This window comes from Alligator mississippiensis, chromosome 1 (genome assembly GCF_030867095.1).
Source record: "Alligator mississippiensis isolate rAllMis1 chromosome 1, rAllMis1, whole genome shotgun sequence".
In the NCBI taxonomy this organism is placed as follows: Eukaryota; Metazoa; Chordata; order Crocodylia; family Alligatoridae; genus Alligator; species Alligator mississippiensis.
In genome coordinates, this window is record NC_081824.1 from 284,642,893 (window position 1) to 284,714,981 (window position 72,089).

At 42.4% G+C, this 72,089-nt stretch overlaps 1 long non-coding RNA gene across 1 annotated transcript; it reads left to right on the forward strand.

Annotated features, from left to right (window-relative positions):
* Positions 1-33,222: 33,222 nt before the first annotated feature.
* LOC132250139 (uncharacterized) lies at positions 33,223-51,639 on the forward strand. Its single transcript, XR_009461728.1, has 4 exons — positions 33,223-33,316; positions 37,984-38,143; positions 48,080-48,154; positions 50,578-51,639. It is a non-coding gene; the product is annotated as an uncharacterized LOC132250139 (long non-coding RNA).
* The last annotated feature ends 20,450 nt before the right edge of the window (positions 51,640-72,089 follow it).

A 72,089-nucleotide genomic window follows, 5' to 3' on the forward strand; every position in this document is an offset into this window, starting at 1 on the left:
GTATTTATTTCTGTATGCATATATCAATAAATATATATACTTCTACCAACCTATCTTCTGACTGATTTGGTTCATTCAATAGTCTAAAACACACCTTTATGCAATTCTCATTCCCATTACAATAACTGCACTGCACATGTGCTTTTCCTTAGAAGGGATATCCCAGCCCCTATGGTTAATGAGAGATATCATATCAGATGTACAAGAGAGGAAAAGAAACATGTTGATAATGATTTAGACCTGGAAAAAGCTTTTGATGAGGTTGAACATGATTTCATGTTTGAACTATTGTGGAGGATGAGGTTTCCACCAAGATGATTGAATGGTTTCAGTGGGAAGTATTTATGAATGGTTACTTGAGTAAAGCATTCCCCCTATGAACAGGGATAAGACAGGGATGCCCATTGTTTGCCTGTCTTTTAGTGTGCCCAATGGAGTCATTGGCTCAGAGAATTCTTGATGATAACCTGATAAGCAGTGTCAAGGTACCAGGAGGAGGAGAAGTTAAACGTACATTGCATGTGGATGAAGTGAGCATAGTGGCTCAGGACAATGTATCAGTCAAGAAGGTATTGCAGCATACTGAGGACGATCATGAAGTATTGGACAAAATTAAATAAAATGAAAAGTACATTGGTGAGAGTGGGGAATTGGGACAATTTGCAGAAGTTCTGAATGTGAGTGATAGAGGAGGTAATCAAAATATTGGGATCCCAATGGGTGTCAAAGGGAAAGGATCAAAGCTATGGGAGAAGTTAGAGGTAAAAATGAGACAGATCTTTGGATTGTGGAGTGATAGAACATTATTTTTCAAAGGTAAATTGTTTGTGGTGAAAAATGGTAATCTTATCACTCATCCTTTACATGGGAGTGGTGTATCCACCATCCTGGCAGCAGATAAGGAGGGCACAAAGTCAGATGTCTGTTTGTTGGAGAGGGAAGTAAAAAAGAAAGGGTAGCCAGAACAGATCTATACAAAGCCAGGACATTAGCCAGCTCTTTGGCTGCCCTAGCCCCAGGCCCTAAAAAGCCTGCAGACACGCAAGAGTTGTGGTTCACCTGCAGTCAGCCTCTGGCCACTGCATGGCCCAATAGAAGCTCCTGACCAGCCTCAACAGTATGCCTGCACCCTGATCCTGGTCCCTGGCACCATGTCACCATGTGGCTGCCAGGCTCGTGCTGTCTTACTGTGCTGGGTGATGCTATGCTGGGTGATGCTGGCATCTGCCAGGCCTGGCAGCACCTCAGCCACCTTCAGCTAGCCTCTGGCCACTGAGTCCTGCTCCCGCTGGCCCCAGGCCAGTTGCAGCAGCCTGCCTAGAACCTGCCTAGAACCTGCCACTGGTGCCTGGCACAGCATCACCACACACCTGCCTGTCCTATGACATGCTCTTACGCTGGGTGCTTCACACACCCATTTTTTCCCATGTCTTTGGTGCCCAAAGTATTCAAATATAAAGGGAAAAATAGAAACTAATAATGACAATGAAAAGCTAAATGAAAACCTTTAGCTGAAGAAGCAGACTATTACAAAACATTGATTTGTAAAACTCAGGATAGCAAACTGATGCCCAAATAGTACAAGTTTTCCTTGTGTGTCTCCCATTATGGATACTTTTTTAGGCAGTGAGCAGATACTATGTGCTGTAAGAGATTGTTCCCATGTGCTCAATGATTGATAAAAAGAATTCTATTGGCCTAATATTCAAGAGCCTCGTAATGTGTCCCACTGAAGTTAGGAAGGATGAACTGCTCGAGTCAGTCCTTCCTGAGATATTTCAAACTTCTCTTTGCAATTATCTAGAATTCAATTTTTTTCTGGTCTGGTTTCTTAGGTTTGTTTTTTTTTTTATTTATTGTAGGTATTTTTTAACAATAACTCACAGTATATCTTCTTTTTACCTTTGCATATTTAGCTAAAGTTCTTTAGTAACTTTTTAAAAATGATCTGAAATTTCTTCTAAATGAATGAAAGCCTTGTTTGAGTGATGGAGTTCCCAGAGCATTAAAACTATAAAACCCTTTTTCTTTTATGTAATTTAAAATTGCCCAAACTAATTTAAAGTGCCACATATTATAGATGAAGTATTATCCTCCAAGTGAAATTTTACACTTGTATTTCATAAATCCCTGAAAATAGAGGTATGTAATGGAAAGAACAGAGATTGGCATTATCAGTTATGTTTCTCCTGTACCAAACGACAGACAGTCATTTTAACATATAATGAAAACATATTTTTCATTTAATCTTAGACCTACTTGCTTCATTTTCCTAACATTGATTTTATTGTGTAATCATATATCCATTCCTGAAAAAAAGCAGCTTTATAAAATCCCAAGGTAATATCTCTCTGGAATTTATTCATTTATTTAAAAAGTCTCCTTAGGATTTACTGAAGTGTGGACTAGGCAGACATACAAAATGCAATTAAATGTGTAGTGGCATTTGCAAAGATATCATATGACATGTTCAGCCACCACATTCCATTTAAGTATACGAAAGCTGGGGGTCACTCAGTAGCTTTTTAAACCAGCCAATAACCCAGTTTTGCTCTGACTATATTCAATGGGAGGAATCACTTAGATTTTTTTCTGAGAAACTCAATCTTTCATTATCATGGGGTTTTTTTTTAATGTTTCAGTCCTGTGAACTGCCTGCAAACTGCTACTGCTGTTTGCAATCCCTGTTCGCTGGCTCCCTGGTCATAAGTAGACAGTCCAAGTGACCAGGGGACCAGTGAACAGGGAGAAGCAAACAGGATGGTTTGCAAGCAGTTCACTAGTCAGTTCACAGGTCAGTTTGTCACCCCTCTCTTTGAAGGGGAGCCTGAAAGGTAAGATATTTTTTAACATGTCATTAGGAGTCACTAACCTACATAGATTCATAGATGTTAGGGTCAGAAGGAACCTCAGTAGGTCATCGAGTCTGACCCCTGCCCTGGCCAGGAAAGAGCACTGGGGCCAAATGACCCCAGCTAGGTTCTTGTCCAGTTTCCTCTCGAAGACCCCCAAGGTAAGGGAGAGCACCATCTCCCTTGGAAGCCCGTTCCAGATTCTGGTAACCCTTACTGTGAAGAAGTTCTTTCTAATGTCCAACCTAAATCTGCTCTCTGTCAATTTGTGGCCATAGTTCCTACTTACTCCAGGGGGAGCCCTAGTAAATATAGCATCTCCTATTCCGTGCTGCCCTCCCCTGGTGAATGTATAGGAAGCCACAAGATCACCTTTCAGGCTTCTCTTGCAAAGACTGAAGAGATCTAGGTCCCTCAGTCTCTCCTCATAGGGCCTTGCCTGCATGCCTCTGATGATATGAGTAGCCTCCTCTGAACCCTCTCAAGATTTTCCACATCCCTCTGGAAGTGTGGCACCCAAACCTGGATGCAGGACTCCACCTGTGGCCTGACCAGTGCTGCATAGAGGGGAAGCATTACCTCCCTGGACCTGTTCATCATGCATCTGCTAATGCATGATAAAGTGTGGTTAGCCTTGTTGATCACTTCGTCACATTGTTGATTCGTGTTCATCTTGGAATCAACTATGACTCTAAGATCCCTTTTCCCTGCTGAGAAGGTCATCCCCGAAGCTGTAAGTGTGTTGGTGGTTCTTTTTGTCCAGGTGCAGCGCTTTGTACCTGTCTTAGATTCATAGATTCATAGATGTTAGGGTCGGAAGGGACCGCAATAGATAATCGAGTCCGACCCCCTGCATAGGCAGGAAAGAGTGCTGGGTCTAGATGACCCCAGCTAGATACTCATCTAACCTCCTCTTGAAGACCCCCAGGGTAGGGGAGAGCACCACCTCCCTTGGGAGCCCGTTCCAGACCTTGGCCACTCTAATTGTAAAGAAGTTCTTCCTAATGTCCAATCTAAATCTGCTCTCTGCTAGCTTGTGGCCATTATTTCTTGTAACCCCTGGGGGCGCCTTGGTGAATAAATACTCACCAATTCCCTTCTGTGCCCCCGTGATGAACTTATAGGCAGCCACAAGGTCGCCTCTAAACCTTCTCTTGCAGAGGCTGAAAAGGTCCAGTTTCTCTAGTCTCTCGTCGTAGGGCTTGGTCTGCAGGCCCTTAACCATACGAGTGGCCCTTCTCTGGACCCTCTCCAGGTTATCCGCATCCCTCTTGAATTGTGGCACCCAGAATTGCACGCAGTACTCCAACTGCGGTCTGACCAGCTCCCGATAGAGGGGAAGTATCACCTCCTTGGACCTATTCGTCATGCATCTGCTGATGCACGATAAAATGCCATTGGCTTTTCTGATGGCTTCATCACACTGCTAAGTGTGAACTAACACATGCTAACTCATGTTCATCTTAGACTCCACTAGGACTCCAAGATCCCTTTCCACTTCCGTGCCACCCAGCAGGTCATTCCCTAGGCTGTAGGTGTGCTGGACATTTTTCCTCCCTGGGTGCAGCACTTTGCATTTCTCCTTGTTGAACTGCATTCTGTTGTTTTCTGCTCACTTACCTAACCTGTCCAGGTCTGCTTGCAGCTGTTCCCTGCCCTCCAGCATGTCCACTTCTCCCCATAGCTTTGTATCATCTGCAAACTTGGACAGAGTACACTTCACTCCCTCGTCCAAGTTGCTGATGAAGACATTAAAGAGTATCGGTCCAAGGATACTACGACTCTCTGGGTGCGACCCTCCAGCCAATTCACCACCCACCGGACCGTGCAGTCATCCACATCACAGCCTCTTAACTTCTTCACCAGTATGGGGTGGGATACTGTATCGAAGGCCTTCCTGAAGTCTAAGTATACGACATCCACCCCTCCTCCTGTGTCCAGGTGTTTCATAACCTGGTCATAAAAAGAGACTAGATTGGTTAGGCACAATCTGCCTGCCACGAACCCGTGCTGGTTTCCCCTCAGCATAATTTGTCTTGCCGGGCTCTCGCATATGTGAGCCTTGATAATTTTTTCAAAGACTTTGCCAAGGATGGAGGTGAGACTGACCGGCCTATAGTTGCCCGGGTCCTTCTTCCTCCCCTTCTTGAAAATGGGGACCACGTCGGCCCTTTTCCAGTCCTCCAGGATTTGGCCCATCCGCCACGAGCATTTGAATATTCCCGCCAGTGGCCCTGCAATGACGTTGGCCAGTGCCTTCAGCACCCTCGGATGGAGCTCATCCGGGCCTGCCGACTTAAAGGCATCCAAGTGACTCTGCACCAACTCAGGGTCTACGCATGGAAGTCTGGCGCCTTGCTGCTGCCTCTCTACAATCACAGTGAGAGACTTGTCGTGTCTCTCACTTAGGAACACTGAGGCAAAGTATTCATTGAAGAGTTCAGCCTTGTCCCCCCTGTCCGTCACCAATTGTTTCTGCCCATTTAGCAGGGGTCCTATTCCTCCCTGGGCCTTCGTTTTACTCCCTATATAGCTAAAAAACAATTTATTGTTGTCCTTTACTTTGGATGCCATCCTCAGCTCCATGGTAGCTTTGGCCCATCTAACTGCCTCCCTAGAAGCACGAGCAGAGGAGGTATATTCGTCTTTGGTGATCTCTCCTTGTTTCCATTTCTTATGTGCTCCCCTTTTGGCCCTTAGGCTGCCCTGGATTTCTGCGGTCAGCCAGGGAAGCCCCCTGGCCCCTTTCCCTCTTTTACCCCGCATGGGGATCGTCTCGCTTTGTGCCTGAAAGATCATTTCTTTAAGGCACAGCCACCCTTCTTGGGCTCCCATCATTTCAAAACTCCTACTCTGCAGTGTGTCCTTGACTAATCGGCTGAGTTCATTTAAATCAGGTTTCCTAAAGTCTAGCACTTTCACCCTACTAGTTACCTTACCCACTCAACGTCTTATGGTGAATTCTATTATTAGGTGATCACTGTCCCCCAGATGGCTGCCAATCTGTAGGTCCCCTACCATGTCATCCCCCATCGCCAATACCAGATCCAGTATGGAACTTTGTTGAACTGCATCCTATTTCATTCTGCCCATTTTTCCAACCTGTCCAGATCTGCTTGGATCTGTTCCCTACCCTCTAGTGTGTTAACTTTGCCCCATAATTTGGTATCACCTGTGAACTGGGACAGGGTGCTCTCCACGCCCTCATCCAAGTCACTGATGAAGACATTGAATAGCACCGGTCCAAGGACGAAGCCTTGTGGGAGTTCACTTGCCCACATCTTTCCAGGTTGATATCGAGCCATCCACCACCACTCTCTGGGTGTGACCCTTAAGCCAATTTACCACCTACCTGACCATGTAATCATCTATGTCACAGCTCTTCAGTTTATCTGTGCGAATAGGATGAGATACTGTACCAAAGGCCTTCTTAAAATCCAAATAGATGACATCTACCTCAGTTCCTGCATCTAAACATTTTGTGACCTGGTCCTAAAAAGAAACAAGGTTAGTCAGGCAAGATCTACCTGCAATGAATCCATGCTGATTTCCTTTCAGCATTATTTCCCCTGCTGGGCTCCCACAAATGTGATCTTTAATGATTTTTTCTAGAGTTTTCCCAAGGATAGAGGTGAGACTAACTGGCTTATAGTTTTCTGGTTCCTCCCTCTTCCCCTTCTTGAAAATAGGGACCACATTGGCCCTTTTCCAGTCCTCTGGGACCTGAGCCCCATGAGTGTGCAAACAACCATGCCAGTGGGTCTGCTGTGACACTGGCCAATTCTTTCAGCACCATTGAATGAAGTTCATCTGGGCCCACTGATTTGAATACATCCAGCCCCTCCAAGTGCCCCTTCACTAAATCTGTGCTAACAGTTGGTGGGCTGGTGTCTCTCCTGTGTCTACGTGTGATCCAGTTGGGAGATTTGTCTTGGTCTGTGTCAAGGGATACAGATGCAAACAACTCATTGAAGAGCTCAGCTTTGTCCCCCCTCTCTGTCACCAGTTGCCCTAGTTGTCCTGTAGGGGTCCTATGCTACCCTGCACCTTCCTTTTGTTCCCTATATACCTGAAGATGGACTTTTTGTTGTCCTTAATTTTTGTCACCAGATTAAGTTCTAATCCTGCTTTAGTCTTCCTAACTGATACCAGGCAAGGGCGAGCCGGGGAGGTATATTCCTCCTTGGTAGTTACCACCTGTTTCTACAGCCTTTATTTACCCTTTTCTGGACTTCCCTGTTCAGACAAGAGGGCTTCTTGACCCCTTTGCCCCCTTTTATGTGCAATGGGATTGTCTCCTGCACCCACAGGATCACTCCCTTGAGGAACAACCACCCTTCCTGGACCCCCATTTCACCAATGCTCTTGAGCTTTAATGCCTCACTAAGTAATCTCCTGAGCACATTGATGTTAGCATTTTTGAAGTCTAGCACTTCAGCCCTGCTTGTTAGTTTACCCACCCTTCACTGGATAATGAATTCAATCACTCGATGGTCACTATCCCCCAGGTTACCTTGTACCTGCAGGTTCCCCACCAGGTCATCCCCTGTAGCTAACACCAAGTCCAGCAAGGCATTTCCCCTAGTGGGATCATAAACATCCTGGATTAGGTGGAGGTCCTGTATGCAGGTTAAGAACCTACATGAGTGGTTAGATTTGGCTGACTGTTCTTCCCAGCAGATACCAGGGTAGTTTAGATCACCTATGAAAACTATATCTCTCAACTGTATGGCCTCTGAGATCTGTCTGGAGAATTCCAGGTCTAGCTCATCCTCCTGGTGTGGCAGTCTATAGTAGACCCCAATTACTAAGTCCCTTTCCCACCCCAATCCTCTTGTATCCTGACCCAAAGTACCTTTGTTTGGCCCTCCTCTGATCCCATCTTGATTATACAGGATGCATATTATTCCTTAACATAGAGAACAACACCCCCCACCCCTTTTTCCCCACTCTATCCCATCTATACAACCTGTAACCCTCAATGTCTAGTGCCCAATCATGAGTAGGGTCCCAACAGATTTCAGTTAGTGCAACCAGGTCAAAGTTGTTGCTTGCAAGTTCCTCCTCCTTGTTCCCTATGCTCCTAGCATTAGTGTAGAGACATTTAAACCCTGCGATGGGTACCCTTGGTACCCCCCCTGTCCTGAATTATATTGGGCCCCTTAGTGCTTACCTTAGTACATAGTTTTATTTTAGCAGCTAAAATTCAGCAGCTAGACCCAGATTTAATCCCCATTTTTAACTAGAGTCCAGAGCAAGGGGGAGTTTGCTAGGAAGTTTGCTTGGAAACTCTCTCTCTCATTCTTTCACTAGGGCAATTGGTTAGTCACCTCAGGTGTCTGTACATGAATTCCTGGAGCCTGGGAAATAAGTAGGAAGAATTAGAAGTCCTTTCACAGTCATGGTGGAACTATGACATGATTGGAATAACAGAGACTTGGTGGGATAGCTCACATGACTGGAGTGCTGTTGCGGATGGGTATAAACTGTTCAGGAAGGACAGGCAGAGGAGAAGATGAAGAATTGCACTGTATGTAAAAGAGTTTTGTGATTGCTCAGAGCTCTAGTATTAAACTGGAGATAGGTCTGTTGAAAGTCTCTGGGATAAGGTTAGAGGGGAGAGGAGCAAGGGTGGTGTTGTGGTGGGTGTCTGATCGAGACCACAAGACCAAGAGGATGAGGTTTTCTTCAGACCACTAGCAGAAGTTTCCCAATTACAAGCCCCGGGTCTCATGGGGGAGTTCAATCATGGTAACAGAGTGGGTCTCTGTTAACTATATAATCTCTTTTCACATAGATTATACCTTTATAAAGAGCTTTCAAAGCCTATGCATTGGTAGACTTGTGAAAATAAAGGTCTCTTGCATAAAATGGTTTTGTACATGTCTAAAAGAGAGGAGTTCAAGACAAGGCCATAAATGGATGTATCAGTTTGTCTGAGTCGCTGGAGCCCATGGAGCAGGCATACAAATTTATGGAGGTTACAGACTTTGGGGATGAACCTGTGGAGCTCGCTGAAGAGGGGTACGAACTTATGGAGGTTATGGAGCAGGGGTATGAACCTATGGAGGTCATGGAGCACCTCTCTTTTAGACTCACAGAAAATCCTTCTCTGAACAGAGGTGCTCTGTGACCTCCATAGGTTCATAACCCTGCTCTGTAACACAAAAAGGAAGCTTACAGGAAGTGGAAACTTGGATAAACAACTTGAGAGGAGTATAAAAATATTGCTCAGTAGGGCTGTGAGAAGCTTCAGTAGCCGATTCGATTGGGAGAAGATTCATCTCAATTTGGCAGCCAAATCTCTGAATCGGAATCAAATCAGGAGACCCATTAAAAGGTCCAAAATAAATCAGAAGCCTCTAAATCAATTTGGAGAGACTTGGAGAGATTCAGAGATTTGGAAGGCTTGCAGCAAACAGAAACTGAGAAGAGGGAGGGGAATAGAGTGATTTTCCATATATGGAAAAGGCTGAGGGGGTGGCGGTGGTGGAGGTGCGGGCGGGGGGGGGGGGGGAGGTGGAGACTGCTCTGATATTGACATCTGTAGCTGGCCAGTGACTGTGATCTTTCTCTGAGTTCCCTTCCAATCACAGTGCTTTGGTGGAGGGATGTAGAGACAACATATAAGGCTGTGTGTGAAGTGATCTGTGCCTTTTGTAAGGTGTGTCTGTCTTGGAGCATCAGTATCTGAAAAGCTCTGGCTTGCTAGCTAGTCTCTTGCTAGCTAGTTTCTCTTTTTGTAAGTAGTATCTAATCCTTTCCTACTTACCCTTGCCTACAATCCCTATTGTTATCCCTATCCATTCCTTTCAACTTATTCTTTCCCCAAAATCCTCTTATTTGTTCTTGTTAGTCTGTCTTGATTCTTTCCCCCCGCAAAAACAACTCTGTGTTTTCCCTGACATTGTGTCATCACTATGTAGGAAAGCACAACACATATTACACATACACACATTTTGCAGAATACCAAACATTATGAAGCATGCTGGAAAGGCAGGTGCCAAGTCTTCTGGCAGGGGAGGGAGAGGGGGCAGAGGGAAAGCTGCAAGTTTCCCCCACCCCAAACATAGATGCACCCTCTTTCCTGGCAGCAGTAACTTTTCTGCTGCTATTGAGAGCAAGGAGGTGGTAGCAATGCCTGCACCAGCACCACTAACCAGCAGAAGCATGACATTCTCCATCCCAATTTCAGTTTCCAGCATGAGTCTTCCAGTGCCAGAGGAGATGGATCTGAAAACAGAGGAGATGAGGGCCATAGCTAAGGAAATTCTGGGGAAGGAGGGATAATCTGTGTTTGTTCTTTACACCCCTCAAAGCTCCCCTAGAGGCAGGTCTTTTCTGGGAGGAGATTGTGGGGGCAGATGGCTCAGCTCCTCTTGTTGTTGTGCCTCTGCCTGCTGAGGAGGGGGATAAGGCAGGATCCCCACCCTCAATCCAGAAGTGGGTGTGTAGTGTAGTATGGGATAATTTTGAGATGGCAGATGATCCCAGGTATGCTACCTGCCAGCAATGCCAAAGGCAGATCAGCCCGAGCAAGTACGTAAAACACTTTGTCACCACAGCAAGGCTGCTGCATCTCAAGAGGCAGCACCCCCTTGCCGTTGTTCCTTCTCAGCCTGGCACCAGTGAGAGGGCACCCAAAAAGAAGTTCCCCTCTCCCTCCAAAGCCCCCATCCCCAAGAAGCAGAGGCAGACCACCCTGGACCACTCGAAGAAAGTTGGAGACAAAGGTGGGAATGTTCTGAAGGTGAGTGAGGTCACCCAGAGCATTGGGGAGATGTTTGCTGTCAATGGCCACCCCTTCTCCATTGTTGACCATTCATATTTCAGGCAGCTCATGGAGCTTATGGCCCCATTGTACCAAGTGCCCACATGCACTACCTTGAGCAGGACTGTGGTTCCATCCCTCTATGAGGCATGCAGGGAGTACTTGAGGGAGGAACTATGCAAGGCAGGTCCACAGGTAGCCTTGCACTTCACCTCAGATATTTGGAGCAGCCGGGGTGGAAATCATGCCTACCTCTGCCTCACAGAGAACTGGTGTGATCAGTCAAGGCATCAGTGGGCTCTCCTTCAAACAGAGGTGATGGATGAGTCCCACACAGCAAGGGAGATCGTGGTGGCCATGAACTGCATGGTGCAGGGGTGGTTCATTGGGCAGGGCGAGCTCACCTGTGGGTTCATGGTCCCTGAAACAGGGCTTCCAGTGATGGTGCCATCACAACCAGCCAGCTCATTATGAAATGCAGGAAGATGATGGGCTACTTCCACCAGAGCATCAAGGAGGAAATTAAGGGGGGACAAGATGCTGTGGGACAAACAGGCAGAGCTGAGTATCCCACAGCACAAAATCATGAATGATGTGGAGATTTGGTGGAACTCCACATACTTGATGCTGGAAAGGCTTGTCAAGCAACAGAAGGCCATCTATAAGATCTTCTTGGTCGGGGAGATTGGGATCAGTGGCCACCTGAACAAAATGGAGTCAGCTACTATCTTCCAGATCTTGGCAGTCCTCAAGCCATTCCTCAAGGCCACTGAGATCCTCAGTGCTGGCGATGCCCTCCTTAGCCAGGTGATCCCCATAGTGAAGGAGCTTGAGAATGAAATGGAGAAGTTCCAAAGGATCTTAACAGTTAACAATTAACAATAATCAGCCACCCTAAGTCACTTGCACCTGAGCAGCTTATCCCAGACCAACTGCTTTCTGTTCAGCTGAATTGTTCAGTAGTGCTTTACACTGATTAAACTTCTTTGTTATTGCTTATCCATTTGAGGCTATTTTTACTTAAATAAGATTAGTATGTTTCTCTTTTTCCCAATGAATATATTTTAAATGTCATTTTAAATAATTGTAGCTAATACTTTTTGGTATACTTCCTGCATCAAGGCTACTATTCTTCCATGTTATAAGTTCAATCATTTAAAATGTAGAAGTGCTTCCAGGAAAGGTTCTTTGGGTAAATCTGATATCTTTTATTAGACCAAGTAAAATAGTTGGAAAAATTATTCTTTGCAAATTTTTGGAAGTTCATAGGCTCATCTGCAAAAGGTATTTTGTAAATTTCCTTTGAGGTTTAGAACTGAAAGACTGGAGAGAGAGTGGTTGTCTTGTGAGAAATGTGCTCCCACAAGTAATTGGGTATTATTGTCTTGGATAGATTTTTGGTGTGCATTTATTCTGGTATGTAGTTGTTGTTTGGTTTTTGGAGGTGTTGCCAGGTACTTTCATGTTGGTGTTTTTTACACTAGCACTGCAATCTTTGGCCTTGTTCCACATTAATTTTAGGCAGCTCCTGGAGCTCTTAACCCCTGAATTGTCCACATACTAGTAGCTGAAACTAGTTTTAATCATATGTTAGGCAGCTTAATGTTACTCCAGTCCAGGGCAGGTTTACCTCTGATCCGTGTTACATAGCTCATGTTCAATCATGTGGCCATTCTCCACAGATGAGCCCCCCAAGTTGTAGTCCTCCAGCATCCCAAGATTCAGTGACCCCTCCCACACCCTCTTGTTCTGTGTGAATTAATTTTCCACCTGAACTCTACTGATCAGGGGCCAGTTCTAGCACCAATCCAAGCCCTCATGTCAGCTAGCTAGGTTGCAGATCATGGATGGGTCCAAGAGTGGGGTTTAGGGGAAGCAAGGGGGGTGGACCAATTTAGGGGGAAATATTGGGTCCCCATGAGCTGAAGCAGTGTCTCCTCCAAAAGTGCCTTCCCTCATCCCTCCCACTTCTTAGCCCCCCCCTAGGAAGCATGACCAGCACTCCCATACCACAATATCAAATCCCAATTTATTAAAACATGAGACCTTCTTTAATTTACTTCCTCCTTATTTCTTTTAAAATTATTTTATTGTATTTTGCTTTTCATTTTATCCTTCAGTGGCTGATTTGTTCATTTCACCACTCCCTCCCCACCCACATTTCTTTTCCACCTTCTGTTTCATTAGTCAGCTCTACCCACTTTTATCTTATTAACTCTCCACCACCCAGCTTCATGTTTCATGTTTATGCACTCCTCCCAATCCATTTATCCACCTCCCCCCCACCCCCCAAAGGGATAGAAGCCTATCCTGGCTAACCAGCTCTATACTGGGGACAGTCAGAGAAGGTTTTTAGCCTTAAGGCATGACTACTTCAAACTTTGGCTAACATTAACAAGATCAACATTAGAGCAGCTCAAAGTGCAACATGTAACAAGGCCCTTTTACAACTAACCAACCTCATCTCCATCTATGACCAGGTGATTCATTGCCTGGACAAGGGAGATGAGGTTGTTGTCATATATCTGGATTTCAAGAAGGCCTTTGGATTGGTCTCCCATGATGTCCTCATGGCTAAGCTGGAGAATTGTGGCCTCAACCGTCTCATGGTCCAATGGCTAGGGAACTGGCTCTGGGGTCAGACCCAAAGAGTATTAGTTGATGGGAGCAAATCAACTTGGTGCAAGGTAATCAGTGGTATCCCTCAGGGCTCAGGACATTACTCTTCAACATCTTCATAAATGATCTGGATTTGGGCATCAGATGTGAACTGGCAAAGTTCACAGAAAGCGCTCAACTATGGGAGAAGGAAGTCACACTGGAGGATAGGCTAGGGATACACACTGACCTGGATAGGCTCGCAAGGTGGGCAGACCAGAACCTGATGGCATTTAACGCAGAGAAGTGCAGGGTGCTCCACCTTGGGAGGAAGAACCAGCAACACATTTATAGGCTCAGCAGTGCTACACTTGCTAGCATCATGACCAAAAGTGACTTGGGGGTCTTGATTGACCACAAGATGAACATGAGCCACCAATGCAATGCCGTAGCTGGCAAAGCAACCCAAACTCTGACATGCATCCATCGATGCGTCTCAGACAAAACCAGGGGCATCATCCTCCCACTCTACTAGGCCTTAGTGAGGCCACAACTGGAGTACTGCATCCAGTTTTGGTCCCCCCACTTCAGGATGTATGTGAATAAGCTTGAGAGAGTCCAAAGGAGAGCCAACTGCATGATCCAAGCCCAAGAGAGCAAGTCTTATGAGGAGAGGCTGAGGGACATGGGACTGTTCAGCCTGGAGAAAAGAAGGCTCAGGGGCACTTATTGGCAGCCTATAAGTATATAAGGGGGGTGAACCAAGATCTGGGAGAACAGTTGTTCACCAGGGCCCCCCAGCAGATAACTAGGTCTAATGGCAACAAACTTCTGGGAAGCTGATTTAGACTGGGCATAAGGAAAAACTCCTGTATAGTGAGAGTGTCCAGGGTCTGGAACAGAGTTCCCCAGAGATGGTGCAAGCACTTACTCTGAACTCATTCAAAGGCATTTGGATATATATCTTGCTGGGATGATTTGACCCCAGCAGACTTCCTGCCTATTGCAGGGGGGCTGGACTTGATGATCTCGCGAGGTCCCTTCCAGCCCCTAATGTCTATGAAATCTCTGAAAACATACTAGAGTTATGCATAATCTTTTCTGTTTTCATTTGGCTGCAAGTCTACCACGGGACTTGCAGAGATCTCCTCTGTATACTTTTTGTATTAATTTTTCATTTAAATATTGGGAAAATGTAATTTATTAAGTCTCATCCTTGAAATTAAACGGATGCATTCATTTTAAATTAAGTTTACTGAAATTTGATTGTAAACACGACAAATTTATTCTAGATAAGTAGTTTGATTTAAACTAGTATAATTTATTAAAAATGAAATTATTTATTAATACTCAATATGTACACAATGGGCATATCCAGATGTATGTGGACATTTGGTTCCCCAGGGACAAGTAGCAGTGCACCTTGCACCACAACTACTGGAGTCTTGGGTCCTGGAGGCCTCCTGGGGCTGCAGCTATGGCGATCCTGCTGGGCAGAGCCTGGCTGGCAGCCACAGCATAGCTCCAGGTGGTCCAGCTATGCTTTTTAGTACTGCATGCTACCTAAGCATGTGCTGTTCCATTTTTTTTTTCTGTGGGGTTGTTTTTTTTTTGACTCCTGCATATCCATGTTTGTGGTGCCACATACCGCACAACTGTGCTCATCTGGACACACCCAATGAATGCATACATATGCACTTTACTGCGGAGTAGAGTAATTAGCTCTGCAGTAAAGCATCACAGTCTACATGTGCACTGGTATTAGAGTGCAGTAAACTACTTAACTCCATTAACTCTTAAACGTATTAACAGTACTAATGAGATAGTACTGTCAGGGCCAGTACTATCTTACAGGGAAATACTTTACTGCACCAAAACACACATGTAGATGCTGACTGCAGGCATACATTATGCCTGGTCTGTCTGTCCAGTTGGGGGTCTGCTCTGTCCCAGTTCAAAATGCTGCTGTCGCAGGGGCACATGTAGATGCTGCACCTAGATGCAGTGTATTCTGGCATGAACTGCACTGCAGTTTATCACATTGCAATAATTGTACGTGTAGATTCAGCCAATAAGTGTATATATGCTTTTTTAATGAAAGTGTAGACAATGAAGGTACAGAGATGAGTAAGGAAATAGTCCACATAATTAAATACAATAAAATAAACAAAAAATATCCTCTGACATTTTTTAGTTCCAGTGGGGGACTGTGCAGTATGGGTGTGTGTCTACATGTGCATGCCCATACTGCACAGTAAATATGGTGTCTTATGCCAACTTGGGTGTAAATTGGATACCTGCATGATGTGGGATGTTAGGTATCTTGCATGATGTGGGATGCATGATACAGGTATAAAATTAACATTCAAGTTGTCATACATTGGCATCATGCAGGTATCAGATGTATGCCTGATTAGTTACTGCACAGTAATTCACATGTAGACGCCTTACAGCACAGTAACACTGTATGAGCGGACTACTTTAGGACTAACTATAGTCACAAATCAGTGCACACACAACACGGCTACAACCTACACCCCTGCACACAGCATTAATGAGCTTTCCACTTGCATGTGTAGATGCCAGCCTATTCCCTCTTACTACTCAGTAATTTACTGTGCAGTAAATTTCAGCCAGTGGAAATATACACATGTAGACACACCCAGTGAGTTGCGTGGAAGAAAAATATTTAATAAGTGAAGAGGAGCACCTGATATCAATTGTATGTAAAAGGGGACAGGGCTTCTAAAAATGTTAATTGTCCATATTCTAATTGTGGTTAACAAATGTTTACATTTCAATATTACATGATGATATATAATGTTTGTTGGTGAAAATGTAATCTAAAAAGCCATTTCTACATATCTAACTTTATAACTGAAGATGCTGGTATTACTTAATTTCTTGAATGTGTGATTTTTACTATAGTTTATTCTGCAGTTCCTTAATAAAGAACTAAGAATTAAAAATATTACTGAATCATTACTTTTACTTTCCTCTAAACAAGGATGTCTGGGTTTTGTTATTCATATAGTACCATTAAAAAGCAAAGGAGTGAATACATTGTTTAGGATGTTTCATTTATATCCACAGCTACTGTTAGTTACCAGTCACAAATGACTTTTTGACAACAAAGCTTTCAGTCTTTGAAAAAGAAATATATTTATTTTCAACTTTTTTCCTTCTTCCTTTCAATTATTTCTCAGCAGAAAAAGATGTCAGGTGAAAAAATAAGTATTGGAGGTGGACAAAAGAGGAGCCACTGCTTTCTCAGGGTAGAAAATATTTAGAATAAAATAAACAGAAAGTTAATTTATAGCTTGCTTTCATGGATGGTTTCTCACATGGTACAAAATAAATAAAAATAACTATTTGAATCTACTTCTTCTGTGACAAAGGCATAAACAACTGATTTTTTTTCCCCAAGTTCAATAAAATTCAATGTACAGTGTATTTTACTCACCTTATTAAAATGTCTGGCACTCACTGCTGTAAACCAAAATGTATTTTTTCCTGAATTCAGTTTGCTTTGAAGAAGTCCACAGGTCTCACAGAAAGTATGACTTTTAATCAGGATAACTATTTTAAAGTAAATCATTACAGGTTAGAAGAGGGCCACTGAAATGAAGGACTCTACACTCATTTGCATAAGGTTTTATCCTTTACTTTCTATCTGATTGTAATGATACTGATGGGGTTTTCACCATTTTACTCCACTTTAACTTTGTGATTATTTTGACTTTGATTGAAGAAATGTGTCTGTAACCCATCATTACATTTTGAAAATAGCCTACTTTATAGCAATCTACATTTTTCACCTTTCTCTAACTACAGTTGCATTTCTCAGTTCCCTACTGCATATGCCATATTGCTCAAACAATAAGATATCTTTAAGATGTACCCCATTTTTCTGACTTTCAACAAGAAACCCCCCCCCCCATAAAATAAAGTCACTTTACTCATATATAAGAGATATGGGCCATTTTTAGAAGAAATGGTTGATTTTAAGAAGTGTATCACTGCTTTGAAGAATGTAGCTTATTGTGGTTGTATGACTTATTACCCCCACCATTATTTCATATTAATAGATTCCATGGCTCTCTTTGGCAATTGTGGAATAATACTATATTCATTAAAAAAAAAAAAAAAAAAAAAAAAAAAAAAAAAAAGGTTTTCTTGCTTTGAAAAAAAAATGTTTTCTCTTCTTTTAAATAAGTTTTCCATTGAATAGTTATAGATTATAAAATATTAATTGCAGTCTAGCATATATGGTCAAATTCATTACAGTGTTAGTCTATGTGAAATAAGTTGGGAATTTTAGCCTACTTCAGTGGTCTGAGATCACCTTTGATAAGTGAAGTTCTGTAGAGTTCATAACTACAGTAGACCCCTGATTTACATGAGTATTGTGTTCTGGGGGAATTTTGTGTAAGTCGAATTTGCGTAAATTGGGATGACTTTCCCCATAGGAAATAATAGAATAGAGAGCGGTTGCGTACCCGACATACTGTAGTCATGGGTTTTTTTCCCCCCTTTTCTCAGTGGAATCTCGTTTAGGAGGCGCATCTAGCATCTCACCTATGCATCTTGAGATGCCACTACCACAATGGTGGCACAATGGCAGCACAGTTCCACTTGATTCCACCAGCAAATCTTGTGAGCCATCCACATATATACACAAATCTCATGAGCATTCATGTATATGCATGAATGACGTGCGTCTCAAGGGGCATTTTCCAGTCTGGACCCTAATAAAAAAATTGCGTAAACGTGAGGCACACGTAAATTGGAATTGCGTAAATTGGGGGTCTACTGTACATCCATTAGGACCGTGGCTTCATATGGGGTTGCAATGACAACTTTGGGAACCACTGCTTTATTTCTAAGTAGAAAGGCATCCATATCACAAATGGAACTAGAATGTCAGCCCATCTCAGCTGAGGTTCCAAGGGCTGAATGAAAATGGAATTTGAAGTAGTTCTTCATTCCTACATTGTCCTTTAGGTAGATGACCAATGTTAAATGTCCCCATTTTTGTTTAGTTGTTTAGAGCTTCCCCTTAAGATTCAGGTGATTTCAAACATCATTTCTATTGTATTCAAAACCAGTGAAACAAATCAAAATACTAAATAAACCTTTGGGCCCCTCTACACATGCAGGTAAAGGCACAATGAGATCTAATGTGTGATTTACACAATCATGCCTCCTGCCATGTCATGTGCATTCTCCTTGCTGCCACTATTGTGAGCTCCACAGATGGGGAGGCTTGCATTTGGACAGAGTTCTTCCCACTGCAAGCCCTGCAGCTTGCAATGCTGCCACCGCTGCCAGTTCTGTCAGCTATGGGGCTGGCAGTGGGTGGTGTACCCCTGTGGCTGGGAGTCCTTGTGCAACATGGTGGAGATTTCCACTGCACATGCCATTTTTACTCTGGTTGAAGTGCTGTGAACACTTGTATGTCTATCATTTCAACTGGTGGAACTGAGATTCTACTTATGGAAATGTTAATAGCAGTCAAAGAGAGAAATAGGAAAGATGACAATGACATGAGGGTGGAGATAAAAACAGGAGCCCAAGGGCCATATTCCAGTAGTATTATCATTGACTTCAATGGAGCCAGCCTTTCATCCACAATGTTTGAATCCAGCCCTTCAATCCACAATCATTGTTTCTAATACTATATTTTAAATCTTATATTATTACATATTAGTGTTTTAAATAACATTCAAATAATAACATTAATGGTTTAAACTAGAAAATTCCATTTATATAATAATGCTCCCAAGCAGGATCAATATATATATCCCCAAGGTAGTAAAATGTTTGTCTTTATAATTCTTTTTCTCTCTTTTCATAGACCAGTAGTTGAATTTAAAAATGTTTTTACATGGCTTGAACATGTTTAACAATGCAAAGTAGTTTTCCTCGTTAAGTCATGGAGAATAAAAGAAGAATAGGTAATTTCCTTCAAACTGGTAAAGATTTTTCAAATGCTGCTATTAAATAGGTCTCGTTTCCATGCCTGCAACAGAAAGAACATATCAGAATCCTGGCCAGGCTATCTAGCTGGGGAGCATAAGCACTGCTTCTCATGTAGCCATTAGGGGAGGATGCTTTCTTCACATCTGTATAGCTTTAGTTAAAGGCTAGAAATTGTACCAACAGCTTCCAAGCTATTTAAGAGAAAGAAGTAAACTGGGTAGTTTGCATTTCTCTAGTCAAGAAAAAATTGCAAAAGTGGTTGTAGAACCTACATTTATAACTTTTGATCAAGAAAAATCATGCCTATTACACTGGTAAATAATGGAACATTTTACAGTATTTGGCCTATGACAAGTATGACAAGTGTTTTTGTTATTTGGCTAGTGTGTTGCCTGGTTACATGGGCCATGCCACATTCCCGCTATAGTGAAATTGTTTCAACTCAAGAAGGATGTCCTGTTATCCCCTCCATCCAAACTACCTCCCAGGTGATCAGAAAAAACTTCCTTTATCTTTAGTAAAGGAAAATTACATTCATCTTGTTCAGCTCAGCCCTCCTGTCAAAAGTAAGAAATATTTCTCAGCATGAATATTCTATAGAATAGATTTTTAAAGAAAAGTTCCAAATTACACTTCCACTTCAGAACCCATTACTTTTTGGCACCAACCTTGATCTGAATAAATGACAACTATCCTGATCCTCCTAGCATTGGTGATAAATACTAATTTACTTCAGTTAGATAAAGGCTTTGTCCCCTTGTTTTCAGCACTTGCAGTAGGAGACTAATCAGTGTAAAGCAATTTCAACTTGCTTTATTAGTTAAGCTACCAAAACAAACACTTTTATGTTTAAGATGAAAGTGAAATGTGCTTCCATTTAAGCATGCTGAGAAAAGCTTTTACTTTTAATTTTTTAACTTTCAACTTCTCAACTTTGTTTCTGAACAAACCATTCAAAGTCCTCTTTTTCTTTTCTTTTTTTTTAATCTATTTTAGTCAAAAGTTTGAAAAGTTGCTTTTTTCAGCTTTTAAATTTCAGACTAGAGGTACTACTTGATCATAGTCTGAGAAGCCAGTGTAGCTGTAAGGGTGCAGCAGCAGCAGCAGCTAGAAGGATTTTGGTCATGGAGAGATCCATTGGGACTGAGTAGCAATGGGTCTATGGTTAGGAAGGTTCAGTGTACACTTCTAGTAGGCTGGCTGGTACAGAAGTAGATGGAATTCAAAGCCCAGACTTCTTCAGTTCCCAATGTTGTTTATAAGAACATCTCAGCTGTTTGTTATGTTAAGGGACTATCTCATGCAAGATTTTTGCTGTTCTTTCTGGTGATGATGTTAATGGCCTCATCCCATCCTAGGTAAGAGCAGGCAAATATGACCCTGCTTCAGGAGATACCACCTCCTCTGAATTAAAGAGGAAATGATGATAGACATATATTTCTTAAACAGCACTGGACACCAACCTTAGCCTTTGTTGGTCAGCAAACAGTGAGTTCAAAGAGTCTATGAATATGCTGATTTTAAAAAGCACATACTGGCAGAATTCCAAAATATTTATGTTTAGTGACTGACTGATGTTTTCTTCAGTATCATTCACTAGTAAGATCCAATAGTATTTTGTGTTTCGGAAGAAAATAGCTAAGAGAAAAACTCATGACAAAATTTTGACTCGTCATAGAAATATTGTTTTCTGAATTACTTTTAATCAAGAACTGTCACCTGATTTTTCTTACCTTAGAAATCAATCATCTGATTTTGTTTTGCTTTGCATTGAATTTCATTATTTTTGGTGGAAATTATGAAAACCTCATATGCCTAAATGGTCTCTGGCAAATTACTTCCTGGCTTTAATTTTTCCAGTGGAACTGATACAATCTTCCAAACAAGGAGCTTTAATGGAAATTCTCACTGATTATCTTTTAATTATTGAAGTGGAAATAGTTAAACTACAATGACATAGAAGTCACCAAGTCAATTTAGGCAATACCAATATTGAAAGAGATACTGGATTTGGTTTCCATCTAAACTTGTATTATTCCATATTTTACCATATTTCATCAGACACTTCATTCTTCTGTTGCAATGAGTATAATTTAATACTCAATTTACTTCCTCTAGAAGTTCAGTGCTGCATAATGTCTCTTCCTCATTACAAAAATGCTATAGGAATTTTACTAAAACTCTTTATAGAATATAGAGTGGTCACTATGCTATTGTCTTCATGAGTCAGAACAAAAAGTGCCTCAATCAAAATTCTGATTAAGCAATGCATCATAGCACATGCTTTGAGAAATGAATGATAGACAAACAATAATATTAGTTGAAGTAACTTTAATGTAATTTCTTAGCTTGTTTCCTATCCCAGTGCAGTTAATCAGTTAAAATTGTGCTAAACTTTAAATATGTGACTAGTTTAATGATGTGCATGTGAGAGGTTAAAATGTAACTATATACTTTGGTTTCCACTGTCCTGTAGTTCTAAAAGAAATACTTTACAAACAAATTCCATGACTAGTATGCTGAAAGTTAATAATTTGGTGCTTAAAACAAATGACCTTTGAGATGTTTGCCTCTCCCTTCTTTAGATTCCATTGATATTGAAGAACATATCTTTTTCTGTACTATATAGAACAGACTAATGATACACAGGATACTAGAAAAATTTGGGATGCTGTCAATTCACTGCTGTTTTAGCTGTAACTTAACAGGCAGCTGCTTGAACACTTTTAAGACTGCAGTGCCAAAATTACTTTTTAACGCACATTATGCAGAAGGGAATGTGATATGAGTTTTGTTGATTAAAGAAAAAAAAAAAGTATAATTTCTGCTGGATGAAACAAAGGGCTCCTATAGATATGTGGGGAGCCTGCTAAAATGTGCTGGAAATTCAGGGTGTCAGAGCAGAGTTGATTAATTGAGTCTTTAGGAGCACGGAAATTGATGCACTCTGTCAGCCTTCCGCGTTAGTTTTATCAGCATCCCTTGGTGTCCCATGCTGAAAAAATGGTGATGGGGTGCTTTGAAATAAAACATATTCAATGAGCTTAGTTGAAAGTGCCCTGATGCCATTTCTCCAGTGCTGAGAGCTGTGTGGATGCTGATACACGTGACACACTGGTGCTTTTAGGTAGCACAGCTCATTAATTAAAGCACCCAGTGCCACATCCCAGAGAACAAGTAAAAATGTCTAAAGGTACCACCTGATTGACCAGCTTTAAGGCATTAATCTGTGAGTTACTGCCAGTATTATATTGAACTAACTCTTAATAATGGTTCTTCAACAAATTTTCCTGAGATGATAAAAAATATCTTCAAGAATTATGGACTTGAGCCTACACTGTCCAAGAAAAGTGAAGTTTTCCTGACTTTCCTTTGTAGAATGGTAGTGACTTCATGCATGTGTATGTGTGTAAATCAAGAAAATATACATATGAAATTGATGATCCACTTCCTGCAACATTTGATGGGAGGGATAAAAATGGTCTATTTATCTAGAGCAACTTTTGAAATTTCTGCTGAAAAAGTTTCTTTCATACCCCATCAGAGGTTCTCTGGTTTTGTGAAAGACTTAGTCTTCTCTTTAATATTATGTATCATTTCTCTAAAGTAGCTTGCACTGCTTTCTTTTCTAAGGCTCTTTGTCCATGGATGCTGGGAACAGAATGTTTTTACTGTATTCTTCCATACTTATCCCAGCACATTTTTGAGCACTATGTATATTACAGTCCACATGTGTCAAACTCACCCAGCCACCTCCGGCTGCATCTGGACAGCAGCAGTGGTAGGCAAGCAACAGAATTCACCTCAGCAATCATTTGCCCCCTGCCACCAACATACACTGGTCCGTGCCCCAGATTTAGGCAGCAGACCCCTACTCCCCACTTTGCTGAATTACTAGACTTCCTAACCAGCCCCATAGGGGCCACACAATATGGTTTTGCAGGCTCAATCTGGTCAGTGGGGTATAAATTGAACACCCCAACTCATCTATGTTAGTTCTATCAAAAGTCAGGTCTGCTGATATCTTTTGTCCCTCTTTTAGTTAACATTAATGTATAATGCACATTTTTGACACTAGAAATGTAGTGTACCATAATAAGTTCTAGTAGCTGGTTCTTCTGGATGTTGTAGAAATATATGAACATGATAGTTTTGGTGCAGCAGGAGGTCTGTAGTTTACAACCCCACATAAAAACATCTAAAAAAAGTTTGTTATTATTAATGTTTCCTTAACTAGGCCATTAGAGAATAAGATACAACTTCAATGGTAATTAATTGGCACTTAAGCAAACATGGAACAACTCCCTTGCTAAGTGATTAAAAGCGAGAGTTTTGTCCGTGATTATCAGGACAAAACCTATTTCTTTTAAAATAGTATGTGGTTATAAATCATAATAATAAATAAATCTCCAAAAGGGCAGAAAGTTAACTTTGCTCTTATTGGGAAGAGAATGAAAGAGACAAAAATCATTAGTACTTGATTTATGTTTTGTTTTAATAATTTGTTTTTCTTTAAACATGATTTAAATATAAATCACGCTTTTTATAGTCAGGCTCAGCTACATAAGTTTATGTACCCCAAAATTTAGGTATCCAATATCCGTTCCATTTTTCATATTGTCACTGTAAAGACCTAAATAGTTACAGGCTGTATTGTTAAATGGACTATGCACAGGAATGAAACTTGCCAGAAATTCTAATTCTGTCACATACAGTTTTCTTAGATGGTTTGGGGATTGTCGCTTAAAAACTACACTCCCCCCTCCCCCCTCCCAATAATAATATCTCTTATCTTATAGGAAGATGCTATGATTGCTTATTTACTAATAGCTATGTCTTTACTGTGTTTTGAATAATTAAAGAGCTATCTGAGTATAAAGTATCATACTAAACTTCTTTAACAAAAATATCATTAAATGTAGTGAATGTACATATATGGATATTCTAAAATACCTCGTATGGAAGTATTTTGGGTTTTCTGGAGAAGGGGTAATGTTTCCTTTTAGTGAAGCAGTTTACAGTTTTTCTGTACATATTTCATCATAACTTCTTATATCAGTATCAAAATGTTATATGGAAATACAATAGAAATTTTCTGGAGTTTTTTTTTTTACATATAATTTAATTCATAACTGTCATTCTTTTTCTTATTATATCCCATCAGAATATACTAAGATGTCACAGATATTTCTAAATCAGTTCTGCTTTCATTGGATGACTCCTTAAGTGCATAATGACTGACATAGTGTCCAACACTGCAGCTCCAGAAACTGACACAAGAAACAAGAGAGGGGGGAGTTCCACTTTTATACGGAAAATCATAGGAGTCAGGGTCACAAGCCAATGGGCTAAAGAGAGGGAACTTAATTCTTCCCTCCCCCACATCTCCAGACATGTCCCCAAAACCCTGCTTTAGTCCTAGAGTGTTCAAACAGTTGCTATATCAGATATCTAATAGGCCTGTGTGAAGTGGCAAGTATTCACTTTGGATTTGGCCAGTTCAGAGGACAGTGATTCGAGCTGGAGATTTGAATCACTGTCCTGATTCAATTCGGCCGAATCAGATGCGAAAAGTTTGGCACTGTTTTGGAGATTTAGCCATAGACTAAGGCAGCTAACATAGCTGCCTCCACCTGGTAAGTCTGTTGGGCTTGAGGGAGAGGAAAGGGGTGTGAGGGCAGAAGGGACTGGGGCAGGGACTGGGAAAAGCTGCCCACCTGGAGTGGTGGGACATGGTACTCAGGGAAAGGGGTGAGGGCGGGGGGCATGTGATGCGGCCATGGAAGCGCTTGGAGTGGGGGCTCTGCCCTGCTCCCACTTTCCCAGTCAGGGCAGTGGGGGTTGGGATACAGGTTTGCTCCAGGCATAAGGGGGCAAATGGCAGCAGGGCATAGCCCCTGCTCCCAACTCTTCTGTGCCCTCATCCCCCCCCCCCATTCCACACTGGCTGGAATGTGGGTGCAGCAGCGCTGGGAATGGGGACTATGCCCTGCTGCTGCTTGGCCCCTTCTGCTCAGAGTGAGCTGTGCCCATATTCCTCCCCCCCTCCCTAGCTGGGCAAGTGGCAGCAGGGAAAAGCCCCAATGCTGCCGTGCCCGCATCCCATGCACCTCACCCTGGCTGGGCAGCCCCAATCCCTCCCTCCATGATGCCCCTTCCCTCCCCCCTCCCTGAACTGGAGGTAGCTGTCAGCTGCGTGTTTAGTCTATGGTTGAATCTCCTAATTGGCTGAAACTTTTCTGAAGGTTTTTCTGAATTGATTTGGAGGCTTTGAATTGATTTGGAACTTTTAATTGGTCTCCCGATTTGATTTGGATTTGAAGATTCAGTCCCCAAATCAGGCCAAATTTCCTCCAAATTGAATTGGCTACTGAAGCTTTGCACAGCCCTAATATATAATACACTATGGGTTATTCCCCACTTAGTCAGACTCACTTCTGCTCTTGTGAGGGATGGATCTGGCTAAGTGAGAAATCCCAACTTCCCCACTCATGGAAGAGCACCCCTAAGATTGCCTGTGGTGCCACTTTATAAGTGAGGAAAGAAGCCAGATACTCTGAGGACTTGAGGGGTCATCAAGCCCCCAGAACATCTGTCCAGGGTAGCTAGAAAGTACAAGAAGCTCAGGATACCCCTGCTTTTTGCCACAAGCTAACAGGAATAAAACAGCAGAGTCTATTGCTTCCTTTTGTTATGGCACTCAGTTTCCTTTGATGTGGCACTACAAAGTGTAAAGATGTCTATTTGTTCATAATTTTTGCTTCTATAAATTTTTTTAGGGTGACACTCCACCTTTAATGGCAAGATTTTTTAACCAGATCCTCAGCTATTTAAATCAGTAGTGCTGTAGTGAAATTAGTAGAACCATAATACTTTTCAGCTTAACCTTATTTTAATAGGTCTGGAAAACACTTAATACATTGTGATTGCAACCACAATTTTAACAAGGATTAATAACAAATGTATAATGGCAGATAGAATTTGGGATAGCTTGTTCATTTTGTTGTTGCTTGCATGTTTGTTTATTTGGATTTTGTTTTTCAATATAGACTATCTTAGCCCATAACCTTGATTTGATTGGATTTCAATATGCCTTAGTGTCATTAATTTCTATTCTAAAAATAATTAAATTCTTAAGGAAATAGTGGTTATAACTCAAACTAAAACCATTAAAAAAATGGTTTTAATCTACCCTAAGTAATCTATCTAATATAGAAATAGGTAATCTAAATTTATATTCAGGAGGTGTTAAATTATTTGAAAACATAAAATTGTTTTTCTCCAGAACAAAAGGAAAACTTCTGCCATTAAGGCAAAGTTTGAAAAGTAAACAGAATGATAAGGGAACTGTCAATCCACTGTAGCATACCCAGTGCAAAGGCGTCAAACTCTGATATGAAAAATAATGAATCTTGGTGTACTTTAGTAAATGTTGTTTACTGGAAATCTTATTACTACTATACTGTTTATAGGATTATTTAATATACTCTGCACACATCCGTATATATGATATTATACAAATACAAATATAAAAACAGTGTTTAGGCTGAGGTCAATAAAAATGCATCAAATACAATCAAGAAACATTTGATAAGTGAAAGATTAATCCTCAAAGTAGTATAGGTTTACCTGGTAGAGATATGTCAAAGAACATTTCAGAACATCTTTCAGGAAGAATATGAATGGCAAATTGAATGGCTAAATTCTATAAACAGATATACAAAACATTAATGGTGGCATAGGATTAAAGAAGATAGAAGTATTTAATATAAATTATATAATAGAAAGATACAGACATGGATGATAATTTGCAATATCAGTATGAGGGAATTTAGGTCTAGTGTTAATGTTCTGGCATAGACCTTTCCACATCTATCCTTTTGTTTGATTGAAGATGTGTCATGATTATATCATATAGGGTTTTTGTTTGTTTGTTTATATGTTTGTTTTTCATATTTTGGAGAAAGGAATGTTGAATAAAAATATTAAATTCTATTCAATTAAAAAATGGTAGCATTTTGTTTTGAAATTTTCAGAACAGAATTACTTTTCATTTCACATTTTCTGATTTCCAAAAGCTGAAACTTTTGATTTATGAAAACCAAAAATTTGTGAACCACAAACTGTGGTTAAATAATAAATCTATCAAGTAATCATGTATATGCTCATACAATCAACAAGTCAGGAAAACATTCCATGACAGAATATCACAATCTGTGCTCAGTAGGAGCCTCTACACAAGATGCTATGTCACCATAGCAGTGAATCCACCCAGCCAGGGGCTCAATGCTAGCTGTTCCTGCCCACAGCTCTTTCCAAGCACCCTGCCCCCAATATGGGAGCTGGGCCTGGGACCTCCATACCATTGGGGCAGGAGGACATTATCCCAGGTTAGGCTGCAGCACCAGAGCCCATCTTGGCAGCAAGCAGCTCTCAGGGGCAGGGAGCAATCTCCTGGCCCCATGGTACAGCTGTCTCCTGTCCCCATGACCCCTGCCAGCTCCTGGGCTAGCACCCAGGGGGAGTCTTAAACTCCGCTTGGGTCATGCAGTGGGGCAGAGAAGGGTGAAAGTAATTCTCTCCAGGCTGCTCCCATTGGTAGCAAATCTGTTCCCAAGTGCCTGCAGATGTAGACACCTACCCAGGGTATGTTTACTCCACAGTAAATTACTTCAGAGTAAACCCATCCAACGGCATTGACATATATAGATATTCCAAGTCAGAAAAACCAAAAAACCTATATATCTATATATAGTGTGTGTGTGTATATATATATATATATATATATATATATATATATACACATTTTCTTTCAAAATTAATTAGGCAAAATCATTGTGAACAATTCTAAAATATTTTTTGTTGGAACCAAAAAAGTCCTAAGGAATGTTGTTATAAAGATATGCTATTTTTCAGTAAAGAATGCTATATAACCATGCTGACTCACTCTAGTTTAATATGCTCTATTTTAAGTTGACAAAGTTGTCAGATTAAGGTCTATCGTGAACCACTGTACAATGGGGAATGCTGAAGGATTCTGAAGTGGTAACTTCAGTAAGATTATTTTTAGAGTAAATTACTTCTCAGAGCATGTAAGGATATCACAATCTGGTCTTTAAAGGATTATTTCAAATGTGATTTTATTAGGTTTCATCCTTTAAAAACTGACTGGAATACATATCCTTATTCAAAGTAATTGATTGCAATTGGAACAATACATTCTTGGAAAAAAGATTAAAGGGGCTAACATAAGGAGAAAAAAGAGGTAAACTGAAGGCAGAGGGTAAATCTACACAAAATGTTTACTGCCTAATTAGCTCCACAGTAAAATCTCAGCATCTAGACATGTGGCTTAACTATGTTGCAGGAAAGTAATAAACACTGCCATAGGATAGTGCTTGTCAACACAAGAGTAAAGAGCTGTGGGATACATCCTTGAGTAAGTACATTTTCAGTTGAATTGTTTGTAGCCTCTATGGCAATTTGGGATGGTTGGAAAGCCATGTCCAGGGCACCTCGGAAACACCCTGTGGTAGGAGAGGCTGAGGTCCAGAGAAAGAGTCCTTCAAGGGTCAGGGACACAGTGGGAAGCATGGGACTGAAAACTGAGGAGAGGAGAGAAAGAGAGAAAAGGCTGGGGAGCCAGCCTTAGAGGCGGGGAGTGTTGTGGCCACAGGCAAGGACCTGGTGGGCCAGGGAGGCTGAAGTCAAGAGAGAGTGTACCCTGAAACGGTCTGTACCCTGGAGGAACTACACAAGAAGCTGATCTGTGTAAGGGCCATGGGACCAGAGGAAAGAGAGCCCTTCAGACAGTCAAGGCCTGGAGGGTCACAATTAAGACCCATAAAGCCTGGTTGTTGCTGGTAATGCCCAGGGGACACCTGCCAGGCATAGGGTGTGGACAAGAAGGTCTGGGACCCATGATCCAGAGGCAGGACTGCAAACCCAGAGACAAAAGGGCAAATGAGGCAGACCCAGAATTCCCATAGCTGAGGGAATGGCCAGAAGAGTAATGTTTTGCTCTGGAGCTCATTACAGGTGTCAGGAGTTAATCCTTCTGCCCACTAGTGGTCTTTTACTAGCCTTCACTGTCCACACCAGCCACACCTTTGTTAGTTTCTTATGGGAGAAGTCTCTGTGGGTCTACAATTTCTTGGAGAGAGAAACAAATCTATTGGTCTTCCCGATGGGCTTCCCTGCCTTTTCCACTTACTGTTTCTATAAGGGGACAGCATTGTGGCATTTTAGGAGTGTATCAGGATCTCATCTGACAATGGCCTGATCCCCTTTTATTCTCTGGCTCTGTCATCTGACTGAGTCCACTAGGTAGGCCCCAGCCTTCAAGGCTTCACCACTTTTTTCTTTCCTCATTACTCCCCCTTGGCTGAGGGTGGGTCCACTACACCACCACAGTCTTTTTCCCTCACGTCTGGATGGTTATCTGTAATCACTTGCTATAAGAAAATTCACTCTGTCTCTACTCTGTTAGGTCACTGCCCTCCCCCCAGCTATATCTCTACTCTGCCTGGGCACTGGGCTCCTGGCCCTACCTTCATCCTGTTCTGGGATCTTCATCACCCTGATAATCCCAACCCAGACCTCCAGTCTCCAATACAATATAAACATCAGCCTACCAGCCCAAAAAAACCCAAGTCCCTCTAAAATATTTGTTGTAGCTTTCCCCACTGCTGTGATGGTTCTCTGATAATATTTTTATCCCTTTCCAGCCCGTCACAGGCTCCAAGTGACTTGCCTCTTGTCACTACCCATCGCTGGAGCTCTGTCTTGCATCATCAGACTGTTCCTGCCCCTCTCTCCCCTGCTGCCTGCACAGGAGGGAACTTCTATGACTTAGCAGCCCTATTTCAATTTCCTGATTCCCTCTTCCATCTCAGATCCTGGTGTCACTAATAGGTTCATTATCTGACTGACCTTTAGCCCTGTACTCACTGTCAGAGTCTTTGTAACAGGGACAGAGGGTCCCTGTTACACTCTGATACAGATAGAGGCCAGAATAAGGCTACCTACGGATAAGCAAGCCAGAGTGAAGCAGCCAGAATGTACTCTGATCTCTGGCCTCCCATATTTTATTTAGCTATCAAGGGAAGCAAGCATAGGACAGTAGGGCCAGATAGGTTCATAATGTCCACTAGGGCGCTCCACAGCCATCCTTTGTAGGCAGATCCTGTCACACCATTTTACTGATTGATGAGCATCACACCTCATCTTTATTCTTTATATATCTCATGTAGCACTGTATACAGCACTGGGGATTCCGGTTAACACTTCTTTTCTAGCAGTGTGACCATGCATTTATAAACATGAATGAATCTCTTAAATTCATAAAGATTTCATTATACTTGAACATACCATAAATATATTTTTCCAGCTGAAAATGTCTGATCCTGATATCAGTTATATTGGTGTAATTTCAGAAGAATGATATATTTTTGTAAGTTTGCCATCTTGTAGACTGTAAGTGCTTAATAATAACAATATTAAGACCTAGGCCAGCCCCAAGTATCTTATATGTTAGCTTATGGTGTTGTAAAGCATCTTAGCTAGTGTGTTAACCTTTTCAAAGTGCTTTTGGCAAATTCTTTTATTAAAGATCCAGTTGATATTCTGACAATGTACCTCATTGTCATATTAATTCACATTTTAGTAAAATAAAAAATAAATCCAATTAATGTGAAACACAAAGCCTAGAGTCAGAATACTTTAAACGTGTTAACCCTATTGCTTTATGTGTTGATTTTTTTTGGTAAATGCTACAGATATTAACAAAAAAGAATCATCTGGGTGGCTTTGCCAATATATTACATTTTTTAGAACTTCTTAGCATGTTAGCTAGCTTTCATAATACTGTTGCACAAATTTACTAGAATATTTTTAATAAAATTAAATTATTAATGCCACAGTCAAATTCAGTACTGGACAGTACCATTCCAAATTAAAACAGTGCACAGTTACTTTTCCCACATCGAAAAAATATATGACTATGATTTATACTTTAAAATAAGGTCAAGCATTGTCATGTGTTTCTATTAAATTTTACATCAAGCTCTCCAATATACATGAATCTTGCCCACAAGAATATGAAAGTTTGATTATTTTTTTGTTGTAGCAAAGAAAATTATCTCTCTCAGCTTTGAAGTAAAAAAAAATCCTATTTAGCATGGAGAGATGAAAGTAACTATATATAAGTACACAGAAACTGTGAATCTGGCATTTAGAGGAAAAATACAAATCACTTGCCTTGGCATAAATCAATCAGAATTCAAGACTTCTCTGAAAAAATGCTTTTGATAGCTTTAAGAAACCATCTAAAATGGAGAAAAATACTGATAAGCCATTGATGTACAGACAGAGCCTTCTGTCTGAGATGTACTTTCTACTTAAACCAAGCTGTCAATCAAGGCATCTGCACAAACAACATGTTCCATTGCACTAAGGAGATTGGGTCTTTGAGACTCCCATATGTTCCTATTCCTGTAGCCTTATTGCCTGCAGTTTGAATTTGTATATGCAGTCTGTTCTAAATGGGAAGTTTCATTTTGACAAATACAATGCATGCTTATTACTTGTACTGTCCTAAAATTCATTAATTCATCAAAATCTAGTATAAAGCCTTTTAAAGATAACGGGAGGTTTTCCATTTACTTCAGGGCATTTTGGATCAGGTCAGCTTTCCCTAGAACAGGTACTGTGATCTAAAGTCAGAGAGCTTTATTTCAGAAACCGATTTTTTAAACTATGCTTTCCCAGGGATATCTTTTATTTTTTATGAGTAAAAATTAGCAGAAAACAGACCAATAGTTTCCAACATAGAAAGTTAGCATTCTTATTTGTATATACTTTGAAAAACACATGTATTCTCTTCACTATGTAGCAAAGCTAAATCCTTCATTAGACTTTTTATTTATTATTTATAAACAGGAAGGCTTAAAAGTTTAATACAATTTATAATCAAAGAAGATTTTCGAGGTTAAGGAAACTGGGATAATAGTTTACTTAGATTTATGACTTCTGTATAGACAATAACTTACTTTGAAGCGGGTACTCTGAAGTTTGCCTCTCTTGACAGCACTGCTTTACTGTGTTTAGCACAGGCATTTATTTCTATGTTAATAATTCATTCCTTTGAGAACAGCATTTATTCTTATCATGGCCTTACAGACACCAGCTAAACTCTTAAGGCTAGTTATCACTTTAGCTTTCTACTGTAGTCTGACTATCCATGATGATATAGTTAGGGGACTTCTAATGCTGTTATCAGCATCATATACCTTGGCATTCGAAGCCAACAAATCACACTACACTTACATTTGGCAAATAGGAGGCCATATTTGTGTATTTGTTCTCTACCTCTGACAGAAGGTAGAAGTATGGAAGCTGCATTGATTTAAATAAAAGATTAGCATGTAGGGAAATTTTCTACAGATTTTTAAATGAAAAATCCGTTCAGGCATTTCACTAATTAGTGAAACCTGGGACTTTGCTTCTAGTCTTTGAGATGGTTATGGTCATCAATTGTAACTGTAAATCAACTTTCTTATTTGTAAATGTAGCTACGTATGTTTAATGATATGTCTACACTGCAGTGTAGTGACACCTAAACTCTTTTTACATAAGTGTCTTTGGTATGAGATATGGTCTAGATAAGTTAGAATATTATTCAGGACAGGCAATTGTTTTTCAGTATCTTGGCAGGGTAAATTAACCTGAACAAAGCTCCCTGGTTCTATGATTACATTGTTCTAGTACCTCCATTGGCTTGTATAGTTTTAGTTAGCTTATTTCCATATATAACAAAGAACCCTCACCCTGTTACTAGGAAGAAGAGCAGCCTCTTTAAGACTTGAGTCTTCAGAGCAAAGCTTGCCAGCAGAGCACGGGTTAAAGGCTAAGCCTTGCAGGCTGGTCAGCTGACTGGGGTCTGTCAGATGACCGGGGGAGGGCCCAGGCCAGAACTATATAAACCCTGGTCTGAGCTATCTAGAGGAGCCCAGACTGAGACAGAAATGTGGGCTGGAAGGCTCCAAGCAAATCTGCAGCAACTCTGCAAGTGAGAGCAACCAGCAGTGGGGATGCAGAGACATGGAGCACACAGGTAAGAAGGCTACCTGACTACATTAACTTTTCTTAGTTACAGCCCAGGGGCTTCCTATTTATGTTATAGCTTAATTTGGTGATTTGTGGCTGAGGCCATAAGGGAGGTTGAGGCCTCATTAGCACCCATGGGGGCACAGTTACAGGGGCCAAAGAGTGCAGCACCACAGGGTGCAGCTATAGGGGGCCAGAGAGCCCAGTGCTATAGCAGGTGCAGCTAGATGGGGCCAGTGGCCCAGAGCAGATTGAGTGAAGCTAGTGCCTCTAAGTTGGGTTTTATCCAGTGGGCCTAGGCTGGTAGGCCTAGCTAAAGTAAAGGGGCTGAGGCTGAGGAGGCTCTTGCCCCAACAAAGTGACACTGTATAGATAACACCTGCAAGGCATGGGACACAATAAGGGAAGGACAGAGTCATGCAATTAGCCCTTAAGGCAGGAGCTCATGATCTATAGAGGAGAGAACAAAGACCCTGCCTGGGAAACCCCGGGGCAGCCTCTCTTTTAAGAACCAAAGAAACACCAAGACATGGCAGGTGAGCAAAAGGGAGTCTGTGCCCATAAGCAAATAAAGATATAAAAATAAAGGACTCTGGGGGTGCCTCTGGGTGTATCTGGGGATGACACCCTATTACACCATGCTATGCTGCAGGTTCAGTGTAGACATACCTTAAGAAATAAGTGGATATTTAAAGGTCTGTCTGTGACAGCTGAAATTATGTCTGTGTGATAAAGGTGCTTGCTGAAGGCCCTATGAAGATTACACCAAGTGTTTTTCTGTGTTTGTTTAGATATTAAGCTATATGTAGTTGCTAAAAGCCTAATTCAAGTTTAAAATGTAGTGAGGCCTTGTATAAAGTAAAGCCTAGTAAATTTAGCAAAGCCTTGAAGTAGTAAGGCCCTGTGGTGTAGTTAAAATTACCTTATCAAAAGAATGCAAGGTTTGTACTGCTAATTGGTCAGTCTAAGGACGGTTGAAGTAAAAGGAATCTGAGTGGCCATTCGTTATCAGTATCGTTTAAAAGCTATAAATGAGCTGGAATATTTGGAAACCATTCAGAAGGAAGATAGAGCTCTGTGAAAAGGATTAGTTAGCTGTTGCCTGGATCAGTGGGCCCATGGACCTCAAGGAGCCCAAGGACTGCATTCCAGGGTCCTTCCCAGTTCCCCTTTGGACAGTGTCGTTCAGGGATGCCTCACTTCGCTGAACTTTGTGGAAAGAGAAGCTTGCTGTGTATCAGGCATCAGAGGGGACTGCCAATAAGTTGCCAACGTGAATTGCTTTTGTCTGTCAGTGTTTGTTTTGTTACTACATGTAGTTGTGTTTTTGTTAAGTTAAAAATTTTTTCTTACCTTTCTACACCCAACCATACTCTCAATCCTGAACACTCTGCAGGTGGTTGGGACACCTTTCAAAATAAATTGAAGGGTAAACTGGAGACAAAACCTGAGATATATCATTTCATGAGAGTGAAATTCAAGGGCAAGCTCTAGGGCTGTATGAAATGACAATGTTTCATTTCAGTTTCAGATTGAGCCATTTCAGAGGCAAGTGTTTTGTTTCAGTGTTTTGGATCGCTGTTCTGTTTCAATTCAGCTGAATCCGTTTCAGAGTTTTGGAGGTAATTCAGAGATTCAGAATTTTGTACCTGGTGAGAGGCAGGTACATCTGGGTGGCTGCAGGTTGTCCTGCAGCTCCTCTGGCTGTGCCTGCATCTGTCCCAGTGGGAGGAGCCATGGAAGAAGCCCCCATGGATGCACTGCTTGACCCCATCCCCCACCCAGCCCAAGCCTTCCAACACTTAAAAAAAAAAAATACAGCAAAGAAGAAGCCCTGCGCTCGCTGCAGCAGCAGTGATAAAGGCTCATGGCAGAGCCCCACCAGGCACTGTAGGACAATGCGGGGGCAGCAGGGATAGCTCTTCCTCCCTGTCTGGCACCCACACATCAGCTACTCCATGGCACAGGTGCAGTACAGCTCAGCAGGGCACTGCATGCTATCTGGAAGCTGGGGCAGCTCCAGCAGTCACCTGCTAGCACCACTCAGATCCAGTGGCCCCAGCTCCTGGACAGTGTGTGGTGCTTTGCTAAGCCATGCTGCACCTACACCATGGGCAGCTGCTGCATGGGTGCCAGGTGGGGGAGTGGGGGGTGATCTCTGCTGCCCCATGCTGCATGGGTGGGGGGGGGAGTCTGCCACAAGCCCTCAGAGGCCCCAATAAGTGCTGCTGCAGCCAGTGAGTGCAGGGCTTTTTCTTTCTTTTTTTTAAGTGCCAGGAGTTTTGGGTCAGGCAGGGGATGAGACCAGGCAGGGAAGCCAAGGGGGCTTCTCTCACAGCTCCTCCAGCTGTCTGCCTCTGCCCCAGTGCGGGGAGCTGAGGGAGAAGCCCCCATGGCTGCCCTGCCCATCCCCATCCCCTGCCTGGCTCCAGCCTCCCAGCACTTTAAAAGGAGGGCTGCAGAACTGTGCCGGACTATTCCCGGGGAGTGCCTCTGAAACATTCGGAAACATCCAAAACATTTCAAAAAATTTTTGGATGATTTTGTTTCATTTTGGAGATGTTTCAGAGCCGTCCATTTCATTTTGGATTTGGTGTTTCAGGCACTGAAAAGAGGCCAAAACACCTCTGAAATGAAATGGCTGCCAAAATTTCACACAGCCCTAGCAATCTACTGTTCAGAGGCAGATTCACCATATCAACCAGTTATGTAACATTAAAGTCTGTCTTAAGCCTTCTCTTGGCCATTTGCGCAGACTGAATTTCACTTTGTGTGATGTAATAAAATCAACTAAACAATAAATAGCAAAGGAAACAGTCACATTTTAAAATGTCATATTTTTTAAAACCCAGAAATCTTTTTGACTTAGAAGCATCTTCAAAAAAATAGTTTTTCTTCTGATGTCTCGTTCTTAGTGAAAGCAGTTTCTTTCTCCTTTTCTTCTTTTCCTCCTCTAGCTATCTTCTTTTCCATTTTTTATAAAATTGTTTTCTTTCTCATACAGTTGCTGCAGTAAGTTTTAAGATAAAATCAATGGAACGATTACCAAGCAATTAAGCTAACTTAATTTTTTTACAATATCCATAACCACAGCCCATTTTATTTTGGCTATTTTTAGTCTGTCGTTTTTGCTGTTTCTGGAGTCATCTGTCAGCAGATGAAAGTAGTTCTCCCCGAGGAGTGTTGTACTAAATTTAATTAAGTGGTGGGGTGAATAGAAATAAAATGATGGGTAAGACTCTTCCAAATCCTAATTTATTGAACACATATAAAATACCATTATTTACTGAAGGCTTTAAATATAACATCAAACTTCTAAGCAAGCCCTAATAGTCAACATTAATATTCTTACGCAAGCCTTCTGATGGATAGAGTGATTTCAGCTAGCCAGGTATGCATCATGGCAGTGGAGCTCTTGTAGTAGTTGTTTCTTTTCCTGTATCTTGATCTTCCCCAATTTTATGGGGTTTTTTTCCCCTAGGTTTTTATGTACTTTTTACAATTCTCTTCTTCATGTTCCATATACAGTTTATGATAAATATTCACCAATCACCTTTTACCTCAGTTGTCTTCCTGTCAGGCTGGTGTCTGCATGCCGTTATTTTAAACAGCTAACCACATCCTCTTTTAATTTTATTGCTGATGTGGCTTATAAAGAGGTTACCCTAAACTGTGACCCAGTTGCTTTCCTTTTAGTTAGTGTTGTTAGTTATGTCAAGGCAAAAAAAGACATTGTTTATGCTAAGCATTTTGCTAAGGTGGCTTTCAGGCCTACAGAGTGAATTTATAGGTTGTGGTAAAAAAGATACACTTGTGATAGTGGCCAGAATGAATATTGAATGACTACTGTGGGGTTTTCTAAAAGTTAAAGAGAAAAATAGAACTCAGAAGCATTATTTGCATAAGGAGAAAGAAAATAAAGGTTCCTAAATATACGGTTGTAGATGTCCAACATCTATCATTGGGCCAAGTTCAACTTGTTGAAGCACCCATACTGTGCAAAATGTTTTAATTTACAAAATGAATGTGTCCCTGAATCTAGGTCTAGCCTTTATTTTTTTTTTAAATATATATCCAATCCTCAATATTTAATAACACAGACTGTTTTAAATAGCCATTTATGTCTGCTTTTAAAAAGTAAACATCTTAGTTACAGCCTTTTGGTGTATAGATTAAGGTAGGTGAATAGACAATCAAGTCTCATCAGTGAGAAAATTCCTCCTAATCTCTAAGCTAAATGACCTCTGTTCTAGTTTGAAGCCATTGCTACTAGTCATGTTCTCCTGGCCCCAGAAAAAGCCCATCTCCATCCTTTCTATAGTTGCCCTTTGCGTATTTAAAAAATGTTATCAAATCCCATCTCAGTTTTCTCTTCTCCAAACTAAATATCCTTAGTTCTTTCAATCTTTCCTCATTAGAGGCTTGGGAAGCATGCCTTATCATTTTTGTTATTCTATACTGGACTCTTTCCAATCTATACATATGCTAGTTGAAGTGTGGAGCTCAAAATAGATACACTACTCCAGGTGTAGCAAAACCAGTGCTGAACAGTATGGAAGAATTTCTTCCCTTGATTTTTTCAAATAACACTTCTATTAATATAACTCAGTATACTTGTAGCCTTTCTAGTTACAAGAACACACTGTTAGCTTAAATTTACCTTATGTTCTCCAGCCTGGGTGTCCAGCCTGTCACATGGGTGCCACAAATGACATGCAGCAGACTGGTGAGGAGACCGGCAGCACAGTGGCATATAGAACAAGGAGCAGAAAGAAGAGCAGCAGGTCAGGAAGGGAGCACACAGCAAGCAGCAGAAACCTGAGTAACAGATGAGGTAAGAAAAAGGGATCCAAGTGACACGTAAGGAGGGTGTAGACCTGATTTGTGGCATGCCTGCTGAGAAAAGGTTGGCTGCAATTGGTCTACTATAACCCCCAGGTCCTTTTTTCTCTAGTACTGCAGTCCGGACACTCATTACCCAGTGTTATTGCATTCAGTTATTTTGTTGCAAGTTCAGGGCTTGCTCTCTTTCCACCCACAGAGCCTGCCACCCTATCATGAATGATGCTTGCCCCTGGAGCCTGGGGGTGGGGGGCGCAGTGACCGCCCATAGGCAGTGGGAGGGGTGTCAGTGGTGGGGTGTGGTGGCAGTGAGCAGGGAGCTCCTGCAGGCAGACATGGAGGTGTCGGCGGCAGGGGTGGGCTGAGTGAGGAGCTCTTGCAGGCATCTGCAGCAGTGTCAGTGGCAAGGGGTGGGGTGGCTGGCGACCACTCACAGACACCAACCACCAGCAGCCAGTGGCAATCAGGAACTGCCCGCACATGCCACTGGCAGTGCTGGAAGCAAGGGGAGTGGCAACTGGCAACCACCTGCAGGTGCCACAAGCAGCATTGGCAGCGCTTTTCACAGGGGGTGCACCGCCAATCTCAGGGGGTGTATGTGTACCCGTTGCACCCCTACATGTTGCCAACACGCCTTATCATGGAAGGAAATCAATTTGATCAAGCATGACTTGCTCTTGGTGAATCCATGCTGGCTGTTCCTGATCACCTTGTTCTCCTCTGGGTGTTTTACAATAGATTCCTAGAAGGTTTTCTCCATGATCTTTCCAGGTATTGAGGTTAGGCTGATTTATCTCTAATTTATAATTTCAAAGACTAATATTTTGGCTTCCCAACTGATTAAATATTTATAGTTTTAAACACTTTCATGAAATTCTGTTCAGATGCTAAGGAAAAACCCCTTAGAATCAGAACTTTGTATTTTAAAAAGGAGGGGATACACACACTCAAGGGAGGAGCCTGGGGTAGTGCAGCAATGTGGTTGCACCCTTCTTTAGTTGTGCCCTGTATAAACAGTAAGCTCTCATGCCTCACCAGCATTTTGGTGCAGCTCCTTCTGGGAGCTCTGCATGGGCTGTAACTTCTATAAGCTTTCGGCTGCTCAGCACAGGCTCTGCCCAGAGTCCCCAGTTTCAAGCAGCTCTGGAGACCGCTGCTTGTCACTCTTCCCCTCTCTTCTCCTTTTTTCCCTGATGAATTTAGGAATGGAGAAATGACAGTCAACATGCAGCCTCTGCTTTCACTCAGCTTGGAGGCTCTGCTACTGCTGCTAATCCTGTCATCTTCTTCCCCTGCCCCTAAATTCAGTAGGTGGGGAGGAGATAAGGAAAAAGGGGGGGGAAAAAAGCAGCAGGCTCCGGAGCTCCTTGAAAGCAGGGACTTTGAGCAGACCCCCGACTGATGACCTCGCAGCATAAAGTTTCACCATTTTGACTTCCTAATACAGGGTTCCCTCGCTTTATGTGGGTTCTGTATGTGCAAATTTGCTCTTATGCGATGACCCTTTTTACACCAATTATTTGTTATATGTGAGGTAAATTCACTGTTATGCGATCAGTGTGGTAAATGTCCAGTTAACTGCTTTGTGCTGTGCATTGCACGAGCGATGCATACCAAAATAGTCTCCTATGTGGATCTGTGTTCCTCACTCATTGTCTGTGACATGTGTTTCTCCAGTTGCCATCCCCATTATGGTTTCTAAGCCTCCTGCTACCTTATCTCCTACCCTTCTCCCTGATCCATCAATGAAGCCTTCACCACCCTCTCTGTACACCAACTAAACTTTCACTGCCACCCTGTGCTTGTGTGTACTGTCTGCCATTTGTGACTACCAAAATTGTCTTGTAAAAGTGGTAGGAATGGGTCTGGGGGTCAGTACAGTCAAGGTCTCAGAATGTATCCCTATTTGTAACATTGTAAAGTGGGTTCCCTTTATGTGAATGTGAGTTATGTGCCATTTTCCAGGAATGCATGTACAGCATAAAGTGAGGGAAACCTGTATACCCATTAGTGAATCCAGAATTGCAATGCTAGGGGAAGTGGCTTTACCTTCAGGTATGGGGTATATACGTGAAGAAGACATTATGTATGTGCTACATAACAGGAGCTGCTGAGAGTTCACTAGAAACCAGGATCACAGCAAAGGGATAAGGCACATGCATAAGGAGCTCTTTCCCATGTATGTGCCCCACCTCTAATGTGGGGCGTAGCCACATCCCTGTCACTCCAATTTTGGGTCCACCAGGTGGTACATTAGAAAGGACAGTCAAAATAGTGAAAACTTGCAGTTTCCACATTTCAGCAGTCTATCACATTCTTAAAAGAAATCACTTTAAATATAGCTATGTCAGTGGATAATGATTTCAGTAGGTACAAGCCACAATTTTAACCAATACATTTTCAGAAAATAAATTAATTCTTAATTGAAGTAACTAAAAAATGAATTTTTAAAACTAAAAAAAAAAACAAGAATGGAAGGAGTAGCCACATTTATATTTTGTTAAATGTATTCTCCTGTAAAACAAAATTAACTGTTTTGAGATGATAAAAGAAGATATTAAAATATAAGGCCCTGATGCAATGCACAACTCCCTGCATAGCTAGCCCGTTTAGAAAGTCCAAATTCATTAACTTAATTTATTTTTTCAGTGGATACCAAAATTATTTAGATTACAGGTAAAAAGAATTAAATTTGAAGTAGACAACCCATTGGCTGCCAGCTTTGGCTCTAAATGGCATCCTTCACCCTGACTTGTAATTATCTGACTACATAACTTGAAAAGTAACCAATCTATTTTATTGGCTGATGAGAGAGAGATGTTACTCAAACAGGAAAAATCTGTCATTTTTCTCAATAATTTTCCTCTTTTTATAGCAGCACCTAACTACATCACTCTAGCAAATAAACTGCTGGATATTAGATATCTCACATATATTGATATTACATATCTTACTTCATGCCCAGAAATACTGATGATCTTTTAAATATGTTTCAAACCTTTAAAGAAGTTCTGAAGTTTGGAAAGACTGATGAGTAGGAAAAAATGAACTAAGCAATCCTTTAATGCCAACTTTTTTAATGAAAATATACTGGTATGTAATTAAAACTACCATTCCTTACATGACTGGTACTTAAATGATGCTCTTTTACTTATGAACTATACACAAGTTCAGCAATTAAACCAATATATTAATTAAACAGGGAACATCTCTTGTCATGAATTTGAAAAACAGTTGTTTGATGATCCTGATTGATGTTAATATTTGACATCAATTCAGGAGGCTATGCAAAACACATTTTGTCCCACATCCCATTGCATACATTAGGTGTGCAAATGTGATTCTATTAGACTCTCTGTAAGTCACGGGGGAGGGGGGTGGGAATTGCAATATGCCCACATTTTAGTTTTCAGACTAAGTCACATAAAGTGAAGAGGAGAAAATTCGAAGTCTGTGGGCTAAACTGTGAAACAGTCAGGTGGGTAGGAAAACGGCCATGGGGTAAGCCCCAGAGAGTTCTAATGAACAGATCTATGTCTTCTTGGCAGGAAGTGGCCAGTGGTGTCCCTCAGGGGTTGGTGCTTAGTCTAGTGCTATTCATAGATTCATAGATGTTAGGGTCGGAAGGGACCTCAATAGATCATTGAGTCTGACCCCCTGCATAGGCAGGAAAAAGTGCTGGGTTTAGATGACCCCAGCTAAATGCCTATCTAACCTCCTATTGAAGACCCCCAGGGTAGGGGAGAGTACCACCTCCCTTGGGAGCCCATTCCAGACCTTGGCCACTCAAATTCAACATCTTCATCACTGATTTGGATGTGGGGGTGAAGAACTCACTGGTCAAATCCATGGATAACACCAAGTTATAAGGAAGCATGGTCACACTTGAAGATAGGCTGCAGATACAAGTGGGCCTAGACAGGCTGACAAATCAGGTGGACTGGAACCAGATGAAGTTTAATGTTGAGAAATGTAAAGTGCTCCACCTGGGGATGAACAATCCCCTGCACATCTACAGGCTTAGCAATGCCAACCTGACCAGCATTATGAATGAAAGGTATCTGGGGGTAATAATGGACCGCAGTATGAACATGAGCCAGCAGTGCAATGCTGTAACCAACAGGGCTAATGATACCCTGGCATGCATCAATCAATGCATCTCAAGCAAAACCAAAGAAGTGATTCTTCCACTCTACTCGACATTGGTGAGACTGCAGCTGGAGACTGGAGCTTCCAGTTCTAGGTGCCGCACTTTAACAAGGATGTGATAAAGATTGAGAGTGTCCAGAGAAGTGCCACCCGTATGATCAGCATGGCAAGGCGTATAAGGAAAGACTGAGGGATCCAGGACTCTTCAGCCTGGACAAAAGAAGGCTGAGAGGGGTCTTGGTAGCAACTTACCACTACATCAGAGGCATACATTGAACAACTGTTCACCAAGGCATCTTTGAGGGGGAAAACTATAAGTAATGGTGACAAACTCCAGGAAGACCATTTCAGGCTCAACATTAGGAAAAACTACTTCACAACTAGGGTGTCCAGACTGTGGAATAAGCTCCTTCCAAAGGTGGTGTAATCACCTACCCTGGAAATCACCTACCCTTCAAGAGGAGACTGGACGGTCACCTTGCTAAGGTTACTTGACCCCAGTTGTCTTTCCTGCTTGCCACACCGGGGTTGACCCAATGATCTTCCAAGGTCCCTTCCAGCCTTACAATCTATGAACCCATGAAGGAAGAAAAGGATGATCCACCATTCTTAAGGTTAATGGTTATCATAGACTCTAGGGGCATGTCCACACAAGCAGAAATGTGCTATTCATGGTGCCTCAAAAAGGCTTTTGAGGTGCCACAAAACACATGCAGTTCATGTCAAAATTAGGGACGGGGAAGTACCAGTATCTAAACAAATGTGCAAAAAATGGGGCAGGACACATGGCTATAGTATGTGCTACCTGAAATTGGAGACTGGATCCCCAATAGGCCCTCACTACCCCAGGTTAGGCTGCTGAGGTCAACCTAGGTGCTGTACCCAGGCTCCCCTACCACACCCAGGACAACTTGCCCTGCACTAGAGCTTGCATGCAGGGGCATTCCCTGGGGACAAGTAGACATGGAACAACTATGTGCTGCTGCTATTTGTCCCTGAGGAAATGAGCATGTGTGCTTGTGGGGACACCTGAGGAGTCTGGAATAGGATTACATTTAGCCACCTATTAGGTGGAACAGGATTTGGTCCATTATGTATCCATGCACCTCTGATTCATATTCCTCTATTTTTTCCTGTTATTCATTAAAAAACAAAACAAAGCAAGAAACAAAGAGATACCTATCTCAGTGTTTGCTAATATTGGTTTCCACTTCCATTGGTGATAGTAGACAGTAGATGATATGTCTGTAAAAGAGTATTGTTCCTTTTTTTCTTTTTTTTCTTTTTAAAACAAATAGTACTGATTCACAGCTATCAACAGCTTTCTAAAATTACATGAACCAAATCTAAAGGAGCAGACAGCTATTGAAGAGAGGTCTTTAAATTATTTTGGTCACTTCTTATTTTCTTAGTGTATTTCAAAAGTTCTTTCATTCCTTCAGTGAGAAGGACCATTGGCCAAATCCTATTTGGAAATTAAAATAACTGTACCCTTAAAATATAGAAGACCATCAATTGTGGTGACTAGTATAATTTATCGGTAAAAATAAAATATATGTTAAACTGTTAGGAAGCTGGCTAGCTTTCACGTCACTTTCTTTCAATTTGACTTCATTACAGGAAAAGGAACAACCCATAATAATTTTGCAAACACTAAACATCATTCATCACATTCAGTAAATGAATAATCATGTCCTTTGTCTAGCACTTGAAGCAGAAAAGGCAATACAAATTTTTGGGACCATCATTTTGTGCTGATGAAAAATGTCAATATATAAGCTGTTTAGCAGCTCTCCTTTGGTATTTCTTAATCTGTACAGATCTTGCCCAGGGTGATTCTCCCCTCAAAGAAGAGGGCAAGGCAAAATATCTCTTTTTTATCTACTCTGTTTGGTCTATGATGGGGGTGGGCAAAGTCCAGCCTGTGGGCTGGATCAGGCTCATGGCAGACTTCATTTCCTAGAAGCACCTGCCCACATGGCTGAAGCTGGTTTCCATAGAGACAACAGGAGTGGCAGAGCCATTGCAGCCTGGGGCCAAGGTTTCCATGGAGATTGCCCCCCGCAGTGCTGGCAGGGCATGTGACAGGGTGAGGAGCTGCTCCAGGGCTGGGATCTTGTGGCAGTGACAGTGTGATCCAGAGCTGGGACAGAGCTGTGATCCACTTCCTGCATACCCCATGCAGGAGTGTGCAGGCAGAGGATTGTAGCTCTGCCCCAGCTCTGGAACATGCTGTCACCACTGCAAGATCTCACCTCTTGCCCCTGAGCAGGTGTCTGCCCAGCCACACACCCTGCCAGCACTGCTGGGGCTGGTCTCCATAGAAACCCTCACCCCAGGCTGTCATGGCTGTGCCACTCCTGGGGTCCCCATGGGAACCAGCTACAGCGACATGGACAGGAGCTTCTGCGAAATAGAGTCTGGCCACTGGCTAGATCCACGACTTTTCTCACCCCTGATCTATAAATTCAACTGCTTGTGATGGCTATCAAATAACCTCCAAAAATTCTGGAATGACAATCCATGATAAACAGCACAACTTTTCTGCTTATACAGATGCCATCCTGTTCAGTGAAATAAGTCTCTATTTAATATCTTAAAGAAGTTTTAGATGCCCAAGACAGTATTGTGTCTATACACCTGTGGGTGCATCAACATGAAATGCATTGATGTGCACTTGCCTAATTTAATGCATGGTATGGATATACATCTACACATGTGCACCCTTACTGTGCATTAAAAATGGCTAATTGTAGATAAATTTGATACCTTCATTTTCAAGTATCAAATTTAGGTACAATTACTTAAAATATATCAACACACATGTAGACATGACCCAGCACTAACTTTAGTGCTGAGCTATCCGAGCCACTAGGAGGATAACCTGAGCCCAGCCCCATGGCTCCTGACTGGCTGCCTCTCCTGCCACATGCTGAGCTGCTCTGTGGCAGCCCCTAGCTGCAGGCTATAAAAGCCTCCAGCCATTTTGTGGCAAAAGGCACACACACTAGGACATTGGACATCTGCAGGCCCTGTGTGCCCCTTGGACAGGGCCCAGGCTGCCTCTGCCATTCCTGCCCCCTAGCCATAGCTCCTGCTTGGCCACAGGGGAGTGTTGCAAAGGGCTGCAGCTTGTTCCTCCCCCTGCCCAGCCCTGACATCTCCCTGGGGTGGCTTCCTGGCTGCCTCTGGCAGTAGAGCCAGAACTTGCTCCCTGCTGTTGCTCACCCCCAGCACTATCTCCTGTGTCTTCAGGTGCTGTAGCACATTTGCTTGTGTTGTGTGGCTCCCAGTTCCTGGCGGTATCCCTCTGCCTAGCACTGCATAAGTCCAGAGGTAGTTTGCATGGGGTGAGTGCTTGAACACCCATATTTATGAGGTCCAGTCAGGCGGGGTACATGATGAAAGGTACTCCTGGATGGCATGGCAGTGCTGCATAAAGATGAAGACCTTGCAGGCACAGTGTATGGCCATGACTAACCACAATTGTTGGCCTGGTTGTGCCCACAAGACCATGCCCTTTATGTGGGAGATGACTCAAATTTTGGCTCCCTGGACCCAGGCCACAACCCTGCAGTGTTTACCAGCATGGTCAGTCTGGCTGAATTCACTCCCCACCCTGGCCTCTCTAGTGGTGACACCTCTCCAGAGGAGGGGGCCTTGGGTGTTCAGCACCTCACGCCACCCCCCTCCCCAGCTGCTGCACCCATTAGCATACCAGGGAGTCCTGGCCAGCAGCTGTCTCACTAGCTCTGTATCCCCAGAGTCCTCCAAAAGGAGTGGGCAGCCATGATACTGCAGAACCAGCCCCTCATGGGGGGGGGGACTGAGTGTGGGCCCACTGCAGACCACAGGTTGAGGGCACTGGACATAGCCAGTTGTCATCACCAGGGATCTGGGTTTTTCTGTTTTCCATGGAAAAACAGAGGAAACCATTGATTTCCCAGTTTTATCAGAGAAAACATGGATTTCCCCTTTTAGCAGGAAAACCCACAGATTTCCCTCTTTTGCAAAGAGCTCTGTGGGCTGGTAGAGTTCCAGCCTGCAAGAGCTGTTTGCAAAAATGGTGGGGAAAACCCCAACCCTGTCTGTGGCTTTTAGTCAGTCCCAAGTCTTGGGTCAGGGTTACTTTCCTTTTGGAGCCTGTGAAGTGGTAAGTGGGACTTCCAGGGGACTTGGGGTTTCCAGGGGCTGGGGGGGGACATTTGTTGGGGGCCAAGAGAGTGGGAAGATTTGATGAGATCTGGGGGGTTTTGCAGCCAGCTGGGAGTTGGGGGTGGGGGGGTTCAGGAGCTGGGAGGTTTTGCAGCTGGCTGGGAGTTGGAGATTTGTTGTGGGGTTTGCAGCAGCTGGGAGCTGGAGGAGGGGAGGGGTTGCAGCCAGCTGAGGGGTTTTGCAGCTAGTTGGGAGGTTTGCACTCAGTTGGGAGCAGGGGTTTTGTAGCCTCCCCACTTCATCCGGAGGGCCCCTGTTACTTAAAATTGCCAATAGCTCAAATCAAGAGCGAGACCTTAAAAATGGGGATAAGGCAAAATGCCATGTTTATTGATTACATGAAGCAATTACATAAACTTGAACACACCACTCATACAAACAGATGCATACAGACAAAACCACTCCAGTAAGATGGAGTTACCAGCAGATGTTACTCAAAATTAGCACTGGATGGCCAGGTCCAGGCTTACTAAGGGTATAAGCTGGGGTATACAGGCATGCACGCCTGTGCTCCATGAGGTTGCAGAGTGGATTCCCCATCTTGGCTTGTCTGCATCCCACTTTTACAGGGATTTCAAGTCTTTGTTCAGCATTGGGGTTTTCCCATGCTCAGTTTTTAATTAGAGATTGTTTCTTCTGGTTATCTCAACATGAGGTAATTCCAGTAAAGTTGGTTATCTCCACCTTGAAGCATTATGTAGTCAGTATCCCTTCCTTGAAGCATTGTATAGTCAGTATCTTTGCCTTGAAGCATTGTGTAGTTTAAATGGCAGGATATGCAAAATCCTTTCTTCTTACTATCTTCTTTGCACTTGATTACAGATGAGTTCTTCAGCCATCCATTAATTAGCTTGATTAATTTACTGTCTGGTAACTTATACATTGGTTTCTTGTTGCTTACACAATCAATTAAATCTTCTGTTTTCATTCAAATAGTTACCATTCTTTCACCGTTCACCCTCTCACACAGACACTCATGTACACAGGGCATACGAAGTTCATTTACTCATGTCAAGCAGGGAGCAAGCACAAAATGGAGTTTTAGTTGTTCATGCAATCATAGGGATTGATCAATTCAATACTATTATCATTTAAACATAATAACTAATATGCAAAAATTCATACTACACCCCGCAGGCTGCAAAGCCTCACTGCCAGCTGGCTGCACATAGAACCCACTCAGTGCTATCGACCCCCCTGGGATCAGCTCCTCCATATGCAGTTTCCATTAAGGGCCAATAGCTGACTCACAGTCCATGTGGAGCTGGCCGGATGGCCACTCCACATCTTCCACAACACCTCCCTACTCATACAGTCCCCAGCTTGTTCCCCATGGGAGTGTTTCCAGTGTCTGCACATACGGATGTATACACACATGTACACCCTCACATGTGCACAGGGGTATGCATACAGATGCACACATGAAAGAGGGGCACCAGGATGGCTGAGGAGACTGTAAGGGAGAGTGAGGGCACCAGCAGGGCCATGAGGGCTGTGGGAGGTCTTTAACTTTAATCACAGATTTGGAGTTTTTTATCAGAGAATTTGTAATTTTTTATCATAGAAAACCAGGATTCCTGGTCATCACCAACAGGGAAGCCCATGTACAGCTGCCAGCCTCACCAGCACCAGATATGTGGTAAGTCCTGCATTGGGGGGGGGGGGGGCGGGGGGATCCCAGTCCCAGCCCCTGGCCTTGGATCCTGCCCCAACTCCCTGCTCACCTGCACTCCCTTGACCCCATTCCTCCCCCACCCCACAACACACAGAGAAGTGGGACACAGTTCAGAACTTCATTGGTCAGCCTGTGTCCCTGCAACTGGGTGATCACAGGCCTCTCACACACCAAGGAAGGTGGCAATGGTGGTGGCAAAGTCCTCAGCAGCAGGGGGAAGCAAAATGTAGCACTGCCACAGGTAGCCCTCCAGGTGGTGGTGGAGGTTGTGGGGCAGCCTGGGCTTGCCCCCTGTGCCATCATAGCTCAGGATCCTGAACCAGGAGTGAAGATGTGCTCACAGCACCAAAAGGATCATCAGAAGCGGGGCATAGTGGGTCACCTCTCTGCCTACACAAATAGCTCATTTTGTATCACCTGGGGCACATGCAGCAAGGGCACATCAGGGCACAGCAGCAGAAGGCAAAGGGGCCCTGGACAGCCTTTTGGGCCTGGCAGCTGTGTACTTGCTCCCTACTGCCCAGACCATGTTCAGGGACCTCCAGGACCCCTGGGTCCTGCCCACTGCCTCACAAAATGGCCCTGCCTGGCCCTGGGAGGAGGCCATTCAGCACCTCCTGTCTGTTGCAGCCTCTGGCCCAACACCTGCTGTGCACCACCTACCTGGGCCCAGCTCCACCACTTGCTCCAAGGCCATGAAGTCAAAGAGGCAAAGGTGCCAAATGCAGCACCATGGGTGCACTGGCTCTGGACTAAGGCAGGCAGAAGTGCAGTTGCCTGCTGCTAAGAACAAACTCACTGCATACTGCGGTAGTTGTGGCCCCTGGACCAGCAGGGAAATGGATTGAGGCTGGAGTGTTGGGCTCTGGCCCCAAGCCCCCTCCCATTGACCCCCCCCCCCCGGGGACAAAAGCCTGAGAATTTTGTAAATAGGTGACACACTTGAAAGGTTTTTGTTTGTTTGTTTGTTTTTTACTGTTGATGGGTGGGGAGGCACTATGTGTTGGGGACAGGGCTTTATGTTTTGAGAGGGGTTGGATTGGGGTGGGGGTTGAGATGGTAATGTCTTGAGAGTGGTGCTGGAGCAGGATGTGCAGGAAGAGGGGGTTGGGCAGGGCCTCCTGCACCCTGTGCCCTGGGCCCTACTGACAAATGCATGGGTGTCCTGGAGCCTGGACAGCAGGGGGCGGGGCAGCAGGGGGCGGGGCAGCAGGGCCAGCACCATGGCCAGCAGGAGCTTGGTTGTTGCTGGCAGGGACAGGGGAAGAGACAGGGGCTGGAGTAGCCCTGGCATGGGGAAACAGGGTGGGCAAGGAGGGAGCTTCCATGTGCTGCTCCTGTGCTGGGACCATGGCTTCTGGGCAGGGAAACAGCTGGTCAAGGATCAGAGTTTCCAAGATGGCTGCCAAGTGCTGGTAGCTGGGTCTGGCTTCAATATGGCTGCCAAGTTCTGACAGCCATGTAGCCAGAGATTGGAGCTTTCCCCAGTGGCCACAGTGGCACATGGCAGGGCTAGAGGGCTGGGACATGAGGGTGCTTTGTCGTGAAGGCTGATTGTTGGCTAGATCTGCATTGGAGCACCCTCACCATCCCCTCCACAGCATGTTGAGCTGGTGGGGAGCAGCCCCAACCTGGTAGGCTGACCCCTGGGGTCCTGTGGCAGCCAGGGCTTCTCTGACGTGGCTCAGTGTGCTGCAGTCCCAGTTGCACATGCCTCAGCCCTACTTCCCTGGTGGTGTTCTAATGAGGGGGATCTCAGGCTCATTAAGGAATCCTGAGGAAGACCTCAGGCCAGAGAAGGAACCTGGTGCCATGCTGAGGCAACAGGGTAAAGCCTGGAGGTGTGATAGAGACCCTGAGTGAGAGGGGTGATGATTAGAGTGCCCCCATGAGCAGGCAAATGAGGAGGCCCAGTTTGGGGTATAGTGGCCTGGCGAGAGGCCAGGAGTGAAATAGACCAGCAGTTGTAGAATCGCTCAGTCAACTCCTAGGTGAGGGTAGAGGGTAGAGCCCCAACAGACTGCACTGGGGCTGACCAAGGCATGGAGAGGTAAGCCCAAAGCTGGGTGAAGCTGGGTGGTACAAGTGTGGCCCTGAGAGAGAGGGAAGTATGAAAGAGTCTGGGTGAGAACCAGCAGAGTGAATGGGGCCCTGGTGAGAGAGGTGTGGCATGTGAGTGGCTGTCTGGGGCTGTCGAGTAGAGCTACAACTGTGTGCCCAATTTGCTCTGGCCATAGGCTGGAGAAGTAACACACACAGATGAACATCTGCGAGGCCTTGGAACCCATGGAGGGGAGGTCAGAGTGGGTATTAAGGCCCTTGTCAGCAGGGTGAGTAAGAGGTAGCTTCCCACCTTATTAACAACTCTAATATTTTTTTTCATCAAGGAATGGCAGAAAAGCAAAGTGGGTGGTTACCCCAGGACCAGGGCAGCCAGTGGAGACCCGATGAGGAGGCCACTCTGTTACAGTGTGCATGGAGGACCAAAGCTGATGTAGGAGTACAAGGCCTCTAAGAGATGGCTTTAATCTACCCATAGAGTGCATGGATTCACCAGGACTGGACATGGTGAATGGAGAGGAAATCCGCATTTGCTAAGGAATTGTAGGGGCACCATGTATTTTCACAACTTCATCTAGAAAACTTTCTCTGTCTCTGTTTGCCTTCAACACCTTGAAAAAAAAAGGGTATTTAAGTGCTTTACTTCCTATTTTCAACCTACTTGTTATGGGGAGAAAAAGAACAAATATAGATTTATTTTATGGACCATGAGAACAATATGCACCTTCTAGACAATGGTTATCAAGTCCTGTTCCTTCAACATGACATCTTATATCTAAGCACAATATTTTAAGAAGGATGATCCTGAAAGGAGGAAGTAGAGATACTGGAGAGTATCCCCAAAGTGAGCAGAAAACATTACCAACATGATGGAATGCAAGCAATATGATGAAAATAAAGTATGTTTAGTCAGAAGAAAAGTTGATTAAGGAGGGATACAAGAACAATGTTCAGATACTTGAAAGAATATCAAAAGATGGGAGTGAAAATTACTTTTTGTAATCCTATTAACTGGTTATATTTTTCATTTTGTACCTCCTAAAAAAAGATACTAAGACCTTTTTGTATTAAATGATAACTTTAAGTTATTATGGAATTCAGAGAGGTCCAGACTCAATAGAAATACATTTATAACAAAAAAGTATGTTTTTTAAACTTTTTAAACAGCTTTAAAATGTTTTAATTCTCTCTAAAAATAAATATTAGAGCTGCCAAGATGATCTTAGATAAAATGGTGTTGGGTTCTATAGGAACCCTAAAATACCTGAATAGAAAGCAATGTACAGTACACAATGTTGTATTTTTAACTGGTCAAGCCTGTTGAAAATAATATAAGCATTAAAACAATGGTTTTGTACAATAAATTTTGAATACTATACTCCTCAAAAATATTTAGCTGCCTGACTCTAAATGAGTACAATTTGAGTTATGAATCTGGATGCCTTTGAAGACATGAACCTCCCGATCTGGCAGACACTCAGTTGGTTCCAATTACTGAGGTCCTGACTCATGGCCATCTTTTTTTTTGTATGGCTTCAGCCATATTTTAGAAAGGATTAAAGCTCAGTTATTTAGAGCTCTTGATATTAGAAACTGCTGAATAACTCCATACTATATTAGTTCATGAAACAGCATTGCTATGGTAACTACGGTATAGCCAATTATACTAAATGTCTAACACAAATAGTTATCTTAAGTCATTTGGGACTACAATGTTCTGACAAATGCTTGTTAATATCTATCAAACCAGAAGCAACTGGGAATTGACTGGATTAAAATTTATTTTAGTCTCACAAAAAGGTGAGCTCCATGTAGTTGATCTTAACTTAAACTAATAAGTGCCAATATTTGACATCTAATAACAGTGGAAGTTTTGAAAGTTGTAGGTAGTCCACTTTTCCCTCTTTATAGACAAATATTTATACAGTTATATTACCTTGAGCAAGTTAATTAATCTATGTGTATCAATTTTGCTTTTACTTTACAATTCTTTATTGAAAGATGTGATTGATTCAAGTGAAAATTATTAACATGGAAGTTGCAGATAATAATTTAGGTAGAAGCTCCTTAAGGTGAAGTGAACTGAATCTCAAGTTGCTTCAACAGTTCATTAGCGTAAGTATTTTAGAAATGTGTCCTACCTGACTCCTGGAAGGCTAATCTTAATGGATGAAATCCTGGTCCCATGAGGTTATAGGGAGTTTTGAGGACAGGTTTGTATGCTGTCTCTAAAAATCACCAAGAAAGCTTTCCAGTTAGCAAACTCACAAAGTGACTGAATGACTTTTAAATTAAAATGTGCTATGTTTTATGTTTGTAACGCATTCTTTTAGAAAGGATTAAAGTATAATGCATTTTAAATAATACCTAAGTTTAGCTGGAGACTTGTGAAATACTCCTTTCAGTATGTAAAACTAATTGACATTTTTCATACTACTTTTGGGATTGCACACATGCACCCTATTTCAGATTGAAAATGAGCCTGTTTTTGAACAAAGATTGTTTCCTGATGGAAACAAGGAAATGCTCCTTCTTTTTCATGTTTTCAGTGCAATGATACTCATTAAAATAAAGTTTCACAAAAAGTGAAATGGCTTTTTGGGAAAAAAACCATATAGAGATATATTGGAAAGGAAATATATCGAAGGTTGCTCCTATTTATCTTCCATGTCCCATATATCTGGTGCTTGATTCTGGCAAACTCTAGCATAAATACATATGCATACCCAACCCCCACCTCTACTTCCTCCCTCCCCCCCCCCCCCCAAGAAGCTGGGAAAATAATCCATCTGGGAAAATAAATTAATATTTTTTTTCTATTTGTACCTGTTTTGTTTGCATTCTCTTGAAACTAATGGAAAATTAGCTTCTGTCATACTTAGCTATTGCCCATTGTAGTAGTAAAGAATACTTTCCCCCAAAGTAAAATACAAACTAAATGGAGAGGGGTAAATGTACTAAACTAGAAGGGAAAAAAGAGGTCATCAATTTTCATATGGGTTAGGATCATAGTGTTAGGAGCACAGCAATGGCTCATTTTTGACAATTCACTCAACTTTTAGTCAATTCCATAGTTCATAGTGATGAAGAATCTTCAAATCATCTACCCATGTAAAAAACTACCTTGTTAATGTTAAGCATACTCTGGTATGGTGGGGCAGAGCATGTGGGCCCTGCAGGGGCAGTAGCTCCTGTTGGGGGGCCATAGCCCATGGGGGGGGTGTAGCTCCTGTTGGCGAGCCGTAGCCCCTGTGGGGGGGGGCTGTATCCTCTGGGGGGAGTGGGGGCTGAGCATATATATTCCTATGTTCATGATGTGAGGGCCGGGGACGAGCCGGGCCCGTCTTTGCACACGCGGGGCCGGAGGAAACCACACGGTGGCAAGGCATGCACGGGCTAGAATTAGTCACAGAGGCGTAATGGTTGATTGAAAGATTATTTACTTACACCCAAGATGGTCGCAGTGTAGGCTGGACTGTTTCCAGGTGCAGCTCCGCTTAAATCCTCGTTGGAGGACTACGACAAATTCGGTTCTTTGGCCCCGGAGTTGTAAGGCTCCGCGGGTTCGGCAATTCTTTCCCATGGAGTTGTCGAAGCTCCGTGGGCTCTGTTCGGTTCTCAGGCCCCAGAGTTGTTAAGGCTCCGTGGGTTCAAAAATTGAGTATATAGGAAAGGGATACGTTTAGGATTGCGCTCGGTGACGGGGAGAGGCCAGAGGCTGTTTAAACCTCTGTTGCCTGCTTAAGAGATGCGTTGGGTCCATGAGGATCCGCAGCGCTTAGAGATCTTCACACAGCATGAAGATCTCCCTCCTGGTGAGTTCCCCAATCTCTCCCTCTCTCTCTCCAGTTTTTCTCTCTCTCCAACTTGGGCGGAAGCCACCCAAGCCCTTTATACAGCTAGCAAGCCAATCGCTAGCTGCCACGTATGCATATATTAGAGTTGCCCAATAATGTGGCACGAACTCCCATACAAATGGCGGGAACTCCTTTGCACCGTGCATCTCTGAGATGCAAAAGAAATGCACCATGCAAAGAAGCTACAAATTTGGTGGGAAATTCCCCGTTGCACCAGAGTTCTCTCCCGCAGCAGAGAACTCCGCCGTGCAAGGAAGCTGCAATTTTAGCGGGAACATAATTTAGCGTTGCCGAAGCACACACAAACAAAAACTCACAACTTTGGGTTGTGACACATGAATTTATGAAACATGTATTTAGAGTTCACTTCAGTATTATGATAATGACACTGGTAGTTGTCCAAATTGCTTTAACACTGTAGATATATCTATAAAATATTGCCTAATTAATCACTCTCTCTCTCTCTCTCTCTCTCTCTTTTTATAGGGTTCTTTTGTTTTAATTGTGGAGGAAAATGGATTTTGGGGTATTTTACAGAGTGACTTTGGGATTTTTTTATCAGGGATTTTTCAGATTTCCAATAGAGAACACCAGAATTCCTGCTAGGTAGGTCAGTGGCAGGACCCTGCCTGCTCAGAGCTGGCACCTTGGACCCAGCTGGCTGTGGCTGACCTTCTGGCCAGTTGGTGCTAGGAGGACATGCTTTGACACTTCAAGGTAGGCCACCACACCAGGAACATCTTCTGGGTGATAGCTTCCCAGATGGCCAGGCAGGGAGCACACATGGCAGTAGTGCCACACAAAGGCCAACTCTGCAGCCACAACCCACTGGCAGCTGGCTCAGAGGGGTAGATGCCTCATCTGGGTCTGGCAGGTGTGCAGCAGGTCACAGCCAGGCAGCAGCCCCCACTGCCAGACTGCTGCAGTGGGTAGAGGGTGCAGGGAACTCTCAGGGCTGCTTCAGCAGTCCAGCTGGCACAAGGAGTAGTGTCCCCAGGTACCAATTGGCTGGCCCCAGAAGCTCCTGACAGCAAGTAGCCTTAAGCTACTTGCCAGGGCAGCTTTTTGTACTGATGGGGCCAGGACAGGGCAGCTTTTTATACTGCTGGGGACAGCACAGGTGTTGGCCCCCTGGCCCTAGCTCCCTCTGTCTTCAGATCCAGGAGGACCCAGGCAGGTTTATTTTGCCCCAAGTAGCACAACCTGCCTCACACCTAAGTGCATATCTAGGCACGTGTGCTGAGGCAAAATCCCCGGCTCAAATTTGCACTGCTTCTATTTGAGCTGCTGCAAGCTCATGTGCCTGCATGTGTGCATGTGCCCCTTAGGTACAAATCTGCTTCCAACAGGGTGCACATGTGTTCCCAGGCAAAGCTTACTGCACTTTATTTTACTGAGCAGTAAGTTTTTAAGGCACGTTAATAGAATGTATAGACATGCCCTAAAGGCAGGATTACCTCTAATCCATGCTGCCCTGTTTGTATTACACTAAGGTATAGCCATTCTAGGCTACACCTTAGTGAAAACACTCCACCTACCATCCCTCCCTTAAAGGCCCAAATTGGGTCCACTGCCCTCCCTGCCCTCTATAGTACTCCAGATTCCCACTCACTACCTGCCCCTCCCACAGCTTAATTGTGGCTGCCAGTGCTGTCTGTCCTGGGGAACAGGCAGGGAAGGGTTTAACTGCCTGCCTGGCCTCTGCTGCTGCTGCTCTCTGAGTGGGATCAGCCCCTAGAAGAGAAGCAGCCTTGCAACAATTGTTAACCCTTCCCTACCTACTCCCCTGGGAAAGAGCTGGGCAGCTACAAGCAGGTGGGGGTGAGAGCAGGAGGATACTTCCTTGGGGTCTCCTCCTACCCTACCCTCATGGGAAAATACAAGTGAATGGAGTCACTATCTTGAAAATGACTCAGGCATTTAAGCTTCTCCATGCAGACTCCACAAGTTTTAAGCTTTGTTGTTTCAGATGAATAAAGATGTGTAGGCTGTATTTTTTCCCATCCTAAACCCAAATATGCTGTGTTTCACACTAATTCTCCTTCTGTGAAGAATATTCTGCCAAGATATCCTTGACAATTGAGTGAACTTATGAAAATGGGATGATTCCAAATGCTGCTGTTAGTGCAGTTCTTGAAGGATCCACAAGTCAAGAGTGTGAGCCTCACATAAAGGGAGAGGGACTCCCCAGAAAAATAGATGCAATGAGAAGTGAGGCAGGGGGGAAACTCCCTGTAAGTTAAAACTTTTAGGGTGTATCTAAAAGTCTAAAAAAATCTGTCTTTCCTTTTCTTTCTATCTGCAATATAAACAGGTTACATGCTCTTGGGCATTAAACATTAATGAACTAATACTTCATTACAGGATACAACAACAATTAGAACTTTATGTAATAGGAATAACAGGACCAACCTGGTAAAATAGCATACAAATGTGAAGGTGGTGGCTGAACAGCCAAGTAAGCAGCAGTGATGTGAGAAGAAGAAATCCATCCAGCTATTACTAAAATTAACTTAAAACAATAAGAAATATATTTAAGATAAACAGAGTATTGATAGTAAATTTGCACAATTAATGCACTATATTACTGTTTATTTAATAATTAGATTTGTACTGTATTTCCTGAAACAATTCAAGCTTATAAACTTCTTTCCTGCACTTACTGGTTAGAGGTTGAGAATTATTATTTGGCTTTCCTAACCAACTAGCTATTGAGAAGACTATTCAACTCTCCTTTGGTAATAATATTACAGTTCTTTCCAAATTGGCTTTAACTAAAGGTTTAAGCACATGTATTAATTTAGCAAGGCCAGCAAAAGGAAGAAAGACGAGTGGTCTGAAAAAGAGGTTTTAGAAAAGCAATGAATAGGCTTCCGATGTTTAGAAGTAGGGCTAATATTTTAAAGGGACTAGTATTCAAATCCCATTACATTTCAAGGAGATTTAAACTCCTTTAGTTGCCTTCCAAAATCTCATTTTAGACTTGTAGTTTGAAGAAATATCTCCTTCTGGTAGGATAAGAATGTAATTGTGAATATGTATGTGTCATGGATAAACTTTAAATGGTTCAGCTCTTCTATTTAAGTCAGCACTACAGTATTTGAATATTCCGCTGAACAGTTTAAATATATGGCTTTCTAGAATTGGACTGGGAATGTAAAGACATGTATGTGAAGCAGGAAAAACACTTAGTTGATGAGCAAAAAAAAATCACATTCATCTGTGAAAAAAATTCTCATGGATTTTACCGGACTGTCACAGGACCATCATTGCTTATTTAACCTTGATTAGTTGGAAATCTAAAAGAGAACAAAAGAAAAAGAATGAGGTGGTTTTACGTTCCATTAAATGATTTAAAAAAATACTTACAGTGTTGTTATTTATTTTTAAACAGCATGCTACCATATTTAACAGGTATGTAGTCACTACAGGGCTGGAGCCTCATCTAATATGAACAAAAATAGGTCTACTAAGTCATTAGCTACTATGTGTAAGGAACTAACCTATGATGCTGTATTGTGTAATTTATTATGGCCATGCTATGCTATTTTATTTCTAGTTACTGTGATGAACAGATCATCAGAAGACATTTTTCTTCCATTTCATTGTCCATATATTGAATCCATTTCCCTAGTACTGGAAAGATTAGAAAAAAAAATGTGTAATGGCTTGACTGATGAGTTTGTTTATTGAGGTATGGAAGTGAAGGTAGCTGATTTATACCAGAACTAATATAAAACAGAAATCATATGTTATCCATGTACAACACTCAAAATGAAGAGACCATTTTATTTGGGTGCTGGAGATTTTTATTCAAATGTTTAGTTCAATTCCTTATCATTAAATCAAATGAGAAAAATATTTTTTATTTAATCTTCTTTCCCTAACCATAGTTTTTGGAACACTTCTTAATTTTTACTTGTGCTCTAATTTCTAAAGTTAAGTTTAGTCTTGGTGGTGGTGGTGGTGTGGGGGGGTTGTCTGTCATGGAGTTGTTTTTTTTTCTGACACTGGTGAGTTGCATAGGCTGCAACATGTTTGGTCAAAACATCAATGAAGAATTTCAAGAAAAAAAAGTTAATTGAAATTTGCTCTTAGTTATGGGCAAACAAACAAAAAAATAGAGTTACTGAGTAAATGGTTAATTATGAACCAATTGCTTCGCTGATTTAAATTAATACTATTTCAGCTAGAGTTCTTGTTAGTAATGTTATTGCCTAGTGTCTGTTTTCTATGTGCAGGGAGTATAACCAATACATTTTCTTTTCCAGTAATGCAATATTTCTTCCAGTTTTCTCTTATCTCTATAGCTTTACTTTCATTTGTGTAGGGTTTTTTATTTTTATTCTTTAAGCTACCCTCAGTTTAGATGATACTGCTTTTCTTTCCCTTTACTGCTGCTTCCTAAGCACTCATGACCTTCTCTACCTATACCTAAAATACCCATTAAATTCTGTCATTGCAGCCTTCATTCAGCCTCATCAGTCTCATTTTTCGATCCTGTTCTCTAAATAAAGAGAACAGGAGAGAAAAATATTTTGAAAGAAGATTTGACAATGATAGACAGTGAATCTGGATGTTCTGTAGATACTCCTAAGATGACAAACAGTGTGTTCTCTATAAATAAACAGGCATTTATGAAATGCTGCCAACTCATGCCTAGTAATAGTTTTAGAGTAATAAAAGCCACAATACTAGGTAGTCATAGAAATGCCTCTGTCATGGATAGCGGGGGGGAGGAGGAGTTGTTTGTTTGCTTTGGTTTTTTTTTTTTTTCTCTTGTTTTCTTTTAGAATGCCTTATGTATTAAATGTTTTTTATAGTCTCCACTGTAGCTTAGGTAAAAGAAAATGAGATTTAATGGAAATCTAATTCAACATATTTGTTTTGGGCAGGTTTTGAAATGACAGTTAATCCATTCACTATGTAAGAGAAATTTTGGATTTCATTCCGATTTTTACAGGCATCCACATCACTAAACCTACAATAATAAACATCCAGTAACATATATTGATAATAATGAAGAGGAACATATATATGATGATTGTGGTGATCACTGAGTTCAATAAACAAATGTATACAATGAACGAGAAGAAATAAACAATAAACTTTATTATGGAGCAGTAAGTAGCCTTTGCAGAGCCCTTTGTGTGACTAACTAGCTGTTCCATCACTGAAGGACCTTCTCCCAATTCCCAACTCCCTCAGTCTTCTGTTAGGGAGAATTAACTAAGTTATAGCTTCTATCACGACAATGATGATCTTGCAAAATTCTTTTATTAGAAGTACAGAAAATCCTCAAACAATTACAACCCATACTAGAAGAAGACACAATCCTTAAAAGATCTTCCCAGAATCACCCATCTTAGCTTTTAAGCAAGCACCAAAACTCACCAATCTCATCATCAGATGCAAACTTCTTATGGCTCAAAGCACACCAAATGGATCTAGACTATGCTGAGACAAGAAATGTAAAACCTGCCAATATGTTTCCACCACTCCTGAATAAATACATCCTACAACAGAACCATCACCATTGCTGGATCTTACACCAGCACCTCCAGAAATATAATATATCTCATCCAGTGCACTAAATGCTTTTATGGACAATATGTAGGAAAAACCAAACAACAGCTGCATACCAGAATGAACGCACACCGAAAATCTATCAAAGATGAAAATTCGCAACTACCTACTGGGTGCCCACTTCTCACATGACAACCACTCTCTCTCCAATCTCTCAGTTCTAACCCTCAAAGGGAATTTACAAAACACCTTTCATAGATGAGGCTACAAAATTCACTTCATAAATCTACTGGATAGAAAAAATCATGAACTAAACATAGACATTGGATTTATGGTACATTATAAACTGCCTGCCATCCAATAACCCCAGGTAACCTCACTACATTTTACCAGCTACATTCTATCACCAAGTCAACATTCCCCACTTTCCCGCACCCCACCTCCCTATATCACATGTATTGTCTCCCATGGCCTCTGATCCTCACTGCTACACATGCATTTTCACAGACCTGCATTTTGCATATTGGCTTTTGTTCCATCCAGGAGAGCACAAAACAACAGCAGACTGTCCCTATGTCTGAAAAAGGGTGGTTGTGCCTGAAAGCTTGCAAAGAACAGTTTTTTTCCAACTATTTAGTTGGTATAATAAAAAATATAACACTTACCTAAAAAACCTTGTCTGCCTTTATTAGTAGTAATATTTTACTTGGTTATGTGTAATTATAGGTCAATGAAAAATTAGCGGGACTAAATATATTGTTCTTCTGTCTGTCTAGTTACATGGTATGACCACTGACAGGGGAGTATTTGTGGGGGAAGGGTGCTGCAGTGGTGCAGTTGCACCTGCCACCCCTTTGATTCCTGATCTACCCAAACTTTAGAACAAATTGCCTGGCACTGATAGCAGCATTTCTATTTGTGTTGGAGTGATGGAATCAATTGACTACGTGTCACATAATACTCCACCTTATTCCTTCTAAACTTTTCATTCCACAGGTGTTAACATTACCCTGTCTCCATTTTTAATGGTCTTAATGCTCCACTAATTAAGCTATTCTTTCTTCTATAATTCTCGTATCTGTTAGCTGCTCCTGGCAATATAGACCCTATTTCATAGCCCTGCAGATTTTTTTTTAATCATCACTAAAAACAGTAACTGAAGCATGGAAATAACTTTCAGTGACTCATTTGATACACTCTCAAAATGTTCAGGAAGTCTAGATATGGTTTTATGAATCTGAAAAAGGGATGCCCATTAAATTCTAAAGACTACAGGACTAATGAAACAATGTATTTGGATATTTTGGGCCTAGTTTGTTGTGTTTTCTTTTAAACATAATATATAACAAATTTATATTCTCTTTTGTTCCAGTCTTAAAACTGAATATTGTATCCCTATGCTACAAGCTTCTTAATAATGCTTCTAGTATATTTTCAACTCAATAAAAGTATGCATTGTATTTATATGTGGTGATGCACTACATCCTCTGCACCCCTTTTCAAAATCCTAGTTCTACACATGGGCACTGACTCTGTGCGTGTTGTTAGATTTTGTCTCCCTATACAAGAATGCTTCCTATTATGCTCTGTAGGAAGCAACAACATATAAATTTTGGGATTATAACAGACTTAACTCATACCTGTAACTTCATTTAAGTTAGCAAAGCAACAGAAATAATTTGATGCATTAAGTTGATTTTCATTGAGATATGAGTCAAATTTATCTTCTTAACTTTTGTGCACACTTATAACATGAAAATCCATCTACAGATTCATGGATTAAATCAAGAGTGAAAAGAAGTATCCACAACAGAAGAGGTATTAAAACTATTTTGTTCAATTAAGATTGGCCATTTATTTGTACAAAGTTAATAAAGACCAAAATTAACATCCTCAGTAAGTTCGTAAGTAAAGAAGAAGCTATTTCTAAAATCCATGCTGAGATTTTTCAAAGATGAAAGGCATTGCATTCTGTACACGTGAGTAAAATGGTCTTTTTTATTTATTTATTTTTTTCTAGACACTTCAATAATAAGACTTGTTAGCCACTTAAATAATGGCTTCAGGTTGCTATAGTCTAGGGCTGTGCTGAGTGAAACATGAAAAGTAAGATTGAATATGCTAAGGAATTAGTGTGCCTCATCCTCTTTAGGTATGATTATAATGGCATGGGGAACACACTAGATTACAAATGGTGTCAGAAAAATTGAAGGTTGACTGTGTCCATCAGCCACCTAGGGGGCAAATTTCACATTCCCTCACATTCCTTTAAATTTGCAGAAAAAAATAAGATTAGAAAGTGTACATCTATAAATGGTGGCTTTTTGGTCATATGCATCTTGCACACTTTTGAGGTATTCTGTAATCTTTTGTTACTGAGAAACACATGCATATTGGCAAGACTAAGGCCATTAATGTGAAGAGGCACTACATATGCACACCAGTGGGACAGCTAAGGAGCAAATCCTAATCAGAAGACCATAGCACTCGAAGGAACCTCCTGAAGCATCCAGTCCTACCCCCTGCTCTCATATGAACCACATTATATATGCCTTTTCCTAAACTTATTTAACTCCATCTTAAATCTATTTAGTTGTTTCCCTTTACCTTGTGAAGATTGACCCAACTCTGCTTGAAGAAGTGTTCTGACAAAATAATTTCATCACCTTGTTCCAGAGATCTGAGCTCAAAACTTGCCATGAACTAATGATAAAGGCTGCTCTGGCTTGACCCAGCTGTAAATGATTGACTCATTGTTTGGGGTAGTAAATAAAAAGTGGCTGGACGTGATGGTGACCCTGTATCTCTCTTGCTACTGAAACTGGTGTGCCTTAACTATGTAGCCTAATGGGTTTCTAGGGTTGAGTGTACCTTCTACATTGACTCCAAATGTAAGGATATGTTAGAATGTGATTAATGTGTGACTTCTAATTTTAAACCTAAATTTATTTGTATCTAGTCCATATCCATTTCTTTCTGTGCCAACATTGTCCTTTAACCTAAATAGTTATTTCCCTAAATAGTCCTTTCTTTGTACTGATCATAGTACCACATTTACTCAAATCTAAGATGACCCTAAATAATTTAAAATGACACCCCAATATTAAAGAAGTCCTTAATTCATCCCTACCACCATTGCCAGGTGGCTGGCTGTGGGGAGGTAAGTGGTGTGGGGAAATCAAGAGGCTTTCAACCTGTTTATGCCTAGCCCACCCAGCCTCTGCTCCCCCACTTTTCCTCAGCCTCTGTCCCCCACCTTTTACCCCTGCTCAGTGCTGGCAGGCTCCATCCCTGTACTGGCCTGAGGTACTGAGCACAGCCCCAGCCCTTGTAGCAGCTGTGCAGCTGTGGACATGTACAGTGCCCCAGGCTGCAGCACTATGGAGCCTGCCAGTGCTGAGCAAGGATAAGGTGGGGAAGGACTGGGGCAGCTAAGGGAGCAGATGCTGCATACAGGGGAGATGGGGGGAAGAGGGAGCAGAGATGGCGGTGGGGTGGGGGAGGAGCAGGCAGCAGCTGTGGCTATGGCCTGAAGCCTGGGTAGGGACTGGAGTCTGAGCCACAGTAGCCACTTGCCCCCCACCCCCTTTTCCCCCATGTTAAATGGGGTGAACCTCATCTTAGAATTCACTAAATATTTAGAATTCACTAAATATTTACACATGTAATACAGTTATAGGTAGCCATCATATCGCTTCTCAGCTTGCATTTTGCTAAACTAAACAAATCTAGCTCGTCTAGTCTCCTGATGTATGATACACTCTCTTATCAACTCCTCCTAGTAGCCATCATCTATATCTATTCCAGTTTGTATCAACCTTTCTTTAACATGGACAACACGAACTTTACGCAGTGTTCTGGATAAGTTTATTTCAACATTTTGTAAAACTTTATAAGGCGTCTCCATCTCTTCTTGAAATACTTTTCCTGATACTGAATTTGCCTTTTGCACTGGTGCATCTCATTTGATTGTTCATAATCATTTGGGGTCCAGCTAGTACATGTAGGTCCATTTCCCCCAGTGGTCTCTGAGATTATAGCAGTCATCACTGCTGTTCCACCTTATTTGTTATCTCAGTATTGTCTGGGTTCACATCCAGGATCCAGTATTTCAAATTCTTCCATTTTATTATAGTGTCTCATAGCATTTTGCACATAAGCATTTTAATTGTTTCTTACTGACCATACATGTCTTATAGTTAATAAGCAGACTTAGTTTTTTCACTAGCTGTATTACCTGCATGATTGTGTCAATATTAGGACTTTCTTTCTCTTTGAAGTTCATCCTTCTGCCCACTGTTATTCCTTCTATACATACGAGGAAACCATATTATAATTCTGCTTCAAATGGATCTTTGAATGCTCTTACACACAGGGAGCTGGACAATAATACAAGGAGCAAACTTGGGAAAAGATTACTTTAAAGGACGTGTTACTATGCCACTCTTCCCATCATTCTCTCCTAGGAAGAAAACATTAGGACTACAGAAGACTACTTTATCTCTGCTGAATTCTAAGCTGTAGCCCACTTACTCAGGCTCGGAGCTACACAGCAGAATTTTGGCTTTGGTGCAAATTGTCTTTTTCTAGTTAAATAATATTTTCTAATCTAAATTTTAGAAGTTATGTCTTGATCAGAATAATAGGAAAACAGAAATGCTCTTGGTTCTATAAATCAATAGCAACATCTATCATTTTAGACAGAACTAGCGGTAAATATAAAATGATGCAAAGAGCAAGTTAGGAGGAAGCTAGATTTTTACATGTAGGCAGTTTTCCCCTGAATATCAGCTACCCAGAGCTGCTAAATCATTTTCCATAAAATAAACTCAGTCATCTATCTACCTATGTCATTCCATCATCACTTATTTTCATGTTATGTCCTTATGTTTTGCATTAAAAAACTACAAAATTATCTTAGAAACAAAATCTTATCATGGCTGGAAGGAGAATAGAAAAAGAAATGATAGAATCATACACGACTAATGCCTTCTCTTTTAACTGATAAGAGTTATAGTTGTTTTGCAGGTCTTGAGAGACATGCAAAGTAATGGTCAGGTTAAAGCTTGCATATTTTATGTATCCATGTATAATCTTCAGTCAGCATGTAAAAGGAAAAAGTCTGTGCACTTTTGTCCTTCTATAAGAGGCAATAAATAGAGAGAGAAAAATAAATTGTGTCCACCATTTACCATGAAGTTTTTCCAATGGACTCCTGTCATTTTAACCCCACCTGAGAATTTTCAGTTTATACTAACTGGTAGTGGTAGTTTTAAAAATATTCTTCATTGACCATATCTAGGTATCAGTAAGGAATTGCTAGTTGAGTGCATTCACTGGTTGTGTGTTGGTGGGTCCTTGATGGGATATAGCATAGAACAAACCCTATTAAATATTCCTTCCCATTCCCTAACTACTGCACACTATGTAAGTCTTTAAGAAAGCTATCTGCCTGTTTCTTTAGCAAAAAAGTCTTATAGAACGGCAGGCTTCTTACAAAGACCTGCCAGATAGGGGACAACCTGGAGACAGGTGTGGGGTCAATATATTGAAAAAGTAGGAAGAGAAGATGATAATTTATCTCCAAATATAAGGAAGGGAGTTCCTGGAACTTGAAGACTAGGAGATGAAAATGTCTTTGATTCAGTTATTTGAGTTAATTAGTCTTGAACCTTACAGCACAAAACACTGGGGTTTGTTCACTGCCAAATTTGTAAATAGGGTTTGGGTCCATTAAGTTACTACAAATGTGACTCTACCATAGGTTCTGAAAGAGTATGGAGAAATTGCCAAACTAAAGTGAGTTAACAGGGGTGAGAACATACTCACGTGAGGCATAATATCTGTGTGTCTGTGTAACAGGGGACTCGTACCCCTGCTGCTACAAGTGAGAGACTGCATTACCCAAGAAAGGCTAGCTGCAGGGTGGAAGAGTAAACCCCTGGGCCTGACCCTGAAGACCAGCAGTCAGATGACCAGAAGGAAGGAGAGGAAGGGCTATATAAACCTAGCCCAGGGCCAGTTTTAGATTGGTTGTGATTCTAAAGAGAGAAGGATCTGGGAATACGTTCTCAAGATAAGTATTTTTTAAGCTGAGTTGTTAATAGCCTAACTAGCAATTCAGGATGATTAGGAAGACACAGGTAGGGTACTTGGCTGACACCCTTGTGGCAAGGAGCAGGGAATGAGAGCTAGAAACCTGAAAAGCAGCCCAGTGGACAAGCCTGCACAGGAGGTTGCTGTGGAACTAACAAGCAGGGGAGAGGAACCAGTCCCAGTCCAGCATCCATTATTAGGGACACAGGGCAGAGTAATTAATAGCCTGCCCTGGGGGACCCAGTCCCTGTTCCTGCTCCACTATCTCCCTCACCATGGGAACCTTGATCTCCACCCATGCCCCTTCCCTCTCCCCCGCCCCCTTCCCCTCCACAGACTTACCACCTGGGAAAATCCAGAGATTTGAGGGTGTGATTAAGGGTGTCCTCAAGTTTCTTGAAAACTGTTTGGAAGCAGCAGCAGACAATTTCTCTCTCAAATGAGTGTGAACATGTTTCCCTTGGACATATCACTAGATATGAGATAGAATGAAATTCCAAGGTTGAGAACCAGAGGAGGGATATCTCCTTTGCATCCCCCGATCTAGGTCCAATTGGGACAACTTGAACATGTGTCCACATTCCAAGCTGCAATCTGCTCAGTCTTAAATAAGCTATTAAGAAGCATTAAGACTTATGTGCTATTCATTTGTTTTTCTTGTACTGGTCCCATTCACAGGGTTTGTAAATGAATTGGCACTCAAAAATTCTGTTACACATGAATCATGAAGGGACTGGTCAAGATAGCTTTTGTGCTATTTGTACTAGTGGAAGCTCTGGTCGTAGCTGGCATTATAAGGAAGCTGATTTTGGTAACACTTATTAGACACATTTACATGTACAATTAATGTGCCTTAAAGTTACTGCACATTAAAATAAGGTATAGTAAACTGCTCCTGAGAACATGTCTACATGTAAGTCAGTGTTGGGAGAAAATTTGCTCCCAATGGGAGCAGTTGAATCCAAGTCTCCTGCTTCTATCCTGCCCCCCTGCCCCTCTCTGGTCCCCTGAAGCAGCCAGGGAGAGCACCAGGCTCCTCCAGTGCCCGCCACAAACTTGCAGGGAGCATTGGGGTCAGGCTTGGGCTCCAGGGAGTGGGAGGAGTGGGAGGTGTCCCAGAGCAGGGCATAGCTCCTAGCTCCATGGAGCTTGTGAGCACAGCCTGACTTGGTGGCACTTGCTTGGGGTAGCCAAGCTGCAGCAGCACCCCAAGATCTCCCCTCACTTTTCTTGCTGAGTTAATAAAGGAGCATTCTGTCCCCAGTCCTGTCACTGCTTAGCCTCAGCTCCCCCCAGGAGAGCTTCCCTGTCCCCTCAGCAATAATGTGCAGTAAAGCATAATCATCTACACATGCATGGGACTTACTGTGCAGTGAATTAATCTAATGCATGGTCTGCTAGTACCAAGAAATATAGATATTAGATTAACCATGAATTAGCTGCTATGCAGCAGCACATGTGTGACTGGGACCAGTTTGCTCTTGGGTCAGCCTGGGCAGCCAGGGGCCATGGAGGGTGGCGGAGGAGATGGGGTGGGGTGAAGGATCACAGCCCAGCTTGGTGGCACTGGCTTGGGGCAATGCCCCATGGCAGAGAAGCAGCAATACTCTGAGCTCTCCCTTCTCTTTGCTTGCTGAGGTGACAGTGAAGCTCTCAGTCACTGAGCTCTCTGTCCCCACAGTGCCAGGCCAGGAACAGAGAGCTTCCTGTCTTTTGCTCTGTACAGTGCACACCCCAGTCAGTTCCTACTCCCTCCCCATGTGTTGGGGGAGCTGGGAGCTGAGCAGCACTGGGACCAGGGCAAGCCATGGGAGGGAAAGCTGCACTGGGACTGGCGGGGAGATGGAGAGGGGTAAGGAGCACTAGGACCAGGGGGAGCTGCAGGGGTGATTGGTAGCACTGGAATTTGGGGGGAGACCAGGAGGAGACATGTCTCCCCTCTGGTCCTGCCACTGCTCAGCTCCCTGCTCTCATCAGGCAGCAGCAGGGATGAGTGAATGGGAAAGCTCTCTGTCCCTGGCCTGGCACTAAGGGGACTGAGTGCTCCCCAATCCTGATGCTGGTCAGCTCCCAGCTCCTTAGTCTCATTTAAAGAGAGATTAGACTAAGCAGAGATTTGTATAAAGTGAGATTAGTTTAATGCACAGTAAAATGTCCCAATGGGTGTATCTACATGAGACATTTACTGCACAGTTAAATAATTAACTGTGCAGTACACATTTTAGCATCTACATGTGCACCACTGTTAGGGCACACAAAACTAATAAACTCCACAGCAGGGTAGTACTTGTGAAATACAAGTACTACCCTTCTGTAAATTCTTTTCATGTGTAACAGCACACATGTATATGTTGCTTCAGGTGGCTGAGGCACAAGGTGCTTCAGTGCAGGGCTGAGCGCCAGGCAGCCCCCTCACTGAAGCACCCTTGTGCCTCAACCAGCTACTATGTAGCATGTGGAGCCTAGTTGGAGCAGCCCAGGCTGACAGGGGTTAAGGGGGTGGAGGTGCAGGAGGGATCAGCTTGCTAGCCTAGGGCTGCTCTGACTGGGCTTCTTGTGCTGCAAAGAGGTTGGCTGAGGCACAAAGGTGCTTCAGCATGGGACTAGCCAGCTTTGACTGGGTTCCATATGCTGCACATGAATAAACTCCACCGCATGTGTATAGAATCATATAAAATTAGGGTTGGAAGGGACCTCAGGAGATTACCTAGTCCAACCCCCTTCTCAAAGCAGGACCATCCCCAGCTAACTCATTCTAGCCAGGACTTTGTTGAGCCAGGCCTTAAAAACCCCGAAGGATGGAGATTTCACAACTTCTATAGGTAATCTGTCCCAGTGCTTTACCACCCTTCAAGTGAGAAAGTTTTTTTTTTTCCTAATATACAACTTAAATTTGCCTTACTGCAACTTGAGACTATTATTACTTATTCTGTCATCTGTTGCCACTAAGAATAGTGTAGCTCCATCCTCTTTGGAACTAGCCATTCAGGTAGTTCAAGGCTGCTATCAAATCCCCCCTCAGTCTTCTCTTCTGCAGACTAAATAAACCCAGTTCCCTCAGCCTCTCCCCAGAAGCCCTCCCACACACCTACCCCCGAGCCCCAGAACCATTTTCATTGCCCTCCGCTGGACTCACCCCAACTTGTCCACATCCCTTCTATAGTGGAGAACCCACAAACTGGACACAGTATTCCAGATGTGGAATCACCAATGCAGAATAGAGTAAAATCATTACTTCCCTCAATCTGCTGGCAATGCTCTTACTAATGCAGCACAGCATGCTGTTAGACTTCTTGGCAACAAGGATACACTACTGACTCATGGCCATCTTATTGTCCACTATAACCCCCAGGTTCTTTTCTGCAGAGCTGCTGCTTAGCCAGTCAGTCTCCAGGCAGTAGCAGTGCATGGGATTCTTATGTCCTAAGTGCAGGAATTTGCACTTGTCTTTTTGAACCTCATGGGATTTCTTTTGGCCCAGTCCTCCAATTTGTCTCAGTTACTTTGAATCCTAGCCTTACCCTCCAGCATATTGACTACACCCCACAGCTTGGTGTCATTTGCAAACTTGCTGAGGATGTACTCCATCCAATCTTTTGTGAAAACATTGACTAAAACCAGTCCCAGGACTGCCCCTGGGGCATTCCACTTGATACTGGCTGCCAACTAGACATTGAGCCATTGATTACTACTCATTGAGCCTGACAATCCAGCCAGCTTTCTATCCACCTTACAGTCCCTTCATCCAACCCGTACTTCCTCAGTTTGTGTGCAAGGATGCTGTGGGAGATGCTATCAAAAATCTTACTAAAGTCAAGGTATATTACATTTACTGCTTTCCCTGCATCCATAGAGCCAATTATCTCATCATTAGAAGGCAATCATTTTGGTCGGTCTTGACTTACCCTTAGTGAATCTATGCTGATTGTTCCTAAGCACCTTCTTTTCCTCCAAGTGTTTAGAAATGGATACTTTGGAGGCCCTGCTCCATGACTTTTCCAGGGACCGAGATGAGACTGATTGGACTGTAGTTTCCTGGATTCTCCTATTTCCCTTTTTTAAAGATGGGCATATATTTGCCCTTTTCCAACTGTCCAGGACCTAGCCCAATTGGCATGAGTTTTCAAAGATAATGGCCAATGGATCTGCAATCACATCACCCAACTCTCTGAACACCCTCGGATGCATTACACCCAGCCCCATGGATTTGTACACCTCCAGCTTTTCTACATAGTCCCTAACCTGTCCTTTCACCACTGAGGGCTGCTCACCTTCTCCCCAAACTGCGGTAATTTGGGAACTGAGCTTGCCTGTGAAGACCAAGAGGCATTTAGTACTTCAGCCTTTTCCCCATCAGCTGTCACTAGGTTGCCTCCCCCATTCAGTAAGGGGCCCACACTATCGCTAACCTTCCTCTTGTTGCTAAGATACTTGCAGAAATCCTTCTTGTTGCCTTTCTTGTGCCAATGTGCACAGATTTCAAATATGAAGTTAAAAAGACATGGAAAGTACAGAGGAAGACTTCAAATAAAATGTTGATTTATGACTGTGAATCTTTTATTTATTTATTTATTTTAAAACTATATACTATTTGCTAGGTTAGACATCTAAACAATTCATTACTTGACATTTCATCAGTCCTCTAGGGTGGGAAATGTTGTTCTATTTTTATGACATTTTATGTTTGTATGAACATCTAGTGGAGAACACTGTCTCTTAGACATTTTAAAATGTGGCTCTTAGTGATACTAGAGAACAACTAGATATAAAACATACTGTATACTATTTTCCTGCTGCATAACATACTTGCATGTATGTATGATTTCTTCTATAAAATTGAGAATTATTTTACAGTAATTTCTATCAAGGTCTTTTATCTCATAATGAACATGTTACTAAACATCTGTAAATTACATTCTGTTTAAGAATTATCTTCTCTTTTGTGTCTGACCCAAAGGGAGATATAACTACAGTTACTTGTTTTCTAATATCGGTTTCTGTAGACTATGGAGTAGATTTATTTTGGAGCCAGGGCCAAAGATCCCTCTAGCTCCATTTATCATGTAAGCCAAAATTAATTTCTATTCCATCACCACAGATTTTACAAGCACTTTCAGGGTGCTCCTTTGCAAAGATTTTCTTTACTAATGAACTGAGTGTATTGTTTTTCATTGAGGAGCAAGAAATGAAGAAATGTATTGCAAATATCTACTTTGAGTTATAACAATTCACGAAGCTATAACATTAAAGAGGTTCATTCATAAAATAAAAACTATATTTAAATCAAGAATGTTCTACAATAGATAGTGCACCCTACAATACTAATCTTACATTCTTGGTCAGAATGAATTGCAGTAGTTCACAGTTTTAAAATGTGTGGAGAGTTCAACAGTAGTACAGGCAAGGCTAATAGCACTACCTTTATTTATGTTGCTTGTTATTTCCCAAAAGACCCTGTTTTCAGTTGTTCATGACCGTGCAGAACTAATTGTTCTGGCTAGAGTCCTAAAACTGTGTTTTGCCTATGCTGAAGAAACCATTGGGACCCTTCCTTTTTATATGAGAGCAAAGAAATTTGGCTTAAGAGTGCAGCCTTATACCAGGGATATGTCTTTTGCCATTTCTGTGAAAATCTGCAAAAACCTCTAAAGTAAAAGCCTTAAAAAATGCAGTTCATATAAGCTCTTTCATTTTTAGCTAAATTAACCAAAGAATCCATCTGCATTCACCATGCTCTCACATGTATCTAAATAGGACTCTGCCATGGACAGTGGGGCAGCAGATATGAGATACTTTACATCCTGGTTGGGCAATTATTTGGGCCTGAGGGCCACACAGGCTGATTTGTGAGCTGTTATGGGCTGGGTCAGCACTCCTCCTCCTCCACCCCAGTGCAGCAACTTACCAAGACTCCCTATGTGTGATGGGCCCCCCGGAAGCATTGTTCATCAGTGGGATGGGCAGGTGAGACTGGGATCAGGGGGTGAGAATGTGGGGCAGTGAGAATGTGGGGCTGGGGCCAAGGCCAGATCAGAGCCATGATCCACTGCCTGCATGCCACTGCAATGGATGCGGGTTCTGCAGGCAGGGGTGTGCAGGGAGCAAATCACACCTCTGCCCTACCCCAGCCTAGCGCTATCATTCCATCATGATCTTGGTCTTGGCCATAGATGCAGCTCCCTGCCTGCCTGCACACCCTGCCCATGTAGCTACCTGAAGCTATGTCCAGCTCCAGGACTGGGATCTTGGAGTGGTGACAGTGTGGGACTGGAGCACAGCTGGAAGCCACCACCAGGCCTTGCTTCGGGGCTGCAGCACCCATGAAGAGGAGAGGGCTGCAAATCTTGCAGAGGAGGCTC